This window comes from Nicotiana tabacum, chromosome 19 (genome assembly GCF_000715075.1).
Source record: "Nicotiana tabacum cultivar K326 chromosome 19, ASM71507v2, whole genome shotgun sequence".
In the NCBI taxonomy this organism is placed as follows: domain Eukaryota; kingdom Viridiplantae; phylum Streptophyta; class Magnoliopsida; order Solanales; family Solanaceae; genus Nicotiana; species Nicotiana tabacum.
Window position 1 is genome coordinate 138,542,182 of NC_134098.1, and position 70,867 is coordinate 138,613,048.

Here is a 70,867-nt window from a genome sequence, read left to right on the forward strand (position 1 = left end):
CACCGAGGGCCTTTTCAATCTAAATGTAATGGTTGTTGAAAATAATAATAATATTTCAGCTTCTTCTTACTTACTTGAGTCAAATGATTTATGGCATGTACGTTTGGGTCATGTCAATTATAAAACCTTGCGGAAAATGATTAACTTGGAAGTACTGCCCAAGTTTGAATGCGAAAAATCAAAATGTCAAATATGTGTGGAATGTAAGTATGTTAAACATCCTTATAAGTCAGTTGAAAGGAATTCAAATCCTTTAGACTTAATTCACACAGATATTTGTGACATGAAGTCAATACCATCTCGCGGTGGAAAGAAGTATTTCATAACTTTTATTGACGATGGTACTCGATATTGCTATGTTTACTTACTGAATAGTAAAGATGAAGCAATAGACGCATTCAGGCAATACAAAAATGAAGTTGAAACGCAACTTAACAAGAAAGTAAAAATGATAAGAAGTGATAGGGGTGGTGAATATGAATCTCCTTTTGAAGAAATATGTTTAGAATATGGAATTATTCATCAAACAACAGCCCCTTACACGCCCCAATCTAATGGGATTGCGGAAAGAAAGAATCGCACATTAAAGGAGATGATGAATGCGTTGTTGATAAGTTCTGGTTTGCCACAGAACTTGTGGGGGAAGCCATTCTTACGGCTAATCGAATATTAAATCGAGTGCCCCATAGCAAAACACAATCCATTCCTTATGAACAATGGAAAGGAAGGAAGCCCAACTTGAATTATTTTAAAGTGTGGGGGTGTTTGGCAAAAGTGCAAGTTCCTAAACCCAAAAGGGTAAAGATAGGACCGAAAACCGTTGATTGTGTTTTCATAGGATATGCGACAAATAGTAAAGCATATCGATTTCTGGTTCATAAATCAGAAAATCCCGACATTCATAATAATACGGTTATAGAATCAGATAATGCTGAGTTTTTTGAAAATATATATCCGTATAAAAAGGAATGTGAGTCGTTTGGTGAAGGATCTAAACGACCTCGGGAAGAAACAAAAGAAAGTACATGTAATCAGGAGAATCCAAGACGTAGTAAACGTCAAAGAACGTCTACTTCATTTGGACCAGATTTTGTGACTTTCTTATTGGAGAATGAGCCTCAAACATTTAAAGAAGCTATGACTTCTTCGGAATCATTGTTTTGGAAAGAGGCAGTCAATAGTGAAATAGAATCCATATTGAACAACCATACATGGGAATTGGTTGATCTTCCTCCTGGAAATAAACCTTTGGGTTCTAAATGGATTTTTAAGAGAAAAATCAAAGATGATGGCACTATTGATAAATTCAAGGCAAGGCTCGTAGTCAAAGGGTATAGACAACGAGAAGGTCTAGACTACTTTGATACATACTCTCCAGTTACAAGAATTACGTCCATACGGATGTTAGTAGCATTAGCTGCAGTGTATGGTCTTGAAATTCATCAAATGGATGTTAAGACGGCCTTCTTAAATGGAGAGTTGGAGGAAGAAATTTACATGGAACAACCTGAAGGGTTTGTGGTTCCAGGTAAAGAAAAGAAGGTATGTAGACTTGTTAAGTCTCTTTACGGACTAAAACAAGCACCCAAACAATGGCATGCGAAATTTGACCAAACAATGTTGTCAAATGGTTTTAAGATAAATGAATGTGATAAATGCGTGTACATTAAAAATGTTCCAAATCACATAGTCATTGTTTGCCTATATGTGGATGATATGTTGATAATGAGTAATGACATTGCCAACATAAATGCTACTAAGCGTATGCTCAATAGCAAGTTTGATATGAAAGACTTGGGAGTTGCTGATTTAATTCTGGGAATTAAGATCAATAAGACTCCTCAAGGTCTGGCATTATCACAATCTCATTATATTAAGACAGTACTTGAAAAATTCAAGCACTTGGGCTTTAAAGTTGCAAAGACTCTAATTGACGTGAATCTTGCATTAGCAAAGAACAAAGGCCAAAGCATATCACAATTGGATTATGCTCGTGTATTGGGATGCTTAATGTATATCATGAATTGTACACGACCAGACATAGCTTGTGCTATAAGTAAACTGAGTCGATATACGAGCAATCCAGGCCAATCTCATTGGATGGCAATGAAACGAGTTTTGGGATATTTAGAACATACCCAGAACTTTGAATTGCACTACAGTAATTTCCCTGCGGTGATTGAGGGATACTGTGATGCAAATTGGATCACCGGTTCAACTGATTCTAAGTCCACGAGTGGATATGTATTCACTATTGGTGGAGGAGCGGTATCTTGGAAGTCGTCCAAACAAACATGTATTGCCCGCTCTACAATGGAGGCTGAATTCATAGCCTTAGATAAAGCCGGTGAAGAAGCTGAATGGCTCCGGAATTTCTTGGAAGACATTCCATTTTGGCCCAAACCGTTGGCACCAATATGCATACATTGTGATAGTCAAGCGGCAATTGGAAGGGCTGGGAGCGTCATGTATAACGGTAAATCTCGTCATATACGACGAAGACATAAAACCGTTAGGCAATTACTCTCTAGAGGAATTATCACAATTGACTATGTAAAGTCAAGTGATAATGTGTCGGATCCACTTACAAAAGGCCTAACTAGAGAGGTAGTTGAGAAATCATCAAAGGGAATGGGGCTATGGCCGAGAACAAGTCATTGTGGCGGTAACTCTACCTAGAAGACTGGAGATCCCAAGATCTAGGTTCAAAGAGATCAAACAAAGTCATTAATGACGGTTCAACATTGTCAAATAAAATTTTAGTCCATTCTCGTGATGAGACAATGTTCAGTACCAAGGATAAAGCATTAAGGCTTTTTAATGATTTCTAAATTTGATACGGGGTATATCAAATAGTGTATCTACAGGATGACACGTTTAGGAATCACCTATTTAAGTGTGAAGTGTGAGCCGCTTCAAGGAGAACTTTGTAAGGCCAGTTCTCTACGCACTTATGAAACCAGGCGGTGTTCATGGCTGAAACGAACACAACAATGAGAACCAAAGACGGTTAAGGGTTGATTGTGTGACTTATGGTTGTCTAGGTATACACCAAAGATCGACGGTTCAAAGATATCAAATCTACCGATTGACCGAGTATATCCGACATAAGTTTACTACGGAAAGTTCAAAGGGAAACCTACTTATCCAGATGCAATTAATCCTTGCTTGTAAATCACACAGTTTTTCATGCATACTTCCGTGATATAGCCATTCCCCATTCATGTGGGGGATTGTTGAGGTTTTATTTTTAAGATGTAATATTCTTAAAATGAGGGTGAATGGAAAATGGAGGGAAAATGAAATTTTGAGTAAAATTTTAAGTTTCCCCTCTTAACAATGAGACATTGTCCCATATTGGAAGTGGAAGACATTTTTGGTGGGTATATATATATAATTACTCTTCTTGTAGCTCTTAAAGAGTTAAGAAGAAAGCAAGCCTCGCGCCGTCGTCGTCGTTCGCTCGCTCGGCTCGGCTTCGGCTACGGCTACGGCTTCGGCTTCGGATTTGGATTTGGATTTGGTCAAATGATCGATTGATTGATTAATTTTTTGGACCAAATTTATTTGTTAATAGTAAATATTAACGTAAGATTATCCGTATTTGTAACGGATATTTTCCAATCCGTGTATTGATAATTTGGCAGCCGGATAATGGTCTTCCCACCATGAAGTGCTTGCTCCACAAACATGTAATGCTTGCTCCACCATGAAGGGTGGACGTTTGGTCTTGCACTCCTTCTTGGCTGCTATATATATGAGCAGCAAATGTTGAAGAAAGATACTCAACTCAACATACAATTCGCTCAACAAATTGGCTATACATTGCATTCCTTCCTCTCAGAACTTCCATACGTTTTTCTGAGTATATACTCCTTCGTTCTACATTGTTTTTAACTTCAAACAAAGCAACTGTAAGTGTGATTTGCTACCGAACTTTGTGTTCGCCGAAACACTGGGGTTTGAAGTACCGCTACACCAGTGTGTTATTCGTTCTATCCTGGGAGGAAATAATCCATTACCTTGGGTACTAGGAGGGGATTAAATTCCTTAAGGAAACACTGTGAATTCAGTGGGCTCGAATTTATTATTATTGTTTCATTACGTTAACTTATATTTTGCAGAATTAATATTTACAAATACAGCAATATTGACCGGGAATAACAATGATGTCTTTAACGTACCAACTTGTCATAGGCTGAAACTCATGTAATAAATCACTGTAAAGGTTAAGATCGCAGATAGTTTTTGCTGTTATGATTAATTCTGCCACCTATCACCGCCAATGTAGGTTTACCAAAAAGATTGGCAACAGGCGTTCAATTTAATTTCTCGTAGTTTCCTACTTTCCTTCTTTAATTTCTTCCAAAATCTACATAAAATTCTGTTATAAAATACAAAATTTAATTAATTAAAAAATATAAAGTATATCTAAAATCAAAGTCTAATTAAAAATTGTCTGACTTTCTAATTAGTGAGCAATGTAACCTCAAACAAAATTGCGGCTTAGGTAACCTAGTTTTAAACACTTCTGGCAAGTTGACTTTACCTGCCATTTGCAAATGGAAATTTTGCTGATGAGACCCTCCTTCTGTTCATTTCCAATATAATTACTCTAATTGGTAATTACGTCTGCCATAGTTGTTTTCCTACTCTAAATTAATTTCCCCCATTTGAATCCTCTTCGTTTTAAAAGGAAAAGGAAGCCAAGAATACTACAAATGTAGAAATCCAAACTCAAATGAGCGATCCGCCGGTTTTAATATAAACCAATTTTGACCACAGCTGGAGTGCCGAACGTGTTATGTCTGTCAAACTCAAATGGTTCACTATTTAATATACATAACTTTGTTTCTTAAATATATTTTACCTATATTAGTGTTACTTGAATTTTTTATTACCATTCAGAAGAATCTCCTAGCATGAACATGGACCTAGCCCGATTCTTTGACCAATTACAAAGACAAATCATACGCGCTAGCCTTTTTTGGTAACAACCAACATAAATATAGACAATATTGATTACCAATTAAAGGTCGGGAGATTTACTCTCATTATTCTAAATTCTAAATCTTGACCATTACGCTAAAATCTCGTTGCCCTTAAAAATAGCAAATAATCGACTCTATTATTCAACACCTCATATTCATTTCCTTTTTCCCCAATTCCAAGCAGTGCCAAAGGAACATTCTTCCAATTATTCTTTTTTAACCCTCTTGTTTTTTCCTTGTACCGTCCGCCGTTTGAAAGAATTTTCCGGGTAAATTAACTGCTGACAACGACAGCAGAAAGATTTGCATGCAATGCGTGAGATGTAAAATGTTTTTATGGTCCAAAATTAGTCTCCCATGATTTGTCTATAATGCGTTTTCTTGGCCCTCAAATTTCTCATAATTGTCATTCACCACCCAGCAGTTCAGGCGAATTTTCCGACGGAGGGGTCATGACGGAGAGCAGTTCTTCCTCCATAGCCCCTTTGCTTTTGAGAAACATATTAACATCTGCTTTTATCTTCGCTGATAAACCCTTCTTCCTCTTAGCAGAAAAATACAAACTTCTCGAATTTGTACGTTGGTTCCTTATCCAAGCTTTTCTCTTCTTTCTTAAACTTTTTCCCTCTGGAGAAAATTACAACACCTACCCTTTGAAGCCTCAAAAGGGTGAGATTTATTCTCCGGCTGCCGTGGGAGGCGGCGGCGGAGAGTCGGGGATATCGAGAGCGTTGACGCAAGTGTTGTCAATTGCGAATGATATTCCGGTGAGTTCTAGGAAATATGAGGTCGTGAGATCACTGGCCGAGAGGCTAATTGATGAGAATCTCTTAGAGGGTAACGAAGCATTAAGGGAAGTGAATTGCGCCGCCTTGTCGGCGGCTTTTACGAGGACGCTTGGTCAGCTTGAAGCCGCCGTGGCGGCGGAAGAAGGCGGAATTGTGTCCGGTGGGGATGGTGGCGATTACATCGGTAAGTTGAGCCGCGGATTGAGGGCGATTAGGTATTATGGTGACGTTGTGTGGCAACGGGGTAGGGCGAGGAACCAGCTGAGACAATTCGGATGCTCGGCTGAGAAGCTGGCGGCGGAGTTGCTGTGGTTGGCTCAGAAGATGGCAGTTTGTGGTTGTGTTGATGAAGCTGTTTATATGTGGGCTTCGGCTTCACAGTTAGCTTGGCTTTCTCTTTCTGCTGAGGCGCAGCTTCAGGGGTCTCTTGTTAAACTTTCAGGTAATTTTCTATGGAATATTCTTTGATTACATTTTCTAATTTTCGCAATTTTTTGGCTATACCTGCAGTATGTATCTGTTTGGAAAAAAAATGTATAAAGACTCATCTAATGTGATCCTCAAGCGAATGTAGTATCAAAATAATACAATACAAAAGGTTATGAAACATATGTAACAACCATCCAAAGCAGAATGCTTGTACTCATAGGCGGATCAAGGATTTGAATTTTGTGGGTTCGAACTCATTATATTGTTAAAGTCATGGGTTCATATATGCTATTTGTTCCTATTTTAGATAATTTTTACACATAAATTTATGCTCTATCCGCTTCGAAATTACTAGGTTCAAAATGAACCTCGCACTGCTATGCTGGATATGCCCTTGTTTGTACTGCAGTAGGATATTTAGATAGTAGTAGTAACTTCATAAGCCTGAATGCTTTCATATGCCTTAGATTAAGTGTTGGTTCTACCAGTTAACATTTTCAGTGCACTTGGATCTAATTCGCTGCAATATTTCTTTCCATTCCCAACATTAAGCGTCTTCACCATTGATCTTTCATTGCACAGAGAAAACTTTTATTATGTATTCTCAGAGTAGTTTTATTGTGTTACTACATCTCATCTTGAATTTCTGTTGTATTTGATATTTGGTTGGCATAAAATAATCACCATGTCTCTTCTTTAATTGCGTTTTGGGATAGTAAAAGTGCCATGTTCTGAATTTCTCTTTATGTTTTTGTGCTCCTTTCTAGCTTTCTTATTCAAGAAAGCCAGAGAAATAGGAAAAGATGCAGAGGATGAAGAAAGTACGAAAGAGCATCTAAGGCGGACAAACATGAACATGCTGATGTCATGGCTGCCATTGCTATGCCGAGCAAGCAATGGCACAGACACTCCAGTCTTGAGCATTAGTGAAAGGGCTGAGCTTGAAAGAATACTAGAGCAGATCATTGGAACATTGGAACAAGAAGAGGAGCAAGAAAAGGTCTTGTCCCTCTGGCTTCACCATTTTACCTATTGCCCTTCTTCTGACTGGCCAAATCTCCATGATTGCTACACTCGCTGGTGCACCGCTTCTCGTAAGCTCTTGCTTCACTGAATTTTCTAAAAAGAACCTTCGACTTAGATTGATGGAGTCTCATCTTTCTGGCAAGGAAGGGGTCTCTAGCTAATGGGTGGCGCAGAATGTGAAGTGGAGGAAAAGATTATAGTGCTGTGTTTATGAAGGTCCAAAGTAAGATTTGTATCAGCTAGCTATGTTTTGTAATTATTTTAGTTTTTCTAGTAGTTTAATTTACAAGTCGAAAGCACACTTACATGCATATGCACGTTTGGTTGTGTTTATATAGTGCTTGAATTCAAAGCAAATTGAGCAGAAGCGTTTACTTAATTTCAGGCCTCAAATTTTCTTTCCTGCAGATTATATATATTTGACCTCTCTTATGGTTTTCGAAGATTTCAAAGTTCATCTTTATCGTAAAATATAGATATAGAAACTTTCCTCATAACTAACTTCTTTCAATAAATTTTACTAGGATAACTACTATTGCCTGTGATCACACACAACATCAGCAGCAGCAACATAAGCCAAGTCTCTGTGTTGGTTCATACATCATTTATCTAAGTTTAACTGTTATCTTCTTATACAGAAATGCAACATTTGATTTCACTATTTATCCCTTTTATGTACATCATCATTCGTCAACATTAGAATCTGGCCTGGTTTAATCAAATATGGATCTAACTACAATATCTTCCATTGAAGATTTTGATAGATAATGTTCATTTCTGATATATCAGTGCAAGTTTGAAGTTCCCTGTCAAATTAATCTGATTATACAGAAATACGACTTTTATCCTCATCAGCTATCCATTTTAAGTGGCGTCAACAATTGAATCAGGATTATGTGATCCAGTAAGGATCATGCTGCACATCATGATCAATTTTAGGAGCTTTTGACAGAATTTGTAATAAGGTTGTAGTATTGTAGTATTGATATACTTGGAATTAGAAAACAAATCGATATTTGAAGTCTGAAGAATGTGACAACATGTATCAGTAGACGATCTATTCTGAGCAAATTTCCATCTGGAAATTTAGTCAGTGTTATTAAAGTTTATAGGGAAATATATGACAATGATTCACTTCAAAACATTAGTATAAGAGTGAATCTACACGCAACTGAAGCCCTTCATCACACATTACTTAACCAAATATGGTAAAAGAAGTTCTGAGATTTATTATAACAAGATTATGCCAGGGAAGTTGTACTCGGGCTGGAGTTGGATACTTCAATTCCTATATAGCCACCATCTTCGAGTGAATATCAAACTGCTCAGAGGCGGATAGTTGAGGCTCCTGGGCGAGACCAATAAAATGCATTAGACGATGATGATGCAATGCTGCACTGAATTTTTTATGACAATCTCATAAAAGCGTACCTGAGTTTCATTTGCACCATTCATGCCTACTCCTTTCTGTGCTTCATGAATCTTATTGTGCATACTCATAAGTAAGCGTCCATAGGTCAATTTAGTTTCTTGCTCCAATGTTTTGATGAAACTATATGTCAGGGCACCCGTCGGAAAGCCTGTGAAAGCCTGCAGAAGTCCAAGGTGCGACAATTTGATGATTGAAGGTGTTAAAAGTGAACGTATCTATAATCTCTCGAAATCTTTGTGGCTTAGTACATAGCAGAACACAATAGAAATAAAAGACCTATACAGGCAGGCAACACAAACTAGTTATGATAACGGCTTAATCGTGTTAGTATACTTACATTAGTTTGGTGTTTACCAGTAGTCTTTTTAATTTGTTTAGAGATTTTAGTGTCAATATAAGAGTAGGTGTGCAATTTGTATATACGGATACTAACCGTTGTATCTCCAGAATTTTGATGATCATCACAGGCACTGATAGAGATTGCTGTTCCTCCTCTGGTACCTTTGAATGTGCTGATACGATGGTCTTCCCACATAAAGTATCCCGCCCTGCTTGAAAACATTTTGATCAATTTAAAGTTTCATTGCATAAAGCATCAAAAGGGGAATTCAATAACCTGTTTATTCTGCACATAAATGGCAAATCTAGGAAAGTTCCACTGAAGCAAGTATCAATTATGCCATGAAGTGTGGCTCCACGAGGTAAAGGCCTAACAATGGTATTATTGATCTCGTCATCTAGTATTCTTCCTTCACTCTCAAAATCAACAGGGCATAGTGATTCATCATGCCCATCAACCTCATCACCGTCGCGGTCTCTTACTCGTGTGCCATGGCCAGAGTAATGGAACACTAGTGAATCTCCTGGCTGGCAACCATGAACAAGCCAACGTAGGGCTGACCTGATATTGCCCTTGGTTGGGATTTTGTATGGATCTTTCTCATCCTCTGCAACATTTTATGTATTATATGTTAGAAATCTGATAAAGAAAGAATGAAGAATATAGGAGACAATAACTGGGAACGGAGGGAGTAGTAACATAAGCGTTTAATTTTTAGACGTTAAGATGAAGGGGAGCCTTGGAACAACGGTAAAGTTGTCTCCATATGACCTATAGGTCACGGATTCGAGCCGTGGAAGCAGCTACTAATTCTTGCATTAGGTTAATTAGGCTGTCTACATCACGCCCATTTGGGTGCGGCTCTTCCCCAGATCCTACGTGAATGCAGGATGCTTTGTGCACCGAGGCTGCCTCTTTTTGAACTGTTGGAGATACCTGTAAGGACAAGTACAGATGCATTGGGGAAACCCAACTTCTCAACCAGAAGATATCTCATGGATAAAACGTCGTTAATGCTTCCTTTCAGACTCTTGGAATGACCACGGTAAGTAATTCCACAGAGAACTGCTCGTTTTCGGCCATGCACCGCTGGAGGTCGCATAGTAATCTGTGGTGACATGTTGAACGGTTGAGGCTGAGAATTATTGGCATTTGGATTCATCCTTCCTGGCCTTGCAGAAAAAGCTGTGTTAACTACTGCGCCCACAATATTGTTAATAACCCCATTGGCAAAGCCGTTGTTGTTTCTTGGAGGTTGGAGTTGTGTAACAGATTGGCACCTTGGGCAGGAAATGGTTTGTGCTCCAATGGGAGCTGACATTTTCGTGCCGCACCAGTTGCATTTGCATCTCCTGCTGTCCATTATGAAAGAGCAGGGTGTCAAGCTAAGATATATGAAAGTCGTTTGTTCCTTGTTTCTGAATATTATTGAGTGGATTGATCAAGATATATATAGGAGGCATATAAATAACGGGTAGTTTCACGGCGTCCAAATTTCAGCAAATTAAAAAATACAGTTATTCATCGATCCTAAAAATAGTGAGGAAGCAAAATAATAACTCATATTTATGGCAAAACAATCAAATGTTGAGACTATGAATGACTCTTTGGATACGACTTGACTCTTTTACTACTACTTGAACTCTTATTTTGTGCGTTGATATCTCTTAAAAATATTTCTTTTTTAAAATTTCAGTTTTTAAAACTTTATTTTTTTAATAATAATTATTTTTATAATAATATAAGTAAAAATATTATCCTTAATTCAAAACTCATTTTAGTTGGCTATCTAAAAATTTTAAAAATTCTTTAGCCAGTAAATTCTTTTTTCCAATATGACTCTATTTTGATTTTTGACATTAACCATGTTAAATATCTGAGTTATTTGAATTAAACCTTAATAACCTTAAAATTTAAGCCTTCTAAATAATTATAGATAATCGTTAGATATTAATTACGAAACACTACATGAAAAAAGACTAATATTTTCTCAAATCTCGCAGTGATAATTTTATTTTTGTACTATTCTCATTGGTGTCATTGGAACCTAAAAATAGCCACAAAGCGAAATAATAACTCATATTTATGGCAAAGCACAAAGGTTGACACAATATAAACGATTCTTTGGTTACGACGTGACTCTTTTACTACGACTTGAACTCTTATTTGGTATGATATTATCTTTCAAAAAATATTTCTATTTTGAAATTCCAATTTCTAAAACTTTATATATATTTCAATAATGATTATCTTTTTAATGATGCAAGTGAAGATATTATCATTAATTTAAATTCACTTTAATCGGCTATCTAAAAATTTAAATGATTCTTTAGCCAGAGAATTTTTATTTCAGTATGACTCCATTTTAGTTTATTGATATCTCTAGTCACAGATTTTGAATTTGTAATACTCTATATATACAAAAAATATGTTCTTTGAATCATTAAATGTTAAATTAGTTGATTGTTATTATATAACATTGCATATATTGTTTTAAAATTGCCAAGTAGTTTATTTTTGACACCATACTTGGCTTAACCTCAATGCAAACTACTCAAATTGCATTTAAATTCGAATTCGAATATCATATCAGTTTGTTAGTAATAGTGATTTTTTAAAAACGACACACAATATAAATAAAAAGAATATTCTAACATATCCTTATCTTATAATCTATGAATTTGAGCTGAAAATAATATTTGAAATCGATGAGATTAGCTACCAAATTGTTTATATTCAACAAAGATGAAACATAAGAAGAAATTCGTTGTCGTCTCTTATTTCTGGTTTTTAAATCTTTCATACATTTTTTTCAATATTTATTTTCTTTTATCTTATTTTTTATGTCATTCTTTCTTTTGTTACAAAAAACTAATTTATTTCACTATAAACATATGAGTTTTAATAGAAATTGTCTACATAAGAACTTTATTTATATTTTTAGTCTTTGGTTGAAATTCTTTCATATTTTTCTAATTAGCCTAAATAGGTGCTCGCCCGACCACTTAAATTAAAATATTGAATGATGTGTAATTTATATATAATCCATATATAATATGTGAATAATCGTGTGTTGTCGGTATATCATCTATTTATATTAGCTATAAAAAGTAAGCAATAAATCTGGCCGGATATTTATGTAAATATTCCATAAGATTTCGGTTTTTTGAGTTTATCTATGATTTGACTTCTATTATAATAATTTTAAAAACTCTCTATAAATGTTCAAAAATATCTTATATTTTTATTATCTTTGAAGTAGAAAAAAGTAAAGAGTTTTTTCGAAATAATTTGTTTACATATAAAAAAAAAATCACGTCATACCAATTTTTTTAAAAAAATATACTCTTTGTTACACTTGAAAATAGCTATAGAAACTATCAATTAGAAACCAATATCTCTCTTGTTGAATTCGAGAAAAAAAAATTTCACATAATCTAATGATTCAAAACTATTCTTCAACGAAAAAAATATTATACCCTTGCAATATTGGCTTGACTGCAGCTAAATGAAGAGGTTTAAGCTTATACCCTTCAATTCCTAGAATGTGCTAAATTAAAATTAATGATAGCAATTGTATAGACAAAGTTTAGTTATTTGTTTGATGTCCATTTATACAAATTGACTCTTCAAACAAATATTCTTCAAAAAGAAAAGAAAAAAATAATTTTTTTAAAAATATTGACTGATTTTTGTGATGTTTCTTTCTCTAGCATGTATGTTTACTTCATTATATATGTAAGTAAACTTTTACTCGATTTTTAAACTCTTTTTTGTTATTTGGATAAACATAGACGTGTACCCTATATATTACATTTATTTTAAAAGAAATTCGCATTATTCAAATCTAGCTACAGTGTTTTAAAGAACTATAATTATAGGGTTTTAAATGTGAAAGAGTTTTATAGTTATATGGAGTAGTTTTTTTTTTTTGCGAGAGGCGAAGTAGTATTTAAATAATTAGAAAAGATAACAAAAATTCCTAACATGATCATTAACCGAATTAAGTATGATAACATGATTAAAAAAAAGATAAATTTTTATTTTTAATTTAAATTCGAATTTTAAAACTTAATCTATAAATTCAAAATTATCTTTTAATTCAAATTCAGTTTATATATTCAAAATTATCTATATATATATATAATATTTGTATTTGACTAACATAGTCAAATATAGAATAAAGTTACCATATACTATTGACATTTATTAGTTTGCCACTTGGCTTAACCATAATGCCAATTATATATGATAACTTTATTCCTTTAATATATATATATATATATATATATATATATATATATATAAAGTATAGTTATTTCAGCAACTCACATTCCGCATTCACGTGATATTATTTTTTTAAAAAAAACTTATTTTCTAGCACAATTTAATACTAAATTCTTTTTATTTTTCTATGTAGTGTCACATGAATATTATGTAAGGTGAGTTGCTAAAGTAAGCGGCCTTTCTTTCTTGTGTTTCCCTTATTGAATTTAGGATTTCCGACTTTTGTTTTCTAATTATTTTTGTGATGTATATAGACATAATTGAGTAACTTTTTTCGTTCAAAAAATTTGCTAATGACTTTAATGCAATAAATGGAAAGTTGAATGACCTGTCGTGAAGCTAACCTATATAAGTATCCATCAAAGTGGGAAATTAAGCACTTCCAAGATCAGAATTAATACACATATGTAGCATAGTTTATCTCCTTATTATTCTTTGTATGTCAAATCAGCAAAAGGCTTTTTATTCTTTTCCAGATGCGGTGATGGAGAAACAAGAATCAATCTATTTTGCGTCTTTCGGCATGATAGATTCTATGTTTTATCTTCTGAAAGGTATGATCCTTTATCACGATTGAGTTTTATATTCTTTCAGAACCTTGAGATTTGCTTTTCCCCAGCACTGTACTTTACCCTTTTGAATGCATTGTATGGGGAAGTCCACGTTTTCAGAATTTTATATACCTCAACTGTGTTACCATATCATTTGTTTTAGGATATATATTGGAACAGTATAGGAAGAGATAGTTGTTCCAACTCTTTGACAAGATAAATGCCAATTTGCTGGTTGCATATAAAAGATGGAATATATGCTAATTTTTCGTGGGATGGGCATTAATTCGCTACTTTTGTAGTCAAAGAATCTTCTTAGTGTTATCATGAAGAATTAATATTTTCAAGAATCCGAATTTTGCTAGACAATTTATATATAACACGTTGCCCGAGGATTGTTAAATTAAGAGAAAAACAATCTTCTTTAATGATCTCGTTTCGTCTTTGGTTTAGAAAATTAAAATTGGCAGCCACTAAGAAAATGAATCTTTGATCTCCGTTTTATCCAAATTAATAAACGAGTGGGCCGAGTTAATCTAGACTGCACTAGTTTGATAAAAGCGATAATACTAGCCTGATTAATATGCACTAGTTTGAGAATCATCTAGTCCTTCTAGATGTATTATACTCTCTTGATTTAATCTTGTGATATATGTTTACCTGAAAAACGGATAGAGTTGAATTTATACATAATTCTAAGGATACGTGATATAAATTGATACAATCAGAAAAAATATATAAATGAATATCGAAATTAGTTATAAAAGAAATGAATGCAAACCGAATGAACTAGTTAGCTTAAGCCTTCAAGTTTTATCACGTCCAAATTGAGTGAAGAACGATTGATAGAAAATAATATGACTAAATATCAAAAGCCCAAGAAGATAATATTTGCTCTATTTTCTGTATATCTCAGAATGAATCCCCTCCTCCCCATTATAAATGATAACCACTCTTAATATAGTGGGGGAATTCCATTTTGGATATAATTAAAAATACATAGTGGGGATCTCATGATAGATTAATTAACTAGTTTTTCCTTGATTTAAACCGTGATTTCCGTCGAGATTCTCTCCCCAAATGCAGCTATAACGGCTTTTTTGTTTCTTGACTCGATCTCGATCCTGGCTGGTCTCGGTATTGATCGGTCTCTGGGTCTCGAGCTCGATCTTGATTCGATCTCGATCTTGGCCGGTCTCGGTATTGATCGGTCTCTGGGTCTCGAGCTCGCTCTTGACTCGATCTCGATATTGATTGGTCTCTGGGGCTCGAGCTCGATAACCTAACTTCGTATCATGGCTCGATATTACAATGATTAACATTGGACCATCATGTTCCAATCTCGATTAGTCATACGAAGGGCAGACTCGATTTTGACCGTATATAGATAGTCCCCTCATTTCTCGAAAAGAAGATAACGAGAAACGATATGAATTCCGAACTCTGACTTGGTGGATGGTGATATCAGCGACGAGCTAGATTGTGACGTATGCAACAAACATGATGTCGGTCCAGTTACCAAGGCATTAAATGCGCATCAGTCGATGGTCGGCCACTACCAGTTTTGAACCGTCGTTGTGAAACCAATAAATGGCTCCTTTCTTCGTCATTCCAAACTTTTACTTTCAAATCTTTTTCATTCCTATCTTCATAGTTTTTTGCCTTCTCCAAAGCTCCCTATTTCCAGCTTTTCAAATTTCTTTGCTTGTTCTTCTTAAAATACCAAATACTTCAATCTCCATTCTCCTTTGTTCACAAAAACTAAATGGCAAAAATATCTAAAACCGTTCTGCAGAAAGAGGTTGCTTCCTCATCTGGGCCGGTCGGCAAGAAACCAATGGTGGAGCCACGCCTTGAAGAACTTATTCCAGAGGGTGTGTTATTAATTCCGACTTTAAGGTCAAGAAACCCTCATCGATTGTTGGTCGATGCGAGCCGGTATCGAGATATATATGCTCGATACCCAAAAGTCTTCTCGATCTGGTGAAGAAAGATTGCAATTGAGAAAATAAATAGGTTGTGATATTGGCACCGGAGGAAACGATTACTACACATGTGGAAGGGTACCTGAGTGCTTACACTTATCATTTCACGTTGGGTCCCCTCGATTCGGTCATCGTTGATTTTTGCAAGAAATACCAGGTGACCCTCGGCCAAATTCACCCTTCTTTATGGAGGATCGTGATACTGCTCCGTTTCTTTGTGGACAAAATCGGCGGGCTTCCCTTCACCCTCGATTACCTCGTAAGATTATATAGCCCTTGACTCTACCGAGGTGGGCTGATAAAGCTTCAACGCCGAGCCACCAAGGCATTCACCTCGAGTATAGATGAAGATAAAGATCGGAGCTGGATGGGCCGGTCTGTTCAGGTGAAGACCTCGGACCTAATTCCGGCTGAGAGTATGCCATTTCCTGAGAAATGGAATATGAAACGTAAGTATGATCCCGTTTTTAGTTTTTGTTATTTTTACTTCTTCATTTTTTCTTATCAATATTGTTCTCGACGCAACCGTTGCTTGGATACCGGGTGCGGTTCCCCACCTCCAGAACTGGACCAGGAGCCTGATTTCAATATCAACATACGTCGAGCGTGCATGGCGTGATTTGTCAAAGGGCTGGTGGGAGGCTCGTACTCATGGTAAGCCTTCATCTTGGCTTGCCGATTTGCCTATCATTCAAGCATTGTTTTCTCAAGTATGAGTTTATTTACTTTCTCCTTTTGTAGGTCTCGGAAAGGATGCAGCTATGAGACCTTGTCCGGTGATGAAGAAGCTTTACCGCCTATCTTGAAACCGGCAATGGTGATTAAGAGAAAAGGACCTCGAACTCCGAGGGTCAAAAACCAAAGAAGAGAGCGGCCTGTAAACCTAAGGGGAACACAATCCCACTGGCCATGGAGTCAGTCCAAAGACTAAGGGAAGAAGAAGAAGAAGAAGAAGAAGAAGAAGGTGGTTCTGGGCTGGTGGCCCGTGCACGAGCTGGCACCGATATTCAAAAAATTTCGGGGAAAATGGGGGTTGATACTGCTCCGTCTAGGCTCAATGAGGTCAATGAGGAGACTCTGACCCAAGTTCCGGGGCCGAGGAGAATCGAAGATGCTTTACCTCGGGGCAAAGGGACCGTTGAAGAGGCGATGGATGCCGATGCAGAAATCGGGCTTGAGGCTCATCAAGACGGAGGCGGCGCCCCAAAAAACCTACTTGGGGCAATAGAGATCGGGGATTCCCCCTCGTTTCCTTCATTTTCTAGATGATACGTGATGCTCAGGCCGTGGAGACTTGTCACGGGAAGGGAGCCCATTGTGAGGAAGATCATTTCCGTGGTTATTTTGTTGGGGTAGAGGATGTCACCGGTCTGAGTGACTTAGAGGCTCCGAAGAAGAGCTCGGGCGAGGTGGGAGTTTCTTGTCTTTTCAACGAAGCTCAACTGACCCTGAATCGGGTAAGTTCATTTTCTCTTTGTTAATTTTCATACTTGTATTTTTCTTTCCTTGTATAATTCCTTCTTTCTATTTTTGTAGGCCTCTGTGCTCCATCACGAGGTGTTTCTCCAATCCAGAGGGGATCTGAGGTGGTATGAAGCCGAAATCCGAGGGCTTACTGAGGAGAGAGATGCCTTCAAGATTCTCAGTGAGCAGAGAGAAGGAGAAGCAAAAGGACTTCGGGCTGAGCTAGAAGCAGCTCGGAAAGAACAAGCCAATTTGTCCGAGAAGGTAAAAAGAATCTTTGAAGTTAATAAGACTGACTCAAGCGTGATGGCTAACAGTTCGGTCCCACAGGTTCAGCAAAAGCTCGATGTGATCAGGCAGCTTCGTGTTGAAGTGGACGCAGTGAAAGCGGAGATCGAGGAGTAGAAAAAGAACACGAATCGCCTTGCCTCAGAAAAGGATGCTGCCCAAACTCAACTGGCATTGGCTAAGACCCAACTCCGAACCTTGAGAGAGAAGGTCTTGGTGCAAGCAAAGAAAATCGAGGAGTTCCAGTCTTGGTTGGGCTCAGCAACTTCTGATCGAGAGAGACTGGCCACAGAACTTGCAGCGGCCAAATCGGAGGTCGAAATAGCCATGGCTAATGCTGATGCAATGGTGGCCGTCTACCGGTCCAATGCTGAAGCTTCTCAGGTTCGAGCAAAGGAGGTTGCCGAGGCTGCTCAGGCTCGAGCAAAATGGGTTGTCGAGCATTCTAAATGCCAGTCTCGGAGGGAGACTCTCGAGGAGATCCATGCTCATGGTTTCGATCTTACAGCTGAGATCGATAATGCTAAGGAGCTTGAAGTTGAAGCCATAGTGTTGGCCTTTCCTGATGATGATGATACAGGGAGTATGAGCGGATCTGAAAGAGAAAGAGGCCTCGAGGGCGAAGATGCTGCTCCCGGAGAGGACTAAGTCCTTTAGTATTTTTTTTTTTTTGTGTTTCTTTTAAGACCGTTTCGGTCTTTTGTAGAGAAACTTGATCGAGCCATGCTGCCCTTGTAAATGATTTTTGACACATATATATAAAACTTTCTTCCTTTCCGCCTTATAAAATTATGAAGTTGTATTCTAAGATCCGAGGTTTAAACAATTTGATTGGAACTGAATTAGTATAGCCCTTAGACTTTATGGTCGAGTGAGTGCTTGCTCAAACTCGAAGTAAAGTAACCCTTAGATTTTTTATTTGAGCGAGGACGGTCTCTCGAACTCAAGACAAAAAACAACCCTTAGGCTTTTGTAAAAAAGAATGTTTATGGCCTTGTCCCTTTTTCGGCTTGAAAGAGTTTCTTATCATTTGTATTTGCGAAACTTGTAATGCCTTGGCATGAAATAAGGAATTGTTCGAGAGTTCGAATAATTTTATACTCATTAGAGTTTTTTAGGCTTTGATATTATTGAAGCCTTTTATGATTTTGCCAGGGGTAGCCTTTTTAACCGATTTATGAAATATTTTGAAGGCCTGTTCTGTTACAGAATTCGGACGTCTCTGATCCGTGTTAATTCGGCCGTAGCCTCTTTAGTTCGGGTTTTGCCTCTTGGGATTATTTTCTCATTTTTCTTCAAGCTTGCCCGAAGTGTCAGTCCCCGAGTGGGGTGGTCGTGGCCTATAAAATCGAGCGTTGCCTAAGAGGTCTTATGATATTCGGAGTTTTTATAATTCGATCTTGTTGATTTTTTGGACGGCAATCCTCGATTTGTGAGGGTAATCATACGAACTCCGGTCATGGTTGGCCCTTAGGCCTGTTCACATAATGGATCGAGAATATGAAGTAGAAAAGCTTTTCTAAGGTACGAGATATCGGTAAAGAAGAATACTTCTCTTTATAAATCATTAAAATGCGTACATGTTTTGTGCCAAGGCTCGAGCAAACTACGCGGGCATGGTTCGTTTGACCGTTTGGCCCTTACAAATTTTTCCTATCGAGACCCTGCTACCATTAAGTAACTTCCTTGCATTCGAGGGTGATGCCAGGGTAATGTCCCCCAGTATTCGAGGTTGATTGTAAAGAGGCCTCGGATACTGTTGAATTGTTCTAAGTTAGCACAATCAATGGTTGCCTCATTTAAAACCTCGCCGGAAAACCCATTTGGGACAAAATCGCTCTAAGGAAAAAAGAGTACAACACGTGCTTTCAGACCTAAAGGCTCTGTGTCGAAGAATCCATCGCTTCTTCTCGTCGAACACCTGCAAGGGTTAGTTTTGAAATATAAATGAAAATGGGAGGGGTCGTACCTTAGCAGTAGTATCGTTTTAAGTGCGATACATTCCAATTGTTCGGTAGTTGTTTGTTGTTTATCATGCCGAGCTTGTAGGATCCTTTTTCGATGATTTCGAGAACCCGATACGGTCCTTCCCAATTTGGATCCAATTTTCCTTCATTCGGATTTCGGGTGTTGAGGGTGACTTTTCTTAGCACCAAGTCCCCGATGTTAACATGTCGAAGATTGGTTCTTTGATTGTAGTATCTTTCGATCTGCTATTTTTGGGCGGCCAATCGGACGAGAGCGGCTTCTCGTCTTTTGTCCAACAATTCTAGGCTCGTATTCATGGTCTCGTTATTCGAATCCTTTGTTGCATATCGAAACCTGATGCTAGGTTCTCCGACCTCGACCGGGATCAGAGCTTTGACGCCATAAACCAACGAGAATGGTGTTGCTCCGGTACTGGATTTCGATGTTGTGCGGTATGCCCATAGGACCTCGGGTAGTATTTCTCTCCATTTTCCTTTGGCGTCGGTCAATCTCTTCTTAAGATTTTGGATGATGATTTTGTTGGTCGATTCGGCTTGTTCGTTCCCGCTAGGATGATAAGGTGTTGATAGGATCCTTTTGATCCTTGAGAAATTTAGTTACTTTGTTGCCGATGAATTGTTTTCTATTATCACATACAATCTCGGATGGCATCCCGAATCGACATAGGATGTGGTCCCAAATAAAGTCTATGACTTCCTTTTCTCTGACTTTCTCGAAAGCCTGTGCTTCAACCCATTTAGAGAAATAATCAGTCATAAACAAAATAAACTGAGCCTTACCTGGGGCCGATGGGAGGGGGCCAACGATGCCCATTCCCCAGTCCATGAAGGGCCATGGGGATAGGACCGAGTGGAGTAGTTCCCCGGGTTGATGAATCATGGGCGCATGCCTTTGGCATTTGTCGCATTTTCGAACGAACTTCCTTGCATCCTTGCCCATATCGGTCCAATAATACCCTGCTCTGATTACTTTGTGGACCAACGAATCGACACCGGAATGATTTACACAAGTGCCCTCGTGAATTTCCCGTAGGATGTAGTCGGTATCTCCCAGTCCCAAACATATTGCAAATGGTCCATTGAACGTCCTTCTAAATAGTATTCCATCTTTGGACAAGTTGAAACGTGTTGCCTTTGTGCGCAGAGCTCTCGATTCCTTTGGATCTGATGGAAGCTTTCCATTCTTTAAGTACTCTATGTATTTGTTTCTCCAATCCCAGGTTAAACTTGTGGAGTTTATCTCGGTGTGACCTTCTTTGATTACCGATCTCATGAGTTATACGACAGTCCCCGAGTTGAGTTCGTCATCTTCGACCGATGAACCTAAGTTTGAAAGAGCGTCGGCCTCGCTGTTCTGTTCTCGGGGTACATGTTGCAAGGTCCATTCCTTAAATCGATGTAGAGTCACTTGTAGTTTATCCAAGTATCTCTGCATTTGATCTTCTCGGACTTCAAAAGTCCTGGTAACTTGGTTTACCACGAGGAGGGAATCACACTTAGCTTCTACGACTTCCGCTCCCAAGCTTCTAGCTAGTTCGAGACCTGCAATCATGGCCTCATACTCGGCCTCATTTTTAGTAAATTTTATAGTTCTGATAGACTGTCTAACTACATTACCTGTGGGTTATTTTAGTATGATGCCTAATCCGGACCCCTTCATGTTCGAAGCACCGTCCGTAAAGAGGGTCCAGATTCCCGAAGATGTACCCGATTTTATCAGTAGTTCTTTTTCAATCTTAGTACGAAAGCCGGCGTAAAGTCAGCCACGAAGTCCGCCAAGATTTGAGATTTGATGGTGGTCCGGAGTCGATACTCAATATCGTACCCACTGATTTCTATAGTCCATTTGGCTAATCGACCCGAAAGCTCGAGTTTGTGTAAAATATTTCGAAGAGGTTAAGTTGTTACAACACATATCGAATGACATTGGAAATATGGTTTTAGTTTCCTAGAGGCGCTTATTAAAGCAAGCGCTAATTTTTCTAAGTGTGGATATCTAGTTTCGACCTCACCCAAGGTCCGACTGACATAATAAATAGGGAATTGTGTACCTTGTTCTTCTCGAACCAGGACTCCACTTACCGCTATCTCCGAGACAACTAAGTACAGGTAAAGTTGTTCGTTCACTTTCGGGGTATGAAGCAGCGGCGAGCTCCATAAATACCGCTTTAGTTCCTCCAAGGCCTACTGGCATTCCGGAGTCCATGCAAAGTTGCTCTTCTTCTTAAGTAGTGAGAAAAATCGGTGGCTCCTATCTAAGGATCTCGAAATGAATCGTCCTAGGGCGGCTATTCATCTCGTTAGCCTCTGCACGGCCTTTACATTATCCACTATCGTGATATCCTCGATAGCTTTAATTTTATCGAGGTTGATCTCGATTCCCCGATTGGACACCATGAAACCAAGAAACTTGCCCAAGCCAACCCCGAATGCACACTTTTCGGGGTTGAGCTTCATATTGTACTCCCTCAGTATATCGAAAGTTTCCTACAAATGCTTTAAATGGTCCTCTGCTCGCAGGGACTTAACTAACATGTCATCAATATAAACTTCCATTGATTTTCTTATTTGTTCTTCGAACATTCGGTTTAGTAGGCATTGATAAGTTGCACCAGCATTTTTTAGACCGAATGGCATTACATTATAACAGTAGGTACCGTACTTAGTGATAAACGAGGTCTTTTCCTGATCCTCCGAGTTCATCTATATCTGGTTGTACCCGGAGTAGGCATCGAGAAAATTGAGAGCCTCATGGCCGTCCATGACATCGATCATACGATCGATATTAGGCAAAGGAAAAGAGTCTTTGGGGCATGCTTTATTCAGGTCTTTATAATCTATACACATTCTAAGTTTGTTTCCCTTCTTAGGGACTACCACCACGTTTGCTAACCATTCGGGGTACTTAACTTCTCGAATGGATCCTATTTTGAGAAGTTTGGTTACCTCGTCCTTGATGAAGGCATGTTTGACTTCGTACTGAGGCCTTCTTTTTTGGTTTACCGGATTGAATTTCGGATCCAAGCTTAGTCTCTGAGTGGTGATTTCCGGTGGGATCCCTGTCATGTCAAGATGGGACCAAGCGAAACAGTCTATGTTAGCTATAAGAAATTGAATAACCTTTTTCCTGAGCTCGGGGCTTAACCCTGTGCCCAGGGATACCTTTCATTCGGGAAGATGTTCGATTAATGTAATTTGCTCCACTTCTCCGACCGTTGATTTGGTAGCGTCGGAATCATAGGGGACCATGAAGGATAGTGGGATCCCATAATCATCATCTCCGTTAGTTTTCTGCTTCCCTAGTTGGGTCAAGGCCGATGTTTGTGATTACTATTTGGTATCTCATTTTTCCTTTGAATTTGATCCCTTTGTCGATGAGAGTGTTGATATCGGAATTACTTCATCAACGAAAAACATTTCCTTTGCGTCTGGTTGCTCTCCGTAGATTTTTTTGATTCCCTCTGATGTTGGGAATTTTAGAACCTGGTTAAGGGTCGAGGGTACTGCTCTCATGTTGTGGATCCACGGCCTCCCGAACAGGGCGTTATACCTCATGTCGCCCTCAATCACGTGGAACTTTGTTTCTTGGATGGTTCCGGCCACATTTACTGTCAGAATTATCTCGCCCTTAGTAGTTTCACATGCCATATTGAATCCGTTTAGTACCAGGGTTGCGGGCACGACCTGGTCCTGTAGACCGAGTTGCTCTACGACCCTCGATCGAATGATGTTGGCCGAAATACCTTGATCAATTAGCACACGCTTAACTTGAGTTTTATTCATAAGTACAGATATTACCATTGCATCGTTATAAGGTTGCATGATTCTTTATGCGTCTTAGTCATTAAAGGACAAGGTTCCTTTAGGTATGTAATCCTGAGCTCGAGATCACTTCTCTCTTACAATCAACATCTTAGTGCATTTAAGCACTGGCCCCTGGAGGACATCAATCCCTCTGATGATCATGTGGATAATGTGTTGTGGATCTTCTTGTTCGTTTTGTCTATTGAACTCTCTGTTTTTAAAATGATTCTTGGCTCGGTCACTTAAAAACTCTCGAAGGTGCCCTTCATTGAATAACCGAGCTACCTCCTATCTCAACTGCCTGCAATCTTCCGTTCTATGGACATGGGTGCCATGATACTTGCACATTTGATTGGGATTTCTTTGGGCTGGATCGGACTGCAGAGGTCGAGGACATTTAGTATATTTCATGTGTCTGATATCCGACACGATGACGGATGCATCAATGTTGAAGTTATACTCTGATAACCGCGGTGCTTCCTTAGGTCCGGTATGCCTGTCGAAACCATTCTTGTTCATCAGCCCTCGAGACCATTGGCCTCGATCACTTCTCCTTTCGCCTCGTACTGAGTTGCGTTCTGGTTCACTACCCCTACGATCTCCGTTATACGGCCGGTATCGGTCCATGTTCAACCTCAGTTCTCGGTCGATGTCCCTTTTAATAACGGACCCAGAACCCAACTGGTCGTCTTTGACTCTAATCTTTGATTGATATCGATTGTGTACATCGGCCCAGGTAACAGTCGGGTACTCAATCAAGTTCTGTTTCAACTGCCGTGAAGCCATTGAGCTTCGTTCGTTCAGTCCTTGAGTGAAAGCTTGAACGGCCCAATCGTCCGTGACCGGTGGTAGATCCATTTGTTCCATTTGGAAACGAGATACGAACTCTCTTAGCATCTCGTTATCTTTTTGCCTTACCTTGAAAAGGTCCGACTTCCTGGTCTCGACCTTTGTGGCTCCGGTGTGTACTTTTACAAAAGAATCTACAAGCATGGCAAAAAAATCGATAGAGTTAGGCGATAAAATATGATACCATATCATTGCTCCCTTTGACAGGGTTTTCCAGAATTTCTTTAATAATACGGATTCGATCTCGTCATCCTCCAGTTTGTTCCCTTTAATAGCACATGTGTAAGAGGTGACATGTTTGTTGGGGTTAGTCGTTCTATTATATTTAGGAATTTCGGGCATGCGAAACTTCTTGGGGATCGGTTTGGGAGTTGCGCTAGGGGGAAGGGATTTTGTACGAACTTTTTGGAATCCAAACCCTTCAATATTGGTGGTGCCCCCAGGATCTGATCAACCTTGGAATTATAAGTTTCTATTTTTTTGTCGTTTGCTTCAATCCTCATTTCTCCTCATTTCTCCTGACTCTATCCGTTTTCTCAATTCCTCGAGCATCTTTATAATTTTGGGGTTAGTCCCCCGATTCTTGTTCATTTGACCTTACTACAGCTGGCCTCATTCTGTGGGTGACTTCTCGGGGTGGACCGGGCTTGGGCCTTCTCGGTGCCTGGGTTTGGCTCTGCAACTGAACTATCGCTACCTGTTGAGCTTGCAACATTTCGAAAATAATACGCAGGCTGATCCCGTCGTCTCCAACATTTTGGGTATTTCGAACTGCATATCGAGTACCACCATGAATGATGTTTTCGGGGTCGGAATGTTGGTTTGCTTCAATGGCCACATGTGAATTAACGTCTATTGGATCTACAGCCCGAGTTCCAACAGGGTCAACGAGTGGCCTTTCATCCCTGGACGTCAGGTTGTTATTCTCATCTTGAAGGCCAGCTTCGTTGTCGATAGGTAGGGCCATTAATTGAGAGTTCGTCTTTTTTAACCTGAAATCGAAGATATTTCCAAGAGCAAGTGTAAAATAGTGCGTTTTACAGAGATTCGTATCAAATAACCACTATTATTCTTAGCCCCGCGGTGAGCGCCAAATTGTTTACCCCAAAAACAGATAGAGTTGAATTTATACGTAGTTCTAAAGATACGTGATATAAATTGATACAATGAGAAAAAATATGTAAATAAATATCGAAATTAGTTATAAAAGAAATGAATGCAAACCGAATGAACTAGTTAGATTAAGCCTTCAAGTTTTATCACGTCCAAATTGAGTGAAGAACGATTGATAGAAAATAATATGACTAAATATCAAAAGCCAAAGAAGTTAATATTTTCTCTCTTTTCTGTATATCTCAGAATGAATATGTGAATGAATCCCCTCCTCCCCATTACAATTGATAACCACTCTTAATATAGTGGGAGAATCTCATTTTGGATATAATTAAAAATACATAGTGGGTATTCCATGATAGATTAATTAACTAGCTTTTCCTTGATTCAAGCCGTGATTTCCGCCGAGATTCTCTCCCCAAATGCGGCTATAACAGCTTTTTTGTTTCTTGGCTCGATCTCGATCCTGGCTGGTCTCGGTATTGATCGGTCTCTGGGTCTCGAGCTCGATCTTGATTCGATCTCGATCTTGGCCGGTCTCGGTATTGATCGGTCTCTGGGTCTCGAGCTCGATCTTGACTCGATCTCGATATTGATCGGTCTCTGGGGCTCGAGCTCGACAACCTAACTTCGTATCATGGCTCGATATTACAATGATTAACCTTGGACCATCATATTCCAATCTCGATTAGTCATACAAAGGGCAGACTCGATTTTGACCGTATACAATATGCATGTTAAAACTTAAAAGAAAAGAAAAAAAGTACTAGTATGTATGGATTACAAGCAGAAGAGATTGAGGAGCTAGTGGATGGCAGAATGAGAGAACAAATTATTGACTTACGTAGTTGCTTGGACGTGTTTTACAAATGAAGATAACGTTTTATTTTCTTTATTATTATCCAAATTATAGTTGTATTTTACATAGCAGCTGTAGAAGTAGCAAAATGGGTAAAAGTGTAGGTGCGAATCCAGTTATAGCTTACCAATTTATCAACCATTACATATACTGATAGGCAAAAGCTTAGAAACAGGAATTTCAACATGCTGATCTGATAGAAAATAGCTCATGATATTAATTGGAAAGGGCGCCATCAGAATGCAATTCTTTATTTGAAAACTAGTACTATCATTTATTAACTCAGAGATAGAGTCACAAATAATATGGAGAATCAACACAGAAAAATGCCAAAGAGAGATTTGATACAAATCGTTGGATTGCCTTTTCAAAAAAGATAGGAAGGCTAAAAATAATGGAAGTAATATAAAAGACAAGTATGAAACAAGCAGCAGCCTCCTTTGGCATTCATCTTTCTGCTGCAGAATTAGAGCTTGAACTTTGAATTAGTGTAAAATTTTTCAGAAGATGATAACACTGGTTCCTGCAAGGTTATTATCAATAAATATCATATCAGAAAAATAGATATAAGCAAAATATGCCATAAACCTTACAAATAATTAATGCTTATTGATGCAGGATACTTTGAGATGGAACATCTCAGGCAAGGAGATGAGATACCTGGTCTATCTTGCGTTGGAATACCTTCAGCAGCGGACATCTAGCGTTGTTGACCTTTTCGATGGCCTTGTGCATATAATCAAGTAACCCTTGGTATGTTATATCTGGATTTTCCCTGAGAGCTCTAATAAATGTGCAAGTCATGGCACCAGTCATAGTTTTTTCAGCAGAGAAAGCCTGCATACATGAAGGGAAAGGGTGTTTACAGATATATCGACTGTCTCAATATGTAGAATCTGGGGCCATAATATTCATATTATGGTAGTTGAGGATAGGGTATATAGATCAATCATATAAAGAGATGGAAACAAATATTACAGAGGTATCTGCAGCTAGTTGATTATCCTTGCAAGCACTCAAACTGATAGCCCTTCCACCACTCGTGCTCTTATTAGCGCCGGATGGGGGTCTGTTATCAGCCCATCCATTCCTGTTAAGAGTCAAATAACTGATATAGACAGCGCCTCCAAATAACATGCTACTGATTATCAGAATATTGCTGAAATATTAGTTCATCTGAGCTTTGTAATTGATCTGGCAATGCATACCATTAATTTCTCCCATTTGTATTATCAAATTAGTGGAAGATTATAGTTTAAACGCATTCCCAAGAAAATGGTAGCAAAGCGCATAACAAATCATAGCTAGAAAAATGGGAAAATGTATGCTTATGTGATTTGAATACACAGACATACAAATCTAAAGCCGTTGACCGGACAGACTATTTCCTGGTGAAAAAGCTGCTGAGATTTGATTTTTCTTAATATGGAGTAGTTGTTGATAATTTCTTTGCATTGTGAAAAGTAATTCTACTAACATATCACACAGTAACGTTATTAGCGGATTAAAATGGATACATAAGGTGTCTTATATTCCTTGAACCGAGGATCTATCGGAAACAGCCTCTACCTTCACAAGATAGGGTAAGGTCTGCGTATACACACTACCACTTATGAGATTACACTACGTTTGTTGTTGTTGTTGTTGTAAGGTGTCTTATGTTATGGACTTATGGGCTAGAGGTTCAGGCAATACATATATGAGTTTAACTTTTATATAGTGATAGTGTAAAAGAATTAGGTCTCCTAAAAGATGCTCCAACTAGAGATAACAAATAGATTTAGTTAGTTGAGAAATAAAGCAGGTAACTTTGGGAAGGTAAGAACATACTCTTTGTAGACCCAAGGTAAGTCGAGAACAGTTCCACTATGACAAGAGTCGATGATAGCATGAAGTGTAACACCAGAAATTAGTGGCTTAACAAGAATATCATTGATGGCATTATCAATGATCATGCCTTTAGTCCTAAAGTCAAGAGGACATATTGTTTCATCAAAACCATCTGTTTCATCGTCATTAAAATCAGGTTGTCGTAAGCCATGTCCTGAGAAGTAGAACACCAACGAGTCACCTGATTTAAGGTCTGCCATCAGCCACTTGAAAGCGTCTAAAATGTTTCTCCTGGTTGGAGGATTATAGGCCTCTTCTTCTGCATGTTGTTTCCATTCAAAATCAAAAGTAAGATACAAAACTGTTTCTTACTCATTATCAATAGATTCACTAAAATACCTGCTAGAATGAGAATGGATTCATCTGAAAAGTTAAATTTTTGGACCAACAAATCCCTCATGCTGTTTACATCATGCGATGTTCCTCTGAGCCTGAACTTCTCCTTCTTGTAAGTCACTCCACAAAGGAATGCGCGCTTCCCACTTGGTGGTGGCTTTGTAAAAATAAGAGGTAAACGAGGACTAACACTCGGAGAAGGAGATAGACTCTTCGTTCTTGATCTATTTCTCCTAATTTTATCCCGAAATCTTCTCATTCTAGAACTCATCCTACCGCGCTCTTGGACCTGCAATGACCTATCACTATTGCCTAGTTGAATCAAATTGCTACACTCACAACGAAGTCGTTGACTATACGGTGGCAGTGTCAATGGCAGTCGACATTTTTGACATGCCATAGACATTATCTCTGTTCAATAAACTAGCTCTGCTCACTAAATAAAGTTAGCAAACAGTAAGTAATTAGCACTAGGAGACAAAGTCACTTCAATTGGACTAGTTCTTGAAAGAATGTGAATTGATCAATGATTATATATAAGCTGGAACATATTCATGTGTGTTTTATCAAAATGTGAACATGAGCTGTTCCACTTCACCAAAAGTAAAGACATTTCTAATTGTTTTTTGGTTGATTCACAGTTAAGATTGTCCCTTCATTTCCATATCGTTGAGATTCAATTGGCAATGTGCTGATTTAGAAGAAGATGCCGCTACAGAAGCAAGGAGATGAAACTGGCTTTGCCTTTTCCATCGCTCTTTTTGGAAAGTGAAAATTCGTATATATAGTGGCTGATAGGGTGTACAAACCAAACCGATAATTCGCACCAACCCGATAATCCGAGTCAACCCGGAAAAAAAATCCGACTAGTGGTTTGGTTTGGCATTGAAAAATAAAACGCGATCATAATAAGTTTGGTTTGGTATTAACTAAAAAATGTCAAACCGAAACCAAACTAACCCGACATTACATGTATACATATTTTATATATTAGATAGATAAAAATATTTATTAGAATGTAAGTTATAAATATTTCTTAATTTTTTATAATTTCTGTATTTAGCATAATATTTTAAGTGTGTTTTATAGCCCATGTAAATATTATTTTTTTTCTCTGGCCCATAAAAAAATAATTGAGCCCAAACCAAAAACTAGTCCTAAAGCAAAACTAGACTAGTCCTAAACTAGTTCTAAAACACAAACAATTTTGCCTCTTCTCCACTAAATTGTGACTATTTCACTGTCTCCGGATGCGATTGCAATGGACACTATTAAACATGAGAAAGTAAGGAAATTTGAGGAGTTTGTTGATCGCCGTCTGTACCAGATCTTGTGGATGTGCAAATATTCTATAAAGGACTTCTCTATATATTCCTTTAAAAAGATTATCTTTGGAAGAGGAGGGATGATTGATTAAAGTTTTCATTAGTTTTCTTGAACTGAAATTGGAACCATACAACCTATTGACTAGCATAGTTGAGGTCAATGCTAAAAATAAAACATGGTTGGTATTGGTAAAATCATATTTAGGACTAAAGAAATATTTGGAGCATAAGTTTATCGGAAAAAATCCCGAAAAATCCGAGAAACCCGAGAAAAAACGATATAGAAAAACCCGACTTTTGTTGGTTTGGTTTGGTCTATAGATTTAAAAACCCGATACAATTGGTTTGGTTTGATAATTATAAAATCCGAACCAACCCGACCTATGTACACCCCTAATGGCTGAGCACATTAGCATATCTGGAACCTTGTCTTGATCAGTGAATCCAAAAATATTAAGGTATTTTCCATGACTTCAAACTTTGGCTAATTGACTTAGTGAATCGGCTCTGACGCTCTCTGCGTCCGTGGGATCAACTCCACCTTAGAGATCTTCCAGATCCGCAACTACAAGCTCTCGAGTGGGAACAGGATCTCCTACTGCTGATAGGTATGCAATCGAAGAATCTGGCGAGATATGGAGAGGATATGCTCGAACCGGACTGCATCTCCATTTGCCCACAGTAAAATATACCGGAGAGGGGGAACTGATTTTTCTTCTAGATCGATTAATTAATTGGATCGAAGTACAAAGGAATTGATCGAAGTCTGATGTCAAGTTACGCCCAAGCTAGTACAACTAGTTGCTGTCATTCGACGTTCCCTATTCCATAAAGGCCGAAGGAATAAGTTCCATTTTATATATGCTCTTGATCAAAAGAAAAAGGTACTACTTTATTCCGTTACATATACAGATGAAATATCAAATTTGCTCTCTTTCTCTTGTACTAATCCACCCAAGGGATTTTATTCCGTAACATAGTATAAATGAAGATTGGAGGGAATGGTTAGCAATTTAACGTGTAAAATGAAGGGTGGAACAAGCGGTCCACAAAAGCAACTTTATTCTTGCTTATATAAAAAAGTACAAGTGTAGCATGCTGTTAATAACTTAATCCCTAAGGAAAATACAAAGCATTTCCCAGAAAGTTCCTGCTCTTTATGATCATCAAGATTCTGCAAGCTCAGTGAGATTAATTTGTCAAATGCAACTGTATACACTACTTGAATCCATTTAATTTCTTTTACCGACAAAACTGTGCACAAAAATCAAAATATTTTGAGCAAAAGTTTTTATGGTCAAGTGTATCTTCTCTTTACTACGAATTATTAACAATATTTGTAATTTATCCAATATTAGTGGGTTCCTTAATGTTCTTCTTTCCCGTAAAGGAAATAGGGTAATTAGGACGTATACTATATGTATATGTATATGTATTTTAGACTCCTTCTAACAACTTATGCCATAGCCACCTTCACGTTTTAATGTTCCTTGCCTTTTTTAAATGAAGAATAAGGAACAAGATGCTCATCTTCACAAGTCCAGTAAATAGAAAGCAGGAATCTAAACTATCGGTCGTGGATAACCCACAACAAAAGGCTATATTAAATGGCATTGACTCATTACTAAGAAAACTTCACCAGAAAGCATGTTAGAGCAATAGTAGGAGTGACAGTATTACAAATTCAATGTGGCAGAATAGTGCTTCAGACATGATTAACAGAGAAAGGGGCAAATTTCCTTGGCCGTCACATCTTTTGCTTCCTTGAGAAAATATTCAATTTGCATCGACTATACATCATTGTTATTGAACCTGTCCACAATCTAAATTAATATGAATTTTAAAAGCTTGGCAGAAGCTCATAACACAAGATTAACAGGTAAACACGGACTGAGAAAGCAAGTAGAAAGCCGAAGGGGTATAACTATACCTGTTAATCGGGCCGGGCTGACCCGTTTACAGCCCGGTTCAGCCTGATACTGTAGCGTGGGGGACGGGTTGGGAAGGGAGCGGGTTTCAATCGAATAATTTTTTGATACCGGTGCATCGGAACCCACTAAGCCCGTTAACCCATTAATGGGTTGTTAACGGGCTACAACCCGGCTCAGCCCGTTAACGGGTTGTTAACAGGCTACAGCCCGGTTCAGCCCGTTTATTAACGTTTTTTTTTTAATGGACCAACTAAAACTCCTGATATTGACACTTGTATTTCTTATCTACACAAATATTTAGAAATATTATATAATTATTATGCTAACATTGTTGATGCTTCTTCTGTTGTAGATGCAAATATTCCTTCAAGTTCAGTTTCAACATCTGGGACCAGTACTTTGGATGATAATGATGGTGTTGAAGATTATTTGATTTGGTCTACAATAGGGAAGTATCAACAAACCAGTAGCAAGAATATCAATGAACTTCAATTCTACTTGCAAAAGTCAGCGAGCCCCGCACAAAGGAATTTCTACCATTGGGTTGGTGGAGGAGCAACTCAAATCAATTTCCTGTTCTTTCGGCCATGGCTCGAGATGTGCTAAATGTGCCGATTTTAACAGTCGCATCAGAGAGCGCATTTAGCCAAGCAAGGCAGCAACTAGGAGATACCCGTCATTCATTGGGTAGCAACGCTTTGGAAATTCTAGTGTGCTTCAGAGATTGGATAAGATCAAAACGACGAAATCAAGGGCGTGACGAGGTAGATGAAGCGGAGGACCAAGAAATTGGAGATATAATGGTTTATGGTTCTGATTCAACCAATGCCGGAAACCAAGAACCTTATGTTGACATGGATGAACTTACAAAAATGATGCAAAGCATGTGATGTACTATTTGTTTTTTTATAATTGTTGTAAACTTTTAATTTGCAAGTTCAAAAATAACAAAATCAAAAAAGAACTTGCAACTTAATTTGAAGTATTATATATTATTCAATAAAAATATCAAATGAAAGTTTTCGGAGCTTGATCCTTACATATAGGTCTTATTAAATAATTTTTTGTAGCCACTTACTTTCAAATTTTAATTTAACATTATAAAATTTAAATTTCAAATTTAAAATTTTAAACTTCAAAGTTTAATTCTAAGCCTTAAAAGTTTACAAACACTTAAGTATCAATAACATTAAATAAGAAAAATAAAATTTACTTTTAAAAAAAAAAAAAAAAAAATTACGGCCCGCTAACAGCCCGCTAACAACCCAAACCCGGACGGACAAAAAAAAACCCGAAAAAGTACAGCCCGCTAACAGCCCGCAACGTTAAACGGACGGGCTAATTTTTTTTTTTGTCCAGCCCGTCCCAACCCGCCCGTTAAACACCCTTAGGTATAACCCTCTCAAATACAACTAGATTCTAAAGACCTTATAGGAAGGGGTGTCAAATAAACTGAGTAGGTAGGTAAAAAAATAAATTATATGTATATATATACTATGTATTGACTCCCCTTAGTTTTTTGGTATGTTTACTTTTATATATTTTGACACCCCTTAACGAAAATTCTGGCTCCGCCACTGCATAGAGCTAATCCGTAAACAGATACATGCATCTACATAATCAGAACAGACACTATTCACTTCACGCATAGAGACACATCTGCTGTCTTCTGAAATTTACATACCAGAATGAGGACTATTACAAACTACACTATTCCATTGATGAATTTACAGCAAACCGAGGATACCAGTGAAAACTCCATTTCCAAGAAAAGAGCACATGCATGCTTTGTAACAACCATCTCTTTAGGCGGAAAGTAGACCTGCATCTTCTGCAATTTAAGATGATAAATGCTGATAAGCTCGCCAAAGAATAAACTATAATGGAGTTGTATTTTAGCAAGAATCACTAGCCAATTTTTCACAGTTGAGACATGAAGAAAGAAAGAAGTGGCAAAAAGATTTTGTTTGTTACTGATTATAGCAGCTATAACTTCAGCAAGTCAAGGAATTACCACATGTATCAGGACATTGAGCAACAGCAGCACGAGACAGCCGAGTGGAAAATCAGAAATTGTGAGGACTCATGGAAAGACCACTCTCCAGATGTCCGGATATTTTAGCCTTGCAGTCTGGACACATAAATCCAATTGAATCCGAATGAGCTTCTGTATCATAAGCTTCAAGCTGGAACTCTGCTCTGCACCACACACATACTGTTGAAAGCTGATCTGGTCCTTCCATGTTTAAGATGATTCCTCCAGAATCAAATCCAACTGACGCAAAAACCTCTTCCATCCTCGCATCATTACCCAACCCAATAGAAACAGAGGGTAAAGATGAAGATTCATGTCCAACATCAAAGCTATATTTGAAGTGTTCTATCTCATCCAGCCTAAGCTCCTCAAACCCCGTTTCATTATCCAGATTCTGACCAATAGCAGAAAACTCACCATTGTCCTACAGAGGTTGTAGTAAATAGATTACGAACCCGTGAAATTAGGGAATTATTTGAACAAGAGTTAATAGGAGATAGTATCTATCAAACAGAATGATTGTGAAATAACCTATATTCCAAATCCTCAATGCATAAAATCCAACACGACAGCAATCTGCACATTTTGAATTGCCAATAATGGCGATAGTTCTCAAAGAATTAAAGCCTTTCCAAAAATCAGGATAGATGGAGCTAAGTTAAAACAGGTTAGATTAATGTAAACGAAAAAAGAGGATAGAAACAGGCTCACCACTCTAGTAGATGCTACAATGAGTGGGATAAAAAGATATAACATCTTAAAGATTCCTAATGATTATAAACAGAAGGATAAAAACGTTCATCCTGGGTGCATCAGGTACGTTGGGCAATGGATAAACTGTAGAAATAATCTCCTACATTGATCAGTATAAACATAGAAATGCCCAGGTGTTCGCTTGATGCTGGATTGTAGGCATATTGAAGTGTTTATCAAACCAGGGATGTATTTAGAGCCTTGATAAACCCTGAGAGTAGACGGGTCTCTTAACATAAAAATCTTTTCTGAATGCAGTAATTGTCTTCCTGCAAATACATATTTTGGGCACTCTCATCTTAAGTCTATATATTCAGTTTCCAGACAGATTGGAGTAAGCACTTGTTAGCCTCGTCCAAATTGACCTGAAATAGTCATCATAATCAAGTCATAGCCTTCTTCGTTCTCACCTATGTTGGAGATGAACAAAAGAGGCCCTATACAAAAACTCCCAGGCAAGATAAACCTATTTAAATTTTGAATAATCCACAATCATCAAGAATCAACAAAGTTGACCATTTGTCAGAAACCATGAAAAAGGAGGAAAATTTTGTAGAGCGTTGCTTGATACATTTTTTACAAGACAAAGACAAAGGCAAGGTGTCCTCAGCATCTATGAGACAAATGTATGACCTGTATAGATGCAGAAAATGCATCTTTACCTTACTTGATCCTGAAAGAATGCCAGTAAAGTTGTGGAATGATTGCACCATAGGCTCTGAAAAGCTAGCTAACCCATCTTGAGTAGCATTTTGCTGAAGAGTGAATTCCATAGTCTTGGATTCAACATCATTATTTGCTTTAGTCAGGTGGTTTCCAAGACCAACTGCTAGCTTGTCATTCCCATCCTTCCTTATGTCATCACTCTCAGGGTGCTCAGAATCACTACAGAATAGTTGCACCATAGACACTGAGGAGCTTGTTAACCTATTCAGAGTAGCATTTTCCTGAAAAGTCAGCTCCATAGTTTCTGATTCAACATCATTTGCTTTAGTCAGGCTGTTTCCATTACCCGCTGCTACCTTAACAGTGCCATCCATCTTCATGCCTGCACCATCAGAGTGCTCGGAATCATTATGCAATGACTGCACCATAGACACTGAAGAGCTGGTTAACGCATACTGACTAGCAATTTCCTGAAAAGTTAGTTCCATGGTCCCTGATTGATGATCATCATTTTCTTTCATCTGCTTGCTTCCCAAGCCCCCCATTGGCTTGTCGCTTCCAGCCTCCTTTGCTTCATCACCCTCAGGCTGCTCAGAATCATTGGTTGAAATCACTCTCGGACTGAAGTTGTTGGCCAAAATCTCGCCACTCTTATCTTTATCTACTTCCATGCAGGTTTTATCAGGCTGATTTCTGCCTTGTTCATGACATGTTTCAGCTTTAAAATCATTGGCACCTGACACCCCAGTATCAGCGCTTGGCCTCACAACTTGGTCAATGTTGGTAGGCGTACTTCCATCGAAGTTCATTGTCGTACTAGATGGCATGCTGCTGAACTTGGTCGCAACTCTAGCAGCAGAAGTTTCTACAACTGAATTTTGGGCAATTTCAATTAAAGCATCCATTTTACATGTCCCTAAAAGCAACCCATCTTGATGTGGAGACTGAACACGCGTGTCTGCTGCAACAACAGCAGATACATCCACAGTACCTCTTGCATTGTTTCTCACATGGACTCCTACATGACCATTGTAACTACGCCTTTCTTCAAATACCTTATGGCAGAACTGGCATTCATATTTTCCATCTCTAATTATGACCCCATCACCTACAGATGGCCCAACCCTATACCTTCTTGTAGTCCGCTGGTGAAATGAGAACAGATGCTGCAAATATGCATTCTTTTCTTCAAATGTCAAGTTGCATTTATAGCATTCAAAAATGTCTTGAACTTTAACCTCAGGGAGATTATCCATCTCCATCAAGGAAATTTCATTGCCATGTAGATCTAGAGTAGATGAACTGGGTACAGCTGAATGTGCAACTATGTCATGCTTCGCCAAATCACCTTCTCGAAGAGAATGTGGATTTTCTTGGATGTCTGTTGACAACACCAAACTGGTATTACTATGGAAGTTACTTACACTTTTAGAGACAGTGTCATCAGCCTGCTGATTAAGCTGGTTTGCTTCACCAGTCCAAAAATGGGACCGCAAGTATGATGAAGCCTCTTTGCATGATATAAATTGCTGACCAGTAGGGCTAGAAAAGTAAATGCCAAGTAAGAAAAAATTACAGGACTTGGCACACATAACAAGAGAGAGGCAGTAAATATCTTAAAATTTAGGACATCACACTGTTTCAAATCTATCAAGCACAGCCTATCAAGTGAATTATCGTCATGAATAAAAGGTGCGGTTAAGTCATTTAACAAATTAGTAAATTCGAATATGCATAACGAGCAGTGGTTCCAGCCCAGTGTCCTAATCCTCTGAGCTAATAACCCCGACTCCAACTGGAGTACCCTCAGCAAAGGAATTCAAGAGACTTACCCAAAGAAAGCAAAAGGAATCCAAGACTAAGGTAGCTGGTGCAAGTTTTGCCTATAATTCATTCTTCATAATTCTGGAGAAGGAATTCTGGGGGACAAAGGTTCATTTATTTGCACCAAGCTGCACAGGAGCTTATTCAAGGTCGATTCGAGATTTCAAGTTAAAACTAGATTTCCATTTATCAGCTAAAATGAGTTCCTTGTGCAATTGACTGATTATCTAAATCTAAGTAACTATGCTAAATCTGGTAATAACGTTTGCATCCACTAACTTGACAATGATGATCTCCAAGATACAACAGACTCATTTTACCCACTTCACCAACCCTAGAAATTCAAAGAAGTGGATTTCTCCAACCATTCCTACATGTAGGCTGCAATGTGCTTAGGATTCGGAGTCCATGAGCTATGATTCCTGGTTCTTGAGGGAAAACCCCGTGGGAGTCATCCCATTCCAGTAGCATCAATTGGATCAGTGGATACAGTTTCCGGAAGCAAATATAAAGTACGCACAAACTCATCAACGAGCTAACCATTTTTCAGAACAAAGCATGCAATTTCATGATGCTTCAACAAACACATGAGATGATTTTGCAACACAAACTCTACATAGATCATGATTCTGTTTAATGAACATACAACAGAATAGTGACTTGCAATTTCGAAGTAAGCAACAACGTGCCACATAACACGGATGCATACAAAAATTTACTAAATGAATATGTAATCAACAAGCAAAAGTAAGGAATGAAAAAACATAAAACCTGACATATCTACGGCAATAAACCCAGACGCGACCATCGCGTCTTCGTAGAGCTAACAAGAGCTTCCAACCTATAGGCAATGTATCGCCAAATCCACTAGCATCAACATATTTCCTCCTCTTCCTTCTGCTACACCACTCCCCCTCCAAATCCCTTACAAACCCAAGTACCTCTTCTTCACTCTGTAATCCAACAGTTCTTTTATCCAATTCTCCACTGTACAATTCATCCCCATTATTCTCCAATTTTTTTAAATCCACCACCTCACCATTTTTATTCATAATTTCCACTTCTACCCCAACATCATTCTCTTTCAATTTCATTTTATCCTTAGGTTTACGTCCTCTCTTCCTCTTTTTCTCACGATCATTCATTAAAAGTAGGGTTTTTTCTTGAACCCCAGAAATAGCCGGCTGTGTCGTCGTAGGAGGAGGAAGAGGAGGTGGCGGAAGCGGTGGCGGAGGTGGTGGTGGAGAGTGAGAATTAGGATTGTGAATGAAGAATTTAAGGAAATGCATAATTGCGTGATTTTCAGGGTCGGAAGAAGAAGGGGGTTTGGGTTTAGAAGTGGAAGGGTGAAGACCAGGCACACGAGAACGGTGGTGCTGGTGGCGGAGACGGGAATAGGTTTGACGGCGACTTCCGGCGGATTCATTGAAGAGGGAACGATCGAGCTGAGGAATAACGACGTCGTTCGTTCGCCGGAGGTCGTAAGCTGAGTCGGAGCAGAGGGAAAGTGCGTGGAGTTCGGATTGGGAAAGTTTGCCGATATCTATGTGTGATAGTGCTTCTAGCTTGGGCCCACAAGTGGGCGAGGGTGCAACTGTCGTCATTTCCGATGAGAATTCCGACAAGGGACAATAAGGTGGTGTTGGTGTTGGTGTTATTGACTTACAGTTAACTCCATTGTCTGGAGGACATAACTAAAAGAGTAAAAGGAAAGCATACTGTACTGCAATGTACTCTTATGGTGAATAGTCAAATTTAGGTCCCCAGTGTTTGAAACTTTGTATTTGGGTTGGTTTCGTTCACAAACTAATTAGGCAGAATTTTAATTTAATAATGAAGTAATTACCATATTATAATTAATAGTGAATTAATTTTTATTTTATAAGAAATTATTAAATAGTCCAAGCTGCATACTAAGATTTCCAAAGAGAGATGAGAAAATTACTTTGTCCCAAAAACACAAAGTGGAATGAAAATAGAATCGATGTTTTAAAAATAAAAATTACATCTTTAATATCTACTAATAAGAGTATACTTTGAATCACAATTTTTATACCTACATCTTTTTAGATTTTTTTTTAAAATCTTTGTCAATTAAGAGATTGTTTTACTTTTTAAATTATGTAATAGAATATAAGATGTAGATATAACAGTTAAAGTAAGAAACTTTATAAGAAAATTTTTAAAAAATAGTACTGAATTAGTAGTAAAATATGCATTACTATAGTAATAAATTTCAGGAAGTCAAAGAAAGAAATCAAATATAATCAAATCCTACCCTTTGTAGCTAGGTACCACAAGAAAGCTATCCTAGGCGCTGCTCAAACCTCAATTGGTTACAAATATAAATTACACTAACTTACCATATAACTTTTATTTAAATTTATGAAGTGGTAACTATAACATGAAAGTTTTATTTGAGAAGAATCAAATTTCAAGTAATTAAGTAAATAAAAAGTAGAAAAAATTTCAAGTGAGTTCATTGAAATTGAACAAATAACACTATGATTCAAATGGTGCATCTTGGCTACTAGTAACTACCAAGATGTCCCCTTGAAAGCTCAATCGGATAGTAATGTTTCATTTGGGCTAAACGCGATGCAAACTTATCTTTTACCTAAAGAAGAAATATTAATAAACATTGTATACGGTTAAAATCGAGTCCATCCAATTTTTTTATCTGACCAGGACCAGGGAGTTGCATCGAAGGTCGGCCCCGTAGTGGATCAGACCAAGGTACGAGGACAAAGTACCAAGTTCGGGATTCGAGGTACCTGTCGAGATCGAGGCCAGCAGCGATCGAGACCGAATAAGACAGGCATCGAGCAAGATCGAAGATAATATAATAACGGAAAGGCGAAATATCTATGACTGGTCGAAGATCATGGCGGAAATCTCGGAACGGATCAAATTAGGAACGGTTAATTAGCTAATCATGGAATTTTCTTCTATAACTAAAGTTATACCATAAGTAGAATTCCTCTACTATATAAAGGGAGTATTTACCATTTGTAAGGACACATTGTTCACGGATATCAAAATTATATAATTCTCTTTCTCGTTTATGCTATTGTTCGTCAGTTTGTTATATTTTGATTGTTCTTACATCAACCAGTTCGAGGGTATCCAAACTTGAGGGCTGAGTTCCATTCTAACACTGGTTTGCTTTACTTTATAGTTTATTTCTATTGTTAATCTTCATATTTATCAATTGGTATTAAGTGAAATCACATATCCTTAGAACCACATTTTAAGTTTAATTATTATCCAATTTTAAGGGTAAACAGTTTGGCGTCCACCGTGGGGCCAAGGATAATAGTGATTGCTTAATACTGATTCTGATAACACACACTGCTTTACACTTGTTCTCGTAAGAATCTTTGATTTCAGGATAAACATGTCAAACTCACAAGCAGCACCTACACACGGTGACAACGGCCTCGGATTTCACGGGGAAAATGACAATATAGTCGCCCCAGGGATCGAGGCGCCTCAGGCTGACCTCGAGGGAGCACCAATTGCAAATCTCGTCGATGTCAGTTCACATGTCACCCTAAATGCAAATTTGGGTGTTGATCCCGAAGGTAGCATACGCAGGGAAGTTCGATCAGGTGGTCGAGGTACGCAGGGCGGAGAAAATGGTTGAGTTAACCTCCAATTGATATTCGAAATATTACAAGCTCAACAAGCCATTATAGCACAACTACAAAATCAGCACCGAACACCGAGTAGGATCGAACCAGAAGTCGTCCACAGGACCAAGCCTGTGCCGGAAAGGTCGAACGCCAACGAATCGGGGACTGACCCCGCCATTATGAAAATGCTCGAAGAGCTCACTAAGCGGATTGAATCGGGAGAAAAGAAAATCGAGGCAAATGACAAGAAAGTAGAGACATACAACTCCTGGGTTGACCAAATACCGGGGGCACTACCGATTCTAAAGGGTATGGATTCAAAGAAATTTGTACAGAAGCCTTTCCTTCCAAGTGCGGCACCGAAACCCATTTCGAAAAAATTCCGAATGCCAAAAATTCCTAAGTATAATGGGACCACTGACCCTAATGAGTATGTTACTTCTTATACATGCGCAATAAAAGGGAATGACTTGGAAGACGATGAGATTGAATCTGTTTTACTGAAGAAATTTGGAGAAATCTTGTCGAAAGGATATGGTACCACAATTTGCCACCTAATTATATCGATTCCTTCGCCATGCTTGTAGACTCATTCATAAAGGCATATGCTATAGCAATAAAGGTTGCAACTAGGAAGTCAGACCTCTTCAAGGTGAAATAAAAAGACAACGAAATATTGAGGGGATTCGTATCTCGGTTCCAGATGGAACGCATGGAACTACCACCGGTCACAGACGATTGGGCTGTTCAAGCCTTTACTCAGGGTTTGAACGAACGAATTTTGGTGGCATCGCAACAGCTAAAGCATAATTTAATTGAATATCCAGCGGTAACATGGGCCAATGTACATAATCGGTACCGTCAAAGATCAGGGTCGAGGATGACCAATTGGGAACCCCTTCCGATTCCGTTTATCCAAACATACCTGTCGGCAGAACTCAAAGGGATATCGACAGAGAACCCCGGTCGAACAGAGATCGATATCAACCATACAACGCAGATCGTAGAAACAACGGCCCAGGACGCAATCCCATCCAAAATGATCGAAGGAACGATCGAAGACAGAGCTCTCGAGGGCTCATGAGCAAAAGTGGCTTCGATAAACATGCCGATCCCACAGAAGTACCACAGTTATCAGAATACAACTTCAGCATCGACGCATCAAGTATTATGTCAGCCATTGGGAGAATCAAAGATACTAGATGCCCCAAACCCCTACAAACTGATCCATCCCAAAGAAACCCCAATAAAATATGCAAATACCATGGTACACATGGTCATAGAACCGAAGACTGCAGACAACTAAGGGAGGAGGTGGCCCGTCTATTCAACGAGGGTCACCTTCGAGAATTCTTGAGCGACCGAGCTAAGAACCATTTCAAAGACAGGGATGCGAAAAGGAAAAACGAGCAGAAAGAACTACAACACGTGATTCACATGATCGTTGGTGGGGTCGATATTCCACAAGGGCTCGTGTTCAAACGCACTAAAGTATCAATCACCAGGGAAAAACGAACTCGAGACTATGTGCCAGAAGGCACTTTATCATTCAATGATGAGGAAGCAGAAGGGATATCACAACCACATAATGATGCTTTGGTAATATCTATCCTTATGAATAAAATTCAGGTTAAACGTGTTTTAATTGATCCAGGAAGCTCGGCCAATATTATTTGATCGAGGGTCGTGGAGCAGCTCGACCTACAAGATCAGATCGTACCCGCAACTTGGATTTTCAATGGCTTCAACTTGGCGAGTGAAACAACTAAAGGCGAAATCATCCTACCAGTAAATGTAGCCGGAACTATTCAAGAAATAAAGTTTCATGCGATCGAGGGCGATATGAGATACAATGCACTGCTCGGAAGACCTTGGATTCACAATATGAGGGTGGTCCCCTCAACCCTTCACCAAATACTGAAGTTCCCAACACCGGATGGAGTAAAAATGGTGTATGGGGAACAGCATGCTGCCAAAGAGATATTCGCGGTCAACGAAGTAATACCGATATCGGCACTTTCGTCAACAAAGGGATCAGAATCCAAAGGAAAATAGGAAGCTAAATAGCAATCACAACCACCAGCCTCGACTCAGTCGGAGAAGCAAGGAATGGATGAGGACGGTGACTACTGGATCCCTCGATCCTTCATAATCCCCGAGGATTCCGACGCCACCAAATCGGCAGTCGAAGAACTGGAGCAAATCATATTGATCGAGCATTTACCCGATCGAAAGGTATACCTAGGTATGGGGTTAACCCCCGAGCTCAGGAAAAATCTCATTAAATGTCTTATCAATAATATGGATTGTTTTGCTTGGTCCCACCTAGATATGACAGGGATCCCGCCAGAGATCACTACACATCGACTGAGCTTGGACCCGAAGTTCTGCCCGGTAAAACAAACGAGAAGGCCCCAGTCTGAGGTAAAACATACATTCATCAAGGACGAGGTAGCCAAACTTCTCAAAATAGGATCCATTCGGGAAGTAAAATATCCCGAATGGTTAGCAAACGTAGTCGTAGTCCCTAAAAAGGGAAATAAACTTAGAATGTGCGTAGACTATAAATATTTAAATAAAGCATGTCTTAAAGACTTTTTTCCTCTGCCGAATATCGATCATATGATCGATGCCATGGCCGGCCATGAGATCCTTAGTTTTCTCGATGCCTACTCCTGGTACAATCAAATACAAATGAACCCGGAGGATCACGAAAAGACTTCGTTCATCACTAAGTACTGCACCTATTGTTATAATGTAATGCCGTTTGGACTAAAAAATTGCTGGTGCCACTTATCAATGCTTAGTAAATCGAATGTTCGAAGAACAAATAGGTAAATCAATGGAGGTTTATATTGACGATATGCTAGTTAAGTCCCTGCGAGCAGAGGACCATTTGATACATTTGTAGGAGACCTTCGATATACTAAGGAAACACTATATGAAACTCAACGCGGAGAAATGTGCATTCGGGGTCGGCTCGGGCAAGTTCCTCGGCTTTATGGTATCAAATCGGGGGATCAAAATCAACCCCGATAAGATCAAGGATATCGAAGACATCACAGTCGTGGACAATGTTAAGGTCGTATAAAGATTAACATGGCGCATAGCCGCCCTAGGTTGATTCATCTCGAGGTCTTCAGATAGAAGTCACAGGTTCTTCTCACTGCTCAAAAAGAAGAACAATTTTGCATGGACCCCGGAATGCCAACAAGCATTGGAAGAATTAAAGCGGTACCTCTCAAGCCTGCCATTGCTTCATACTCCGAAAATGGATTAGCAACTCTACTTGTACTTAGCAGTCTAGAAAATTGCGGTAAGTGGGGTCCTAGTTAGAGAAGAGCAAGGTACGCAATTTCCCGTTTACTATGTTAGTCGAACTTTAGGTGAGGCTGAGACCCGATACCCACACTTAGAAAAATTAGTGCTTGCCCTAATAAGCGCCTCTAGGAAATTAAAATCATATTTTTAGTGTCACCCGATCTGTGTGGTGACTACTTATCCCCTTCGAAATATTTTGCATAAGCTCGAACTTTCGGGGCGATTGTCCAGATGGTCCGTCGAGATTAGTGGGTACGATATCGAGTATCAACCCCGAACGACCATCAAGTCTCAAATCTTAGCGGACTTCGTGGCTGACTTTACGCCAGTCCTCGTACCCGAGGTCGAAAAGGAACTATTAAAGTCGGGTACATCATCGGGGATATGGACCCTCTTCACAGACGACGCTTCGAACGTGAAGGGGTCCGGGCTAGGCATCGTTTTGAAGCTGCCCACGGGTAATACAATTAGACAAGCTATCAAAACTTCTAAGTTAACTAACAATGAGGCCGAGTATAAGGCCATGATTGCATGTCTCGAGATAGCTAAAGGTTTGGGAGCAGAGGTCATTGAGGCCAAATGTGACTCCCTATTTGTGGTAAACCAAGTCAACAGAACCTTCGAGGTTCGAGAAGATCGAATGCAGAGGTACTTGGACAAATTACAGGTGACTCTACATCGGTTTAAAGAATGGACCCTATAACATGTGCCTCAAGAACAAAACAGCGAGGCCGATGCCCTTGCAAATTTGGGGTCATCAGTCGAAGACGACGAGATTAGCTCGGGGACTATCATACAACTTTCAAGGTCAGTAATCGAAGAAGGCCATGCCGAAATCAACTCCACAAGTCTGACCTGGATTGGAGGAACAAATATATAGAGTACCTAAAGAATGGGAAGCTTCCATCGGATCCTAAAGAATCGTGGACTCTACGTTCGAAGGCCGCACGATTCACATTGGCCGAAGATGGAACACTATATAGAATGATATTCGATGGACCAATGGTAATATGTTTGGGACCAGGAGATACCAACTACGTCCTACGAGAAATCCACGAGGGCACATGCGAAAATCATTCCGGTGTCGAATCATTGGTTCACAAAGTCATCAGAGTAGGATACTATTGGGACGATATGGAAAAGGATACAAAAGAGTTTGTTCGAAAGTGCGACAAATGTCAAAGGTATGCGTCAATGATTCACCAACCCGGAGAGCAACTCCACTCAGTCTTATCCCTATGTCCATTCATGAAATGGGGAATAGATATAGTCGGCCCTCTACCATCGGCCTCAGGTAAAGCTAAATTTATTTTGTTTATGACTGACTATTTCTCTATGTGGGTTGAAGCCCATGCTTTCGAGAAAATTAGAGAGAAAGAAGTCGTAGACTTCATCTGGGACCACATTATATATCGATTCGGGATGCTTGCCGAGATCGTATGCGACAATGGAAAGCAATTCGTCGACAGCAAAGTGACAAAGTTTCTCGAAGATCACAAAATAAAAAGGATCTTGTCAACGCCATATCATCCTAGTGGGAACGGACAGGCCGAATCGACAAATAAGACCATCATTCAAAATCTAAAGAAAAGATTGAACAACGCTAAGGGAAAATGGAGAGAAATATTGCCCAAAGTCATTTGGGCATATCGAACAACACCAAAATCCAGTACGGGGGCAACACCATTCTCTTTAGTATATGGCGTCGAAGCTCTGATCCCGATTGAAGTCGGGGAATCCAGCATCAGGTTTCGATATGCAACGGAAGAGTCAAATCACGAGGCTATGAATACAAGCCTCGAATTGCTAGATGAAAATGGGAAGCCGCCCTCGTTCGAATGGCGGCACAGAAATAGCAGATCGAAAGGTACTACAATCGAAGAACCAATCTTCGACACTTTAAAATCGGGGACTTGGTTCTGAGTAAGGTCACCCTCAATACTCGAGACCCAAACAAAGGAAAACTTGGCCCGAACTGGGAGGGACCGTATCAGGTCCTCGATATCATCGGAAAGGGATCTTACAAACTTGGCACGATGAACGGCGAACAATTACCAAACAATTAGAACATATCACTCCTCAAACGATATTATTGTTAAGGTACGACCTTCTTCACTTTCGTTTATATTTTATACTAACCATTTGCAGGTGTTTAATCAAAGACATCAAAGGATTCTTCAAACATAAAGTCCTTAGGTTTGAAAGCACGCGTTGCACTCTTTTTTCCTTAGACCATTTTTTTGTCCCAAATAGGTTTTTCCGGCTAGGTTTTTAACGAGGCAATCATTGTTCGTGCTAAACTTAGAGCAATTCAACAGTATCTGAGGCTCCTTTACAATCAATCTCGAATACTGGGGGGCATCACCCTCGGATAGTTACAAGGAAAATACTTCGTGCTGACAGGGTCTCGATAGGTAAATTTTGTAAGGGTCAAACGGTCGAACGAACCATGCACATGTAGATTACTCGAGCCCTAATGGCAAACATGTACGCATGTTAATCTATTGAAAAAAGTATTTTTCCTTGCCAGATATTTCATGCCTTAGAGAAATTTTTACTTTACAATGTCGTGCTTATGATCTATTATGGAAACTAGCTTAAGGGTCGGTCACAACTAAAGTTCGAACAATTGACCCCGCACTCGGGGACTGCCATCCAAAAAATCGACATGATCGAATTACTAAAACCTTGAGATCGTAAGACCTTAAAAAGGCAACCCTCAATTTTATAGGCCACGGCCACCCCACTCGGAGACTGATACTTCGAACAAGTTCGAAGTATAACAGGGGAGCAAGACCAAAAGGCGAATCACAAGCTAAAGGCTACAACCAAATTAACGCGGTTCAGAGACGTACGATTTTCGTTATAAAACAAGCCTTCGAATATTTTCATAAACCAGTTAAAAAGGCTACCCTCGACTGAATTACTGAGGGTCTCGATAATATCGACCCTCGAAAACCCTAATGGGTACAAAGTCGTTCGAACTCTAGAACAAATTATTTATTTTATGCAAAGGCATTACGAAACAAAGGGTCTCGATAATATCGACCCTCGAAAACCCTAATGGGTACAAAGTCGTTCGAACTCTCGAACAAATTCTTTATTTTATGCTAAAGCATTACGAAACAAAGGGTCTCGATAATATTGACCCTTGAAAACCCTAAATGGGTACTGAATCGTCTGAATTCTCGAGCAAATCCCTTATTTCATGCTAAGGTACAACAGATTTTATATGACTAAACAATAAACTTTTCAACCCGAAAAGGGGGAGAAAGCCATTCTTTTTACTATGGTTGTATCGGCCTAATTGAAGAGCCTAAAGGGCCATTTTATTTATGAGTTCGAGAAATCATTCTCACTCAATTAAAACCTAAGGGTCACCCTACTCCGAGTTCGAACAAGTACTCACTCGATTAAGACTACACTAGTCCGACTTCGGTCTAGTTGCTTAAAGTCTCAAACTTATGAGCAAAATCTCCATAAGGCATGAAGGCATTAATGAAATAGAATTTTCATGAGGCAGGAAATAGAATAAGGACAAGTCAAAAAGAAAAAAGATCTTTTATATATATATATATATATATATATACGAAGATATTTACAAGGACCGATCAGGGTCCCGCACAAAAAATTAAAAATGAAAAAGCCCAAGATTCCTAATTTTCCTCAGGGATAGATTCCTCTCCATCGAGGTCCTCCCCATTCTCGGACCCGCTCTTGATGCCATCATCATCATCATCATCGAAAGAGGCCAGTGCTCTAGCATCGTCTTCATGCTCTCTAGTCTTTATTATCTCGTCGGTAAGATCGAAACCTCGAGCGTGGATCTCCTCGAGGGTTTCCCTCCGAGATTGGCATTTGGCAAGTTCAACAATCCAATGTGCTCAAGTTTGAGCGGTCCCGGCTGCCTCTCTTGCTTGGACTTGACTGGCTTCAACATCTGCCCAGTAGATGGCCATGATCGCCTCTGCCTTTGCCTTTTCGGCATCATATTTGGCCTTTGCAAGTTTGGAAGCCAACCGAGCCTCGAGCTCCTCTATTTTCTTTGTCTGAGCTAAGCTCTTCTCATTCATGCATCGAAGCTTACTTTTAACCGACGACAATTGGGCTCGAGCAGCCTCTTTTCCAGCAGCAAAGCGATCCATACTTTCTTTCCACCCCAAGGTTTCTGCCTTCATCATGTCGACCTCTTTGCGGAATTGCTTGATCCTCTCGACCTTCTGCTGCAGCTGTGAGATTGAAATGGTAGCCACCATTCCCGAATCGAGCCCATAAGCTTTTAAGATTTTTATTACCTACTCGATCAGGTTGGTATGATCTTTGTGATCCGTGGCTAACTCGGCTCGGAGGTCCTTGATCTTTTCTTCTTTTTGCCCACCGAGAAGATTGAGGGAATTCCTCTCCTCGGTAAGCCTTTGAATGTCGGTCTCGTACCGACTCAGCTCAGCTCGAGAACGAGAAAATACTTCCCGATGAAGCGCCGAGGCCTACGCAAAAAAAAGAAAAGAAGTTAGACAGGAAGAGAAAAATGAACACAAGAGTAATACCAACAAAGAGAGTTAAGGCTTACCCGATTCAGAGCTTGCTGCGCTTCATTGAAAAGGCTCGATGCCTTGCCTGAGTCCTTCCTCGAGACCTCCAAGTCGCTCAGGCCGGTAGCATCTTCGACCCCAGTAAAGTAATCACGGAAGGGGTCCTCCCTTCCGTGGGATCCTATGATGGAAGGGGTCTTCAAGGCCCGAGCCTCTTGAATCATCTCCTTAGAAAACGAGGGGAGCATCGGGGAGCCTCCAATTTCTATTACCCCAAGTGGATCACTTGGGGCGTTCTCTCTATCTCGAGGGGCCTCGATAATAGCCCCTACAGCCGTACCCACCGTTGGCTCATTATGGTGGGAGGCATCTTCAATCCTCGATGACTCGGGGACCTCGCCCAAGTCTCTTCCCGAGACCCCCTTATCTCAAGATGGAGTCTCTGCAGCCTTCACCGATTTAGTGGTCTTTGGAGACTCGGTGCTTATTCCCACTCGGGCCACCAGCCCGGAGTCATCTTCTTCCTCTTCTTCATCTTCCTCCCTTAGATGCCGAACAGAGTCTTCGGTCAGAAGGATGATGTTCTTCTTTGGCTTACGAGCCTTCTTCTTCTTAGGTTCTGGATCCTTGGAGGTTGAGGTCTTTTTCCTCTTTTTGTAATTCGTCGATTCGGTGCCAAGATCGAAGTCTCCTCCTCACCAGATAGAGGCCTCATGACCGCATCATTGCCCAGGCATGTACACGAGAAAAATTGAATAAGTAGAAGAAGAGCATCTTAATCGAATAATCAAATACACAAAAATGGTCTTACCATGAGTCTTGGCCTCCCATCGGCCCTTTGATAATTCGCGCCATGAGAGCTCAACGTATGTAGAGGTCGAGGCCAGGTTCTGAACCCAGTTCTCGAGGTCGGGAATCGCATGTGGCATCCAAGCGACCGCTACATCATGGAAAAAGACATCGATGAGAAAAGACAAAGGAATAAATAATACATGGAAGCTAACAGTGAGACGATACTTACGATTCATGTTCCATGTCTCAAGAAATGACATCTTCTCGGTTAGGATTAGGTCGGAAGTCCTCACTCAAACGAACCGGGTCATCCATCCTCGATCTTTGTCCTCGTCTATGCTCAAGAACAATACTTTATTAGCCCGACGTTGGAGTTTTATTAACCCGCCTCGATAGAGACGGGGGCTATACAATCTGATAAGGTGATCGAGGGTGAATGTCACGGCCCAAATCGATGGGCCGCGACGGGCACCCGGTATTTTATTCAACCGAGTACCAACATAACATATCTTTTCGTATCATACTATCATAGATAACTGAGTCGGAGAGGATGCCGTGAGATAAGTAGAATACAACATGTAATACCAACTTATACATAAGACATATGTGCCTCTAAGACCAAAATAACTACTCGTACACTGAACATAGGCCGACAAGGCCATGCAATCTTTTACGTATATGACATTTGTCTACAAGCCTCTAAAAATACATAATTGTCATAAAGGTCAGGACAGAGCCCCGACGTACCAAACAATACACATCTAAATCGTACTGACCAAACAAGCAACTCCGGAGCAAATAGAGTGCACCAACATCTTCCATTGAGCTGATCGCCTACTTGGAGGACTCTCGACCTGTCTATCGAGACCTGCGGGCATGAAATGCAGCATCCCCAGGCAAAAGGGACGTCAGTGCAAATAATGTATCGAGTATGTAAGGAATAAAAATCAGTAAGTAATAAACATGAGAGAAACATGGAGTAAAAAACTCGACATGTACGTCTGCATAGCTCTAAGAATCATTTTATTTTTTATAATGTCATGCATATGCGTATAAATGTCATACTATGCATAGGTATATGCGTTCATAACATCATCAAGCCTCTGAGGGCATCCCATCATATCATTTCGACCACTGTGGGCAAATCATCAACGTATACCAATTGATCAGGTGGTGGTGCATATATAACGCCGTAATCTTTTTTCATACCCCATATACATATAATATATACGTATATAACGACATCTGGTCATGGGTCAATGTATATGTATAAATGCATGAAATGCATAAGAAATACGTTAATAAGATTTCTCGGAATGTCATAAAAAAGTAATATGCCTGTCAGATAAATTTTATCAAATACGTATTTTTCTGAGACCCATGAACAGAAGATATAATAATAATTCACATGGGGAATCAAGAATATAGACACCCCTAGTATTTCTATGAATAAAGTCATTTATGGAAATTGTGAATTTGCTCGTTTCGTTCGTGTCCTATAGATCATGCCAAAAGGAATGAAGGGATAGCCTTAACATACTTGGAGTAGGGAAAAATCCGTGTGATATTCTTGAGAAGGATTACGCCATACTCTCTTAGAATCGAAAAATCTCGTTGCTATAATATTATGGAGTGACTATCGTCCTTGGCTTTGTATTCTGTATAACTCATTTGCCAAATGAATTTTGGTATTCATTCAAGATAAGAGTTCTTGGCTTTGCAAATGTAAAACCCACTTACGAAATGGACTCTCGGCATTCATTCAAGACAAGAGTTCTTGGCTTTGCATTTGTATAACCCACTTACGAAATGGACTCTCGGTATTCATTCATGACAAGAGTAGGGATACGTATTATGACTCCTCTTTCTATGTGTTTACAAGGAAGTGTCTTAGAAGATTATCCATGTGTCGTCTTAATTAATTGTCCAAAGTCAAGTCATATCCAATCCTCCTCTACTTGCTGCCACATGGGCGTGAGGGGGGGCTTTGTCCCCACCTACAATTATCCATAAATCCTTAATTACATGGTTAATCTCCCATTAAACCAATAATTAATCAATTACCCATATAATTAAGAATTATCTCAAATTACTTAAAATACTACTTATTTTTAATACACCTTATACATCATAATATCATGGTCATATGGTACCTTGTATGACACGAGTCCATAAATACGGGGTATTATAGCTTGGACCGTATTTTATCTAAAAATGTCAAACTTTGACGAAAATTCATTTTCTTTGATTTGCTTACCCTCTCACCTTCATGAATTTACTCATCACTTGTTTGAAGTAGCATAATGCTTATAATCTCCAAATAATCTCATTCCCGAACTTACGCTGATTAACTTACGATAAAATTTTAACGTACAAAAATGCGGAATGTAACATCTCATTTTCGAGCTTTTATAAATTTATTTATGGCGTACTTTCACGTACAAAAATATGGGGTGTAACAGTGAAAGGGAGCCCCTCGATTTTGCTCACGATGAATCGGAGCAGAATAACAATTCGCCAAAAGGAAGGATGGATTTGGCCTAGGGTTATTCGATATTGACGGCAAAAATCAACGATGATGGGGTCGAGGGGGGCCAGTGTGAAAGGGTAAGTGTAAACACTTAGAAACCCTTCCACATGGGTGGTGATGTCTTCTTCGGGGGTCGGGATCACCACCTCTTTGCCCTCCCAGTTGCAGTCTTTCTTTACCTGCTTAAGGTATCCCTCAATTATCGAGCATAGATACCTCGACACTGGCTCGCATCGACCAGGAATCGACGAGGCTTTATCGATCTTGAAATTGGAGTTTAGCGCGCACCCCCCCAGGAATGCATTCTTCAAGACGGGGTTCCACCGGAGTTTTCCCACCAACCGATTGGGAAGATGAAACGGCTTCTTTTTGTGGTACTGTTTTCGATTTTTTGGCCCTTTTTGTGTAAGTTTAAAGGAGAGGAAGATAATAGGACTTGGCGTTTGAGAAAGGATTAACAGCAAAACCTGAAGATTTGTAAAAATGAAGAACTTAAGAGATGTAAAAGCTTTGGAGATTATAAGGAAGTGAAAGTAAATTTTGAATCAATGAGGAAGGGGTCTATTTATTGGATTCACGACGACGGTTCAAAGGCACTAGTGGCCGACCACCAACTGACACTCATTAATGACTTGGAAAACTGTACCGACGGGACGTTTCGGTCACTTCCAACGCCTATGACACGTTGGTGACGTCATGTCAGGTCGAGGTAAAAATCGAAGGCTCAATTCGTTTCTTGTCATTACACTCCAAACAACAAGGGGACTATTTGTATACGGTTAAAACCGAGCCCACCTAATTTTTCTATCTGACCGGGACCAGAGAGCTGCATCGAAGGTCGGTCCCGTAGTGGATCAGACCAAGGTACGAGGATAAAGTACCAAATTCGGGATTCAAGGTACTTGGATCGAGGCCAGCAACGATCGAGACCGAATAAGACAGGAATCGAGCAAGATAAAAAATAACATAATAACGGAAATGCGAAATATCCGTGATTGATCGAAGATTATGGCGAAAATCTCGGAACGGATCAAATTAGGAACGGTTAATTAGCTAATCATGGTATTTTCTTATGTAACTAGAGTTATACCATAAGTAAAATTTCTCAACTATATAAAGGGGAGTATTAAGCATCTGTAAGGACACATTGTTCACAGATATCAAAATTATATAATTCTCTTTCTCGTTTATACCGTTGTTCGTCAGTTTGTTATATTTTGATTGTTCTTACATCAACCAATTCGAGGGTATCCAAACTTGAGGGATGAGTTCCATTCTAACACTGGTTTGCTTTACTTTATAGTTTATTTCTATTATTAATCTTCATATTTATCAATTGGTATTAAGTGAAATCACGTGTTCTTAGAATCACATTATAAGTTTAATTGTTATCCAATTTTAAGGGTAAACAAACATTTTATCCGAATGATAAAAGTTAATGCAATACAGGTCGCACCATTACTTTGAGTTAGGTTTCAACTTTCAACTAGCCAAAAGGAGAGCAAACTGGCCTAATGAGATTTCTTCAATTATTAGTAAGGTAGTCAAACGCAAAACTATTGCGCTTAGCTTCGCTAAAATTTCACATATAATCTTCCGATCAAAATCATAAAACTAAAATTTGTAAATACATAAATAATTTAATATTTCTTATATATAAAAATATATAATAGAAATAAAAAATATTAAATTCGATTAATAATCATATATAAGCTGTCACATGTATAAAATTATTATGTAAAATATTAATCACGTTACGAAAATGGGCCAGATATTTATTCAATTGGTAAGGCAGATGTGCCCTTTTACAGCGAACCACTATTGAAGCCTAGTGGTATAACTGCAGATAGCCCATAGGTGGGTATTCTCGAAACCCCTTTTTCTCTCTCGTCTTTTGGGAGCCTCATCTTCCACTCTTAACTCGCTTTTCGCCTGATAGAAGCTAAACTTCTCAATTACTGCTCTCAAGTCTCAACCACCACACTATCGTCGCCGTCTTCGTTGCCGCAGCGGCCCCTCGCTATCACAGAGCTCCGGCCCATAGCACAGTCACAGGTCCGCTACCTAGTTCAGTCTTTCGTAGGTTATTGAACTCCAATTGTATTGAGTAAAGACGTAGATAAAGGAACACACTATGCGTATTCGCTTTCGTTTTGTATGGTTGACACCTGTTTACTACGCTCTGCTCTAAAACTTTATCCTGTTTGCTTACTATATTATGCGTTTAATTTTGTGCTTTTTTTCCATTTAATTATGTGTTAATACCAGTTCTTTAGGCGTCTTGTATTTGTTAATAATATATATCAATGTAAGTGGAAAGCCTGTAAAGAATTTGTTGAATCTTTATTTCCAAATCATTGGGTATGATAATGACATCTAATTTCGATTTTCCCACAATAACCATGAATTGGTGCAGAGTAATGTCTTACTTTAAGGGGTGGGGTAGGGCTGCTCTTCTATTTCAAATTGTTCTTTCTTAGGTGATTACTATCTGTATTTACGTTATTCGTTAAACAGTGTAAGCAAATCGACCGTGCTAGTGTGACTGTGCGTAGCTATAGATTCTCAATCACTTCCACTTTTGTAAATTAAGGTGGATCTTTCCCCCTTTGTGGCTTTGCCCATCTTCTTGTGGATTAGCAGAAAAAATCTATCCCTCTGTCAGAAATTCAGAATGCTTTAAGTGCTATACTTTAACTTGCAATGTGTTCCTGAATGAAACTTATTTGATGTTATGCTCGATGTACTTGCAGTATATTGGATGGCAATCATACCTTGTGGAAGCACATGGGTCGCCCAGTGGGGAGTTCAGCCTCAGTTTCTGCCAAAATCTTATGTTACCAATAAATTAACAGCATCTCCATTTTGGTGCGTCATGCTAGGGCATTCTTGAATGCGAATCACTTATTTGTTGTATAAGAACCGTGCTTTCTTTCTAAATTTTTATGGATTTTCTGGAAATATTTCTGCTTTATCTGTGACAACTGATCTTGTTATATTTTTGGGTATTTACCTGTTAAACCCCCACCCTTTTGCCAAATATTTTCATTTCAACATTTTAAAACTCTCATAGGTTGTCAAGTCATTCTTGCGCTGATCTTTTTATAATGCCTGGTTAACATTACAGCCTATTCCCTAATATATTGTTTTAGACATCTTCAAACTCTGAATGTGACATGCTGTAAAGTCATTCATCCGAACTTTGTTTGTTACGTAATAGGTGGTGCAATTTAATTTACAAGAGAGAATCTTTGTTGTCCTCTTCTGAATAGAGACATCAGGAACTAGTAAATTTTCTAGGTATGACTCCTGTATTTCAGGTAGGCTGTGAATTTGAAGGTGATTGTTGTTCCCCCACTTACCCAATGAATTATGCATGAAAGACAAATGAAACATTGATCCAGCCCAACCCCATGGCTGATCCAAAAAGTAATGATAAGTATGTCGTTCATGTGTTCTTGTTTGGAGGATACCCTTCTTTAATTTGATCAGCCATGCTTGTGAGAACTTGACTTGTCTTTTTACGCACATAAGCATGTACTTGCTATTTTGGCCTTTATGACATAAGAGAGATGATTGAAAATTGAATTTCTTACCTATTGTTAGGGGCAAGTTCAAATTCTTTTCCTAAATTATACTATTTCCACTTAAGAAGTTTATGATAATTGGCATGTTTCTACCCCAAGAGATGACACCCGTATCTACGTGGCATGTGTCCACACTTACTGACCTTGTTATCGTCTATGCAGTTTCTCAAGCAAGATAAGAGCATTAGCATCCCCAAGTTCAACCCTTTTTGGTCAAGAATCCCTGCAAGCACTTTTCAGTTCAGTGTCGAGCAAGAATCAATATCAACGAAGGGGGACCCGGTTAGTTGTTAGAGCTGAAAAAGTAAGATGCTATGCAAAACCCTTTTATAGTTTGTGATTATGTGATCAGAATTTGAGTTACATTTATGTGTGTGCGACTTAGTAAATATATATGCATAGTAAAGCTGGTTGAATGTGTTACATCTTTCACAGGATTACTATGATGTCCTTGGTGTATCTAAAAATGCTAACAAATCGGAAATAAAAAGTGGTGAGTACCACCTTCATTTACATACTCAAACTATTTTCTGCTAATCATTTGTATCTTTAAATTGTGACTGTAATTTAGAACTATATATAGGTTGCTCTTAGAACCAAGTAGTTGAAAAATGTACATTGTTGGCTGTCATGTTATGTTCCTAATTCTCCATTTTTTTCTTGTATTAGCGTATCGAAAGCTTGCAAGGAGTTATCATCCTGATGTGAACAAGTGAGTATAGTTCCTGGAATTCTGATGTGATGCCTTTTACTGTGGTCTTTTTGTTGAAAGATGGTATAAAGTAGTGCATATTTGGCCTTTTCTCTAGCTTTAACTTTACTTCTGCATCTTGTTGAAGAGTCATGTTTACCTATTCTAGATCAGTTGGTTGAATTCTTTCATAGATTTTGCTTATAGTTCCTGTAAATCTGAGATGTGATGCCTTCTACTGTGGTCTTGCTGTTAAAAGATGATATGGAGTAGTACATACTTAGCTTTTTCTCTAGCTTTAAATTTTTCTTCTGTATCTTGTCGAAGGATCGCGTTTTCCTGTTCAAGATCAGATGATTGACCTCTTTACAACTTTGGTTTTTTCCTTCTTTTGTGCGGAGAATAATAGTAGAAAGTGAAGTTTTAGACATTAAGGAATAGTTATGGGGGAAGATGGACTTCATTGAGATTTTCTTTGGTTGGTTATTTTGGAGTGGACATGTGAAATTTACCGTAAAATAGCAGATCTTGTCTAGATAGAAAATCAAGGTTCTGTTTTAATCTTTGAGAGGGTAAATACTGAAAACGCTGCAAGTTGCTGCTGCAAGGTATTGCCATGGTATTTGTCTCATCTTTATTTGAAAAGCCACATTACTGTGTCCTTGCACTAATTGTTTGTCTCTGTACATGAAAAACCACTAATTGTTTCTTACTAACATGCTTTTTACCTATATAGATTTTTCTCTTCCCTTGTGCCCTATCTTTAACTAAGTCTTCATTGATTCCAAGAATTTGTTGGTCTTTTGACCTAGCTTAGTCTGCATTGATTCCAAGGATTTGTAGGTCGACATATAAACCCTTGGAAATGCAGACTTAGCTAAAGATAATGCACAATGAAGAGGAAAATCCATAAAGGTGATACCTACTAGTTGGGACTTGGGAATAGGTTTTAGACTGGTAGAGAATTATTAGCAGTGTTATCAAAGGCGAAAAGCGCAAAAAAGCTCTAAGGTCTGTTGGGGTTTTAAGCGCAAAGCGCAAATAAGCATGGGCGTTAATGAAGAAAGGCGCAAATGAAGAAAAATTATAAATATGTATGCGTAGTCCAAGACTAATATTTATAAGCATGAATACTAAATATATGGACAAAGAAATTGAGGAAAATTTACGATAAAGTGAAATATCAATTGTTTAGTGTCGCCTCTTCTGGATTACGCTCGTTAGCAAGGAATAGTATGCCTTAGAGCCTTGATGACAACACCTGAAGCGACTGTTAAGCGAGGCGAAGCGCTCAACATGTTTTGAGCCTCGATTCAAGGCTTAAGCGCGCCTTTGATAACACTTATTATTATTATTATTATTATTGTTGTTGTTGTTGTTGTTTATATATATATATTTTTTTAACTTTATTTTATTTTGGTGATGATGATGATGATATGAGTTAAGCTTAATGAAAGGAATGGGAATCCATATTGCCGACCCCAACTTGTTTGGGTCTGAGACGTAGATGTTGTTGCTTCTGTAGTATGTTTGAAATACACGGAAATTAGCAGAACATATTCATATGATTCCAACCATGAAATCTAAGGGTTATTTTTTCGATTAGTAAAAGGAAAGGTGGGGCAATAACAATTGAGGTATTTGGTCACTAATCACTGTAACTGACCAAAAAAATGAGGCATTTTTATGAAGCATTTACTGGAAAGGTCACACCAGCTACTAGTGAAATGTATCTTCTGAAAAAGAATAAAAGTGAGATGTTCAAGATTGCTATTAAGTGTTATTAGTTGTAACCTACAAGCTTTAGTTTCCTATTGACATGTGTAAGTATATATTCATATGAAGGTGCATAGTCATTGTTAATGTAGTATTTTATTTTTACGGTATGTAAGATCCTTATGTGCATTCATGTTCACCGTGTTGTAGAGAAGCTGGAGCTGAACAGAAATTTAAGGAGATCAGCAATGCTTATGAGGTAGTTTTCTTTCTCTTGGTGCCTTGTGTGCTTTTAATAGGTAACTGAAAAGTGATGACCATGATGGAAGAATATTGCAATCACTTCTTATGGCATATATTATTTTGCGATAGGTTTTGTCCGATGATGAGAAACGTTCCATATATGACAAATACGGGGAGGCTGGCCTTAAAGGAGCTGGCATGGGTGGCATGGGGGTGAGAATTTCTTACTTTTTGAGAAAATTTAGCAATAGTAGCAGATGGTTATATCGCCCATGTAATCTTGACGTATTTTTCCTTATTCATAGGATTTTAGCAATGCCTTTGATTTGTTCGAGTCTTTGTTCGACGGCTTTGGTGGTATGGGCGGCATGGGTATGGGAGGCAGAGGTTCACGGAACCGAGCCACCGAAGGTGAAGACCAGGGCTATAATCTGGTGTTGAATTTCAAAGACGCTGTATTTGGTGTTGAGAAGGAGATCGAAATAAGCAGGCTCGAAACCTGTGGCACCTGTGATGGATCAGGTGCAAAGCCTGGGACTAAACCATCGACATGTAACACCTGTGGTGGGCAAGGGCAGGTTGTGTCGTCAGCAAGGACCCCACTGGGTGTCTTCCAGCAGGTGACAACATGCTCTGCTTGTGGAGGGACTGGAGAGATCTCTACTCCTTGCAGCACCTGCAATGGTGATGGCCGAGTGAGGAAGTCAAAGCGCATTAGTTTGAAAGTTCCACCTGGTGTAGATTCAGGTAGCCGTTTAAGGGTTCGTTCAGAAGGTAATGCAGGAAGGAGAGGTGGACCCCCTGGAGATCTTTTTGTCATGATTGAAGTTCTCCCAGATCCTGTACTAAAACGGGATGACACCAATATTCTCTATAATTGCAAAGTTTCTTACATTGATGCGATCTTGGGTACAACTATGAAGGTTCCTACAGTTGATGGAATGGTTGATCTAAAGATTCCATCAGGTACCCAGCCAGGGACAACACTGGTAATGGCCAAAAAAGGGGTGCCATACCTCAGCAAACCGAATATGAGGGGCGATCAATTGGTGAGAGTGCAAGTAGAGATTCCAAAACGGTTGAGCAGTGAAGAGAGAAAGCTCATAGAAGAACTTGCCAATCTAAACAAGGCTAAAACTCCAAACAGTGTGAGATAGCTCGTAGCTCTTTGATACTTCCAAAATATTCCTGCTTTGGGTTTCAGATACTTCTGCTGTTTGCTCTACATACATGCACCGACGATATTAGCTTTGATTCCTCAATGATTCTATGTAGCATAGTTGTAGTCATAGGCAATTTTGAGGGTTGATTATGTATAATGTACAATATCAACACCCAGCGAAATGCTGGGAAAGAACAAGAGGGACAAATAATGATGTTCCAGTATTTATTCTAGATTTAACCATTTGCTTATCCATCAAAACTGATTTGAGGTTGAATTGTAAGTCTTTTGCAAAAACTACTTCCCAATTTCTGCATATTACCTTCAAACTTCTCCCCAACCCCATGTGGCGGTAATTTAAAGTTGCTGCTTGTTTTTTTATTATTCCAGTTTTCCTTTCCAGCACCACCGATATAGTGATAATTATCAACAGTAAACTACTTGGAATTAGTAACGAGTGCAACGATGTATGATGAAGAATCCAACATATGGGCAAGAATTGGATTCGAATCTCATGATTTTCAGATCCAACCTCATCATCGAAGGCAAAAGCCTTATGGTAACTAAGAAGATAGCCATTTATCGGAATAAAAAGAATAGGATTATTATACTAGGAAAAATAAATGAAAGGGATGAATAAAAAAGGGATGGGGTGAGAGAGGCTCGAACTCTCGACCTCAGGATTTCTCAGAAGCTATGAGACCTACGCGCTAGCCAACTGCACCACCACCCCTGTTGTGGTATTTTCTACATAGAAATCTTATTACTTAAAGAAGTTTTCCTTTTTTTGAAAATTCAACAATTCAGGGTAAGTAGAACAAGCCACGGTTTTTAAAAGGCAAAGATTGTTGGAGACAAATAACATAGAATCTTCAAGATCTTCGATTATTTAAATATAGAGCAACTAAAGCTGATGGTGTATCGCTCACGTGCAAAAGACGGTAGCCAGGTCTTGAATGGATCATCCCGTTCCCCGACTAATGGGACAAAATCACAAATAGTCACAGCTAATAATTGAAAAATAGTCGCAATTTTAAAAGTGATCAAAATTTAGTTCATGTAAAGATAAAATTTGAACAAAACTAATCTTAAAAATCCGAAAAAATTCCAACATAATATGCTGAAATTCGAATTTTTTACATATGAGATTCCAGCATAATGTGCTAGAATTTTATATGTTGGAAGTTTATACACTGGAGCTCCATAATCCAGCATATTATATTGGATCCAACATAATATGCTGGAAGTTTATACGCAGGAGCTCCATAATCCAACATATTACGCCGGAACTTTCCGTGTTTCAACAAAATAGTGATTTTTTTTTTTCAATGTTTTTGTAAACTCTGACTATTTTTCAATTACCAGCTCCATAATTGGCTAGCCGTGCTATTTTTACAATAAATTGATTAACCAAATTATAATACGGAAGATGATTGCTCTGGATTTTGGCTCTGTTTGGTTTGGCATAATGCATCATCACAGAAGGTATCTGTTGAAAATATTACCAGAAAGAAAAATCATATTTTTGAGCCATTTTCCGGAACATTCATTTAGAAATTTGATAGCATGTGATAATTGTAGATGTAGGAGCAAAAGTGTGACAAAATGTCAGGTGATAACAGAGAGGAAATATTTCTTGTTGATAAGGTTCAACACAAAATGTCTGGATATAAATATAGTGACATAACAGCTTATATTTATCGCAAAAATAGTTCTCTTACGTCTGTTTTTGTCTATTCTCTTGGTTTCTTTCACTTGCTCTAATTGTTCATGATTACCCACGTCTGTTAGTCAGGGCCGGCACAATGGAGTAGGAGTGCTAAAGCTAAATAATTAGAGGTCTTAAAATATTTAACAAAATTTTTATGCATATTTTATTTTATTTTTATTCTTCTAGCTCTTATTTTCAAAGATACTAATTATATTTTACAGCAAACTCTTTTAATATTTTCTTCCTAGTTGATAATATAGCCAATCTATTAAAATTTTCTAAAGATATTATTGATTTTAGGCAAAATTTTATTAACCTCATTTTCGAAAAACATCTTTCAGCTAAAGGAACTACCAATTGTCTAAAATTTTCTATGAGCAATTAGATATGTGAAAAACAATCAAGTTTTTTTTAAAAAATTTGGATTGAATATATTAATTATAGAGTAATATTTTCTACTTATACAATTCTTTCTAGTACTCTATTTCAAGAAAAATTCGAACATATTAATATGGGGCTAATTAGGTCAAAGTGTGTGCAGAAGCCATTGTAAAAAAGTGAAAATTAATTCAAATTCGAGTAAATAAGAGGACTGAAACAAGAAGTAGTTTTGACTTCATGAAATAGCATAACATTTGGAACTATGCCAATAATGATTATTGAGAAGTTGATAGTAAATGGTTCATCTAAAGATTTACTAAATTAGTAATAAGTAATTCTCCAATTATTTAACATATATACATAGTATATACTATGAGTAAAATTTGGTGCCTCTGCCTCATATACTTTGAGGCCTAAAGCAATGGCTTTAGTTGCCTCGGGGTTGAGCCCCCTGCTATTAGCGCGAGGAAAATCATTTTATAGGTAAATATTTTTTATGATAAAATTATTTTCTGATATTTAATTATCAGAAATTGAAATATTTTCTATCGAAAGGGGAAAATGCATAAGTCATTTTTCTACGAATATCTTAGTTTTTAATTTCGCATTACTTGTTCCACAAAAACAAAAAAATACAAAGAGAAACACTGACCTATATAAATTCTAGACAGTTATTCAGCCAGGAAAACCAGAAAGCCACAAACTCATTACTAGAAACAGAGAAAAATGGGTTCTCTCAAAGGAAAAAAAGCTCAAAAACCTCATGCTGTTTGCATACCATTTCCATCACAAGGACACATAAATCCTATGCTAAAAATTTCCATACTTGTTCACTCCAAAGGCTTTCACATAACATTTGTCAACTCTGAATATAATCACAAGAGATTTCTCAAATCCAGAGGCCATTCCTCTCTTGAAGTTTTTCAAGATTTTGTCTTTGAAACAATTCCAGATGGACTTCCTCCTATTGATGCTGATACTACTCAACATATTCCTTCTCTTTGTTTCTCTACAAAGGAAAATTGTTTAGCTCCATTTAAAGAGCTTTTAATCAAGATTAACTCATCTAACGATGTTCCTCCTGTCACTTGCATCATTTTTGATGGAATTATGACATTTGCTGTTTTGGCTGCTCAAGAAATTGGTGTTCCAAGTGTTAGCTTCAGAACTACAAATGCTTGCAGTTTCATGTGCAATAAACACTTGCCTCTCCTCATTGAAAAAGGAATTCTCCCTCTGAAAGGTTAGAAGTTTTTTGAAAAATTAAATCTTATCGTCTTCTCATTATGTTTAATCGAGTTTAAGCTCCTTACACCGACAGCGTACAATTTTCCACACCATCATGTTTAGTTGACATGTAATAATATATAACTGGTTATATCAAGCCTAATCTAATAACCTGAAAATAGAGTACGGTAACCGGTTTAAACGTGTTAAACTGTTAATTACGCCAACAATGTAAAATTTTCTATTGTAAGTGTATATAACTTAAAACTTAATTGTAACATGTTGACACCGATTTCATTAAAATGCATAGTTTTGCTTTAGTCCGTGTGATCGTATATATAGTTCTTTAATTTAAGTAAAAATCAAAATTTCCATGTAGGTAGTTTGTCAGTTTTGTTAATTGTCTTACTAATTTAGTCCAATAATCAAAGCAAATACTTTTAAGATTATCAAATTAAGCGCGAGATAACCACAGAAAAATTTCATTTTGCAGACATAACTTGTCCAAGTTGATCTTCTTGTAATATGCATAAATTATTGAAGTATTAATGTAATTCTTCCCCTTATTATTTTGCAGATGCAAATGATATAACAAATGGATATTTGGACACGGTTATAGATTGTATACCAAGTATGAAAAATCTTCGTCTTAGGGAATTTCCCAGCCAAATCAGAACCACAGATATAAATGACAAATTGCTGAATTTCATTATGGGAGAAACTGAAGGAGCTTCAAAAGCATCAGCCATTATTTTCCACACTTTTGATTCACTCGAATTTAATGTCTTAAGAGATTTATCCTTAATTTGTCCTCCACTTTATACAATTGGACCTCTTCATTTGCTCACTGATCAACTTCCAGAAAATAATCTAAAATTCCTCAGAGCCAATTTATGGAAAGAAGATGAGGACTGTCTCCAGTGGCTAAATTCAAAGGAGGAAAAATCAGTGGTTTATGTAAATTTTGGTAGCATAACAGTTTTGACAAAAACACAACTCATGGAATTTGCATGGGGACTTGCTAATAGCAAGAAAAACTTTTTTTGGGTAATTAGATCTGATGCAGTTATTGGTGATGATTCTGCAATGTTACCAAATGATTTCGTCAAAGAAACTAAAGAAAGAGGGCTAATTTCAAGATGGTGTTGTCAAGAACAAGTGTTGAAACATTCATCAATTGGTGTATTTTTGACTCATTGTGGGTGGAATTCAGTGATGGAAAGTATAGGAATTGGTGTTCCTATGATTTGTTGGCCATTTTTTGCTGATCAGCACATAAATTGCAGGTATATATGCATTTTTTTGTATTTGTTTCAAAAGTTACTCATTTTATGTGACACTTTTTTTGGCGTGTCCCAAAAAGAATATAACTTTATTATACTATTACAAACAATTAAACTTTAAACCTTGTGTTCTTTTATGCTTAATGACATGATGTTATAGCTCAACTATCTATGACATATTTTAGACCATTATTTTAATAGTCTTTTTTTTTTCTTTCTAAATTGTGTCTAGTGTCGTCGCATAAATTGAGAGGGAGGAGTATTATGTATATAGTATATCAGTATATGCATCATATTACACATGTATAGGGACTTTTTTAGTAGTTTCTGTCCCTTTTTTGGTCTAGTACTAGTACTTAATAACAAAATTAAGAAGGGGGATTCAAAATAAAAGATTTCATCATTTTCATGTGCAGGTATGTATGTTGTGAATGGGGCGTTGGCTTGGAAATTGGCAAGAATGTGAAGAGAGATGAAGTGGAGAAAATTGTGAGGGAAGTTATGTATGGAGAAAAAGGTAAGAAGGTGAAGAAGAAGGTGAGTGAGTGGAAAAAATTGGCAGAAGAGGCTACTGGATTAGAGGGTTCATCAAGCTTGAATTTAGATAAATTAGTGAAGGATGTACTTCTGTCCAAGAATTCAGTTCATTAGTAGATATATTGCTTAACTCAAAATAAACAGAAAAAAGGTCAAACCTGAAAGTTTGAGTTACTTACTTTTAGAAGAAAAAAGAGAATGACAACAAGGATACAAGCAGTATCAAGTAAACAAACAGCAAATTGGAGGGGTAGTAAAACACTGCATCTTATTTCCACCTCTACAACTTCTCTCTTTATTCATGTACAATTTCCTTTTTCATGTTTTTCCTTATTGTGTTTCCTTTCTGAACTTCATGTGAATGCACTCTTGGCACATAATGTGCTCAATTCAACTTATAGCTTACAAACCAGGAAAAAAGGCAAGAAAATGACCAACTACGATAGTACCTAGTTGTTCTGTCCTACTGACTTAATTCACGGGCGCAAATTGTTGATCAATCAGTCGTTGAGCCCTTTCAACTATCCTCTTTATCACTTCACCTGCAGGTAGAATTTCCTTTATAAGACCAATGCTCTGACCAGCATACATTGCCATGCTTTCGATATCTCCCGTAGTTGAGGCATTTGGAACTGTACCAGCAAAGCGATGAACCTCTCTTTCCTGTTCAAGAAAGAATATGAAACTAATTACATTTTTAAGAACAAGGTATAGATAGAAGAAATCTGCTCATAAAATAAATGCACTATAAGTATCAAATGATAAGAGGAGCTGCTATCATTGTCAAATAGAGAACTAGAAAGTTAATAGCATTCTAATTTCTTTATACTTATAAGGTAAAATGCTGATCGCAGAGTGGAGCTTGATATGACAGAACATTTTCAAGATTTTTATTAGGAAGAATATAGCAGGATATTCACCTTGCCGTGTATGATTGTGCGGCCAATGACCGGTTGATTTGTCTCATTCTCATGACTTGGGAGCGCCTTCCATTCCTTGAAGAACGGGGTTGCCAGAACGCGATGTGGTGCCCCTGGCCACCTTGCGCGACCAAATAAGTCCGTGTATTCTGTTTGCTCAAATTCAATGAGCTTCCTCTTGTATGTTGGGTGCGCATAGCTTTCCTCTGTTGTGAGAAACCTGAAAAGGTATTAGAAGTATAAAAGTAGTGACCTTTTTGGTATACAAATGGACATGAACAGTTTTAATGCGAGGAAATCCCAAAATATTCCTGTCTGATGCGCTGAAACAACTAAAATCACCGGGTATGTTACCACCTTGTGACATATATTTCATCTTTACTGTCAGACCAAACATTTCACCAAATAAAATTAAGTCTAGAACCTATTAATTTAAAATTCTTGATCCCTCATATATGAAAATGTAAGGTAAGAAAATACTGAACAGATAAGAATTCACACTTACCAACAACATTAAACTCCAACGATATATAACACAGAAATATTTCATGTATTCTCTTGTGTAAGAACAAGACAATATCTATCTAAGCTAGAAGGCACAGCAAACTGCAATTTAAAAGTGAGACCTCCTTCTAAAGAGAAGTAGATCAGCCTGAACAACAGGATATAGATTAAATTGGAAGCAGGTACTGATGACAGATTAAACACCTTAGGATGTTCGAAGTTAAAGTTCAATACCTAGTGCCTAATGACACACCGTGTGCACCAAGGGCCAGAGCAGCAACATAACCACGCTCGTCCACAATTCCTCCAGCAGCAATTACTGCAATGTCACGACCACAAACAAGATCGACAACTCTAGGCAATAAGGTAATTAAACCATCCTAAAAGGAATTCAGCCAAGTAGGTGATATATTAGTAATCTTACATATGATGTAATAAAAAGTGAAATCTGCACGAGCATGAAGGTGGGGGTTTGAAGTGAAATATTCTTAAGGCAGAAGTAATAAGAATCTAACGCATCTCATTAATGTGATCACCATTATACCTGGCCAGCAACATGGCCTCCTGCTTCCCGACCTTGGACAATAAGTGCATCTACACCAGCATCTGCGGCTTTCTTTGCTTCTTCATAGCTGCCAATCTTTAAAAAATAAATGAGTTTTATAAGGTACATTTCAGAAACAATAGATTAGGAGGCTAAACTTATATTCTTTCACACATGTGCCGACTATAAATCTAAAGCAACAAGTAGAAGCCACTAAACTTGCAGAAGCATGACTATTCATGAATCATTCTGCAGGATAAATAGAGGGATAAAGCAGAATACTTCAAAAGGAATCATCTATCTGAATTTTTCAAAATTCGTAATACCATTACATGATTATCTATGAACTCCTAATCCTTAACACTAACTTGCAAGTAAGAAACAACCCACAATGAAACAGAATAGAAGTATATGGTAATTCATATCTTACATAATTCAACTAGAACAAGTAAATAAAAATACGACGAATAAACTTGATTTGAACTTCTTTTACTTGTGTCGCAAATCAAGTCATTTCTTAAAATTTGTGTTCTTGGTGAAGAGTTACCTTCATTTGTGAGGTACATTTAACTAGAACAGGCAGAGTAAAAGTTTCGGAGCAGTATAGAGGAATTTGAAGCTGATCCCCACTCTTATCCAGTTAAAGAAAATTCACATAAGGTTCTATCATTATGTAGTGCATTAATGGCAAAGAAATTCACATAGGGTCCATCATTAAGTTTTGCGATTTGAATGACAAAAGTATGAATTTTGAAAGTTCAAAAAAATTTATCTGTTGAGAACTTACTTGGGGTACAACCTTGACCCCAGCATTATGAGCTTCAAGAACCAACTCTTTTGAGCATTCACCCCAATAAAGCTGTAATACTGCAACCTTCTCATCCAATATAGCCTTTAAATTTTCCTTGTGAGGAAATGCAAGAACTACACCTATCCCAAATGGTTTGTTAGTCAAGGTTCTTGTTTTCCTTATGAGCTCCCTCACACGATCAGGATCTTCCTATCACACAAACGTACAATGTTACATTCCTCTGGACTTTTGTCTAATCAAAGAAAAGACAGCCAATAACTTAACAGGGTAATTGGAAGTCAACTGTCACTTCTGAGACAGTATACTAGTTGCTGCAATAAATTAAATTATACTATTGATAGTACAAAAATTCTAAATTAAATCCAAAAGTAATAGTATATGTCTCACTGGAAAACAAAGAAGAGGAAGTGTAGGAGAGATACCCAATCAGGGGCTCTAAGAAGAGCGAGAGCACCAGCATTAGCAACAGCAGCAACAAGCTCTGGACCTGATATATCTGGTCCTAAGGGTGCCTGCACAATCCCATACTCAAATCCCAATATCCCTCTCCAACCCATAACTCTCTTTCTTCAGCTGCCCAAAAATAGATCCCTGACTATAACTTCTGAGGTGAACTCATGTTTCTGGAACCAAACTTGGACATTTTTATATATTATTATCACACATGGCTGCTGTCTTATCTGAATTTTCGAATAATGTACAAAGGTTGTCAACTATTGTGATTTATACGTAAGCCACTACGTCTAAAGCAACTGTAGTATATAAATTAAATATAATAGTAAACGTAAATAAATATAGTGAAGACAAGAAAAGGACGAGTGTCAACATATTGGAAAATGAATGAGGTGGGTTATTGACGGGCTTCTATTAGCTTTTACGATCCATTGAATTAAGCTGAGAAATTACTCGGGAGTTGATTACACAGGCAAAACAAATGAATTATGTCTCTATACCACTGATGCGAAAAATCAAACTTTTCTCAACTCACTTTTTTACAATTCAATTTGAACTCTGATTTCCTACTAATTTTTTGTAGTCAAATTGAACTTTGGTTTCTTCGTTTTCCTTTTCTTTCGATATATGACAGTAAAATTTATGTAACAAGATGACTTATGTCAGGGACAAAAACGTTTACGCTACTCCGGTGGTTTCAATTTTTGTTACTAGCAATTTAGCATAGTATAATCATTTCAAATCAACTGACCAGAATTATGTAATATCCGCAGTTCATATAAAATTGACACACACACACACACATGTGGCATTTTAACTTGGACTCGTATAGCCATGTAGGGGAGAATAACACTACAGTCAAAAGAAGTGTTCTTCTCAAAACACTTCTAAAATAACATCAAGCTTCTCAAATAAGCTTATTTGGAAAAGTAAAACTGTTTCCACGACTCGAACGCGTGACCTCCTGGTCACATGGCAACAACTTTACCAGTTACGCCAATGTTTCCCTTTCTTATTTTGGTGATAAGCAGTTTGTGTTTGGCTAATTAATTTGAAAAGTACTTTTGAGCAGTAATTAGTGTGTGACCATACTTTTAAAAACTGCTTCTAAGTATATTTTTCTCAAAAGTGCTTCTTTTGAATAGAAGCTACTTTTTTATACTTCTCAAAAACTGCTTCTACTTCTACTCAAAAACACTTTTTTTTCCTTCTCAAGCTTGACCAAACACCTCAATTTTTGAAAAAAAAAAAACTTTTAGCCACAAAAAAAGCACTTTTGGCCCCAAAAAAGCCTGGCCAAATACACTATATTTCTGTGGGGAAAAATAAAAAATAGCTAGATTTACAACTAGTAATAGAAAAATAGCCATAATTTCAAAAGTAATGAAAATATAGTCACTTTTTTATGTAAAGATAAAATCTGAACAAAAATACCCTTTAAAATCCGAAAATATTCCATCATAATATGCTAGAGTTCGAATTTTTTACATATGAGCTTCTAGCATAATGTGTTGGAGTTCTAACATAATATGGGGGAAGTCTATATGCAGGAGCTCTATAATCTAGCATATTATGTTGGAACTTTCCGTGTGGTGGAGTTCCAACATAATATGCTGGAAGTTTATATGTCCATAATCCCGTTGGAACTTTCCGTGTTCCAGCAAAATAGTTGTTATTTTTCAATGACTTTACAAACGTTGGTTATTTTTGAATTACCAATCTGAAAACTGGCTAACCCGTGCTATTTTCACTACTTTTGTATGTTGTATACAAAAAATATACAAAATTTATATATTCTTTTGGCTACCAAAGTGACCTCGGGCTAAAGGTGGGGGGAAGTGCACAGTTAGCCAGTAATAAAAGATGTATTTACTTTTAAGCTACTGTTTAAAATGTCTTTAGTCTTTAGCCACTACTTTAATAAACTTTTACCCGCCCAGACGAAAATACCCCTCTGCTATAATAATTTCGCTGAAACCTACGCTCTTTATTTACTTGATAACTTCGCTCAGCTTATTTACGTGCAGAGAACGTAAATAAGCTTTTTGGGATTGCAGAGAACTTCACTCAAACTTTGCATGTGATCGTACAAATTACAGAAGGTTTTCTCCTCCTTTCTCCTCCTATTTCAAACTAGAGAATTCAACTTTCTCGTCCAAATTTTACCATAAAATTACAGTAAGTTCTAAAATTTCAGATATCTCTATATGCTTTTATATGTTTGTGTGGATTTTTATTTGATTGGTGGAGAATAAGATGCAAGGGATTTGATATTTTTTTCCTTTTCTGGATTGCATTGTATTGATAAAATTTTCTGTATTTACAACTTGTATTGATAAAGTTAAGGACATCGTGTCCTTAACTTTATGACTGTTGTGTAAATATTGAGGACAAAGTGTCATGTACTTGCAACTTTTATTGATAAAGTTAAGGACATTGTGTCCTTAACTTCATGACTGTTGTGTAAATATTAAGGACAAAGTGTCCTGTATTTGCAATTTGTATTGATAAAGTTTAGGACATTGTGTCCTTAACTTTTATGACTACTGTGTAAATATTAAGGACATAGTGTCCTGTATTTACAACTTGTATTGATAAAGTTTAGGACATCGTATCCTTAACTTTTATGACTACTGTGTAAATATTAAGGACATAGTGTCCTGTATTTGCAACTTTTATTGATAAAGTTAAGGACATTGTGTCCTTAACTTCATGACTGTTGTGTAAATATTAAGGACATGATGTCCTGTATTTGCAACTTGTATTGATAAAGTTTAGGATATCGTGTCCGTAACTTCATAACTGTTGTATAAATATTAAGGACAAAGTGTCCTGTATTTACAACTTGTATTGATAAAGTTTAGGACATCATATCCTTAACTTTATGACTACTGTGTAAATATTAAGGACATAGTGTTCTGTATTTGCAACTTGTATTGATAAAATTTAGGACATTGTGTTCTTAAAAACTTCATGATTGTTAGTGTAAATATTGAGGACAAAGTGTCCTGTATTTGCAACTTGTATTAATAAAGTTTAGGACATCGTGTCCTTAGTTTCATGATTGCTGTATAAATATTAAGGATAAAGTGTTCTGTATTTGCAACTTGTATTGATAAAGTTTAGGACATTGTGTCCTTAACTTCATGACTGTTGTGTAAATATTAAGGACAAAGTGTCCTGTATTTGTAATTTGTATTGATAAAGTTTAGGACATTGTGTCTTTAACTTTTATGACTACTGTGTAAATATTAAGGACATAGTATCCTGTATTTGCAACTTTTATTGATAAAGTTAAGGACATTATGTCCTTAACTTCATGACTGATGTGTA

General features: G+C 38.1%; 7 protein-coding genes across 8 annotated transcripts; 3 read left to right on the plus strand and 4 right to left on the minus strand.

Moving 5' to 3' along the window:
- Positions 1–5,069: 5,069 nt before the first annotated feature.
- LOC107765395 (uncharacterized) lies at positions 5,070–7,613 on the plus strand. Its single transcript, XM_016584033.2, has 2 exons — positions 5,070–6,221; positions 6,976–7,613. The coding sequence occupies exons 1-2, from the start codon at positions 5,363–5,365 to the stop codon at positions 7,320–7,322; spliced, it is 1,206 nt and encodes a 401-aa protein (XP_016439519.2). The 5' UTR covers positions 5,070–5,362; the 3' UTR covers positions 7,323–7,613.
- A 684-nt stretch (positions 7,614–8,297) lies between these two features.
- On the minus strand, positions 8,298–10,444 carry LOC107765396 (metacaspase-1). Its single transcript, XM_016584034.2, has 5 exons — positions 9,943–10,444; positions 9,283–9,613; positions 9,100–9,214; positions 8,666–8,824; positions 8,298–8,582 (listed from the first exon to the last, which is right to left on the minus strand). The coding sequence occupies exons 1-5, from the start codon at positions 10,367–10,369 to the stop codon at positions 8,523–8,525; spliced, it is 1,092 nt and encodes a 363-aa protein (XP_016439520.1). The 5' UTR covers positions 10,370–10,444; the 3' UTR covers positions 8,298–8,522.
- Positions 10,445–26,443: 15,999 nt separating this feature from the next.
- LOC107765394 (metacaspase-1) lies at positions 26,444–29,174 on the minus strand. Its single transcript, XM_016584032.2, has 5 exons — positions 28,424–29,174; positions 28,025–28,343; positions 27,173–27,284; positions 26,855–27,031; positions 26,444–26,717 (listed from the first exon to the last, which is right to left on the minus strand). The coding sequence occupies exons 1-5, from the start codon at positions 28,824–28,826 to the stop codon at positions 26,661–26,663; spliced, it is 1,068 nt and encodes a 355-aa protein (XP_016439518.2). The 5' UTR covers positions 28,827–29,174; the 3' UTR covers positions 26,444–26,660.
- Positions 29,175–33,267: 4,093 nt separating this feature from the next.
- On the minus strand, positions 33,268–38,714 carry LOC107797146 (uncharacterized). 2 transcript variants are annotated; one of them, XM_016620012.2, is made up of 4 exons: positions 37,726–38,714; positions 35,132–36,672; positions 33,691–34,135; positions 33,268–33,507 (listed from the first exon to the last, which is right to left on the minus strand). In XM_016620012.2, the coding sequence occupies exons 1-3, from the start codon at positions 38,556–38,558 to the stop codon at positions 34,125–34,127; spliced, it is 2,385 nt and encodes a 794-aa protein (XP_016475498.1). In that variant the 5' UTR covers positions 38,559–38,714; the 3' UTR covers positions 33,268–33,507; positions 33,691–34,124. The 2 variants fall into 2 exon arrangements, with proteins under 2 accessions (XP_016475498.1, XP_016475497.1); XM_016620011.2 differs by having other exon boundaries at positions 35,127–36,672.
- Positions 38,715–53,555: 14,841 nt separating this feature from the next.
- LOC107797147 (chaperone protein dnaJ A6, chloroplastic) lies at positions 53,556–59,460 on the plus strand. The gene is made up of 8 exons (XM_016620013.2): positions 53,556–53,819; positions 54,518–54,632; positions 55,514–55,655; positions 55,787–55,844; positions 56,021–56,063; positions 57,969–58,017; positions 58,131–58,214; positions 58,307–59,460. The coding sequence occupies exons 2-8, from the start codon at positions 54,526–54,528 to the stop codon at positions 59,156–59,158; spliced, it is 1,335 nt and encodes a 444-aa protein (XP_016475499.1). The 5' UTR covers positions 53,556–53,819; positions 54,518–54,525; the 3' UTR covers positions 59,159–59,460.
- Positions 59,461–61,923: 2,463 nt separating this feature from the next.
- LOC107797148 (7-deoxyloganetin glucosyltransferase) lies at positions 61,924–64,583 on the plus strand. The gene is made up of 3 exons (XM_016620014.2): positions 61,924–62,498; positions 63,060–63,768; positions 64,182–64,583. Exons 1-3 carry the CDS (start codon positions 61,982–61,984, stop codon positions 64,414–64,416), a joined length of 1,461 nt encoding a protein of 486 aa, XP_016475500.1. The 5' UTR covers positions 61,924–61,981; the 3' UTR covers positions 64,417–64,583.
- Positions 64,554–67,722, minus strand: LOC107797150 (uncharacterized). The gene is made up of 6 exons (XM_016620015.2): positions 67,504–67,722; positions 67,058–67,270; positions 66,271–66,366; positions 65,961–66,106; positions 65,223–65,442; positions 64,554–64,965 (listed from the first exon to the last, which is right to left on the minus strand). The coding sequence occupies exons 1-6, from the start codon at positions 67,636–67,638 to the stop codon at positions 64,774–64,776; spliced, it is 1,002 nt and encodes a 333-aa protein (XP_016475501.1). The 5' UTR covers positions 67,639–67,722; the 3' UTR covers positions 64,554–64,773.
- Positions 67,723–70,867: the final 3,145 nt, after the last annotated feature.

Coding starts and splice junctions, on each gene's coding strand:
- LOC107765395 (XM_016584033.2), top strand. CDS start 5,363: ATGCGTTTTCTTGGCCCTCAAATTTCTCATAATTGTCATTCACCACCC. Junction 6,222..6,975: donor GTCTCTTGTTAAACTTTCAG/GTAATTTTCTAT, acceptor GCTCCTTTCTAG/CTTTCTTATTCAAGAAAGCC.
- LOC107765396 (XM_016584034.2), bottom strand. CDS start 10,369: ATGGACAGCAGGAGATGCAAATGCAACTGGTGCGGCACGAAAATGTCA. Junction 9,614..9,942: donor ATCTGTACTTGTCCTTACAG/GTATCTCCAACA, acceptor AAAATGTTGCAG/AGGATGAGAAAGATCCATAC. Junction 9,215..9,282: donor TTTATGTGCAGAATAAACAG/GTTATTGAATTC, acceptor GTTTTCAAGCAG/GGCGGGATACTTTATGTGGG.
- LOC107765394 (XM_016584032.2), bottom strand. CDS start 28,826: ATGTCTATGGCATGTCAAAAATGTCGACTGCCATTGACACTGCCACCG. Junction 27,285..28,024: donor TTACCTTGGGTCTACAAAGA/GTATGTTCTTAC, acceptor GACTCTTAACAG/GAATGGATGGGCTGATAACA. Junction 26,718..26,854: donor TCCAACGCAAGATAGACCAG/GTATCTCATCTC, acceptor ATAACCTTGCAG/GAACCAGTGTTATCATCTTC.
- LOC107797146 (XM_016620011.2), bottom strand. CDS start 38,558: ATGACGACAGTTGCACCCTCGCCCACTTGTGGGCCCAAGCTAGAAGCA. Junction 36,673..37,725: donor TATTGCCGTAGATATGTCAG/GTTTTATGTTTT, acceptor TTACTTTTCTAG/CCCTACTGGTCAGCAATTTA. Junction 34,136..35,126: donor TTCTTTCAGGATCAAGTAAG/GTAAAGATGCAT, acceptor CAACCTCTGTAG/GACAATGGTGAGTTTTCTGC.
- LOC107797147 (XM_016620013.2), top strand. CDS start 54,526: ATGGCAATCATACCTTGTGGAAGCACATGGGTCGCCCAGTGGGGAGTT. Junction 54,633..55,513: donor TTAACAGCATCTCCATTTTG/GTGCGTCATGCT, acceptor TCGTCTATGCAG/TTTCTCAAGCAAGATAAGAG. Junction 58,215..58,306: donor CTGGCATGGGTGGCATGGGG/GTGAGAATTTCT, acceptor CCTTATTCATAG/GATTTTAGCAATGCCTTTGA.
- LOC107797148 (XM_016620014.2), top strand. CDS start 61,982: ATGGGTTCTCTCAAAGGAAAAAAAGCTCAAAAACCTCATGCTGTTTGC. Junction 62,499..63,059: donor AGGAATTCTCCCTCTGAAAG/GTTAGAAGTTTT, acceptor ATTATTTTGCAG/ATGCAAATGATATAACAAAT. Junction 63,769..64,181: donor GATCAGCACATAAATTGCAG/GTATATATGCAT, acceptor TTTCATGTGCAG/GTATGTATGTTGTGAATGGG.
- LOC107797150 (XM_016620015.2), bottom strand. CDS start 67,638: ATGGGTTGGAGAGGGATATTGGGATTTGAGTATGGGATTGTGCAGGCA. Junction 66,107..66,270: donor GAGGCCATGTTGCTGGCCAG/GTATAATGGTGA, acceptor AATTCCTTTTAG/GATGGTTTAATTACCTTATT. Junction 64,966..65,222: donor GCACAATCATACACGGCAAG/GTGAATATCCTG, acceptor TTTCTTGAACAG/GAAAGAGAGGTTCATCGCTT.